At 40.3% G+C, this 72089-nt stretch overlaps 1 protein-coding gene across 1 annotated transcript; it reads right to left on the bottom strand.

The window, feature by feature from the left end:
• Positions 1–7741: 7741 nt before the first annotated feature.
• gng13b (guanine nucleotide binding protein (G protein), gamma 13b) lies at positions 7742–46209 on the bottom strand. Its single transcript, XM_061885601.1, has 3 exons — positions 45941–46209; positions 23175–23301; positions 7742–14986 (listed from the first exon to the last, which is right to left on the bottom strand). The coding sequence occupies exons 2-3, from the start codon at positions 23270–23272 to the stop codon at positions 14881–14883; spliced, it is 204 nt and encodes a 67-aa protein (XP_061741585.1). The 5' UTR covers positions 23273–23301; positions 45941–46209; the 3' UTR covers positions 7742–14880.
• Positions 46210–72089: the final 25880 nt, after the last annotated feature.

The following is a 72089-nucleotide window of genomic DNA, read 5'->3' on the forward strand; positions in this document are numbered from 1 at the left end:
GCGCCCCCCGCGACCCCGAAAGGGAATAAGCGGTAGAAAATGGATGGATGGATGGACTATAAAGAACAATGCTGTTGGTGGAAAGCGGTGGATTGCAGCTGTCTTTAGCACTGAGACACAGCCGGTGTTTCTTTGTTTGTTGTGAGGCTTTAGCACAGAGCGGTCAAGCGAACATGTTTCCCTACGTCAACCAGCATGTTTTTGGATGGGGAAATTGTAATATATATTATACTGGACACATCAGTGGATTATTCGTCGTCCTGCAGCAGCTGTCAAAAAAGGCAGCTGTGAGCTTGGCTCCTCGGCTTCTCTATGAGACACTGCGTGTTCACCGCAGCCATCCGACCTCGAGGTATGACGTTACAATCTTTAAAATCTCACTAAAACACTATTAAAACAATAAGAAAATAAGGGATCTTCCAGAATTATCCTAGTAAATGTGTCTAATTATGTGTCGCTTTTTTTTTTTTTCTAGTCCTTCACTATCAATATCCTAATTCACAAATTTTTCATCCTCGCTCAAATTAATGGGGAAATTGTCGCTTTTTCGGTCCGAATTGCTCTTACTGCTGGTGGCTCCCATGAAAAACAATGTGAATATGTGTGGAGCCCTGCAACTCGTGACATCACGCGCACATCGTCTGCTACTTCCGGTAAAGGCAAGGCTTTTCTATTAGCGACAAAAAGTTGCGAACTTTATCGTCGATGTTCTCTACTAAATCCTTTCAGCAAAAATATGGCAGTATCGCGAAATGATCAAGTATGACACATAGAATAGACCTGCTATTCCCGTTTAAATAAGAAAATCTAATTTCAGTAGGCATTTAAGAGACTATGAATACTTTTAGATATTTAGTAAATAAAAAATTAATTTGATCTTTTATTATGATCATGATTTCTGGCTATGTTGGGCCAGTCAATTGCATTAATTAATATTGTTGGCTAAACTAAGAATTATTATTATTATTGTATCTATTTTTAGAATATATTTGATCATATAAAAGCACAGTTTTTCGTCATTTAATATTATTTTTTTATCTTTGATTATATTTATTCAATATATTTCATTTTTCACCTTTTCTAATCCCACTTTGGAAATTGCCTTCGGGCAAGATAAGCCGAGTACTAAATTGTGTTTTACGACTCTGTCGCTTCAAGCCAGCCGAGATGAGGGCAAAAAGGCTCAAGGACGGGGAAAAAAAAGAAATGAAAAATATCGGCCAATAACTCAAATTTGTGTCGCCGCAGAAAGCTCTGAAGGCCGTCTGAAGCTGGCACAGACCTGTTAAGAACATTTGAGTTCCCTGACAGCTCCATCTGGGCACAGTCGAGTGGCACTGGAGGAAATGAGCAGTTGCTGTGGAGGATTAACCCTTTCATGAGACCGTGTGGATAAAGCTGCTCATCTCCAGGAGTCAGCGTACGTTTCATGTTGCATTGTTAGGAAGACATTTTAGGTCAAGCAGTGGGGAGCTTCAATACTTTTAAACTTGTATTGTCGCACATTGAAATCAAATAATTTCATAACAATCTACAAGGTTAATGCAGTTGGTTTCTCTTTCTTCCCCTCCATTTATCTGCTTTCTTTTGTATTTCAAATTATCGTTACATACCGCATTTCCTTGAATAGCCGCCGGGCATGTAATATGCGCCTGCTTTGAATTACAGCTGGGCATAACTCGCTCACCAAATTAATAAGCGCATGGTTACTTTTACTACTCGGTCAACTTCGTGACGTCACGAGTGGCGCTTCACCTACCGTTAATTTCAAATTGGCGGAGGAGATATTTTTCGCTTTACTGTGTGTAAACCAGGGATCTTGTTCCACAGCCGTACAGATCACACTAATGGTTGTGATATAAAACAATTTTAACATTCTTATTAATATGCACCACACTCTGTGAACCCACACCAAATAGGAATAACAAACACATTTCTGGAGAGTATTGGCTCTGTGGCACATTATAAACGCAGCATAGGGATTACCCATAATACCGTGCATCCATGACTCTTGGATAAAATATACAGGTGCCTCCAACCCCGCCACCCCCCCCTTTTGAAAAGAGTCAGCAACGCTTGAGATTTTTTGGGATTTTGTGGACTGATAGCAATTTGTTAGGTGCAATTTTGGACCTTAGGTTAAGAAAGGTGGTAGACGAAAACCGGGGCAAACACATTTATGTGATTTATGAAGGAGATCAGGCTAAAAGAGTTTTTACCGTCGCCGGCAAAATGCATTAGCGATTGCTTCCGATGTGCCATCCAATCTGAGTGTGCGCCAACTGGATCGCTAATCTTAATCCACGGCGAAACGCTCGCGCTTGAGGCCATTAGCGCCTGTTTGGAGCGCGCAAGCACTTCAGGTCGGCTAATGTGTTAGCATGAAGACTGGCATGTGTGTTTGTCGATGCAAGAGCTGTAATCCGAGAGTAAAACGGGGGGGTGAGCGGACCATTAAGCGCCGCATTAGACCCAACTCTAGGCAGACAGTGAGGAGACAGGTGGTGTGTGTGTGTGTGTGTGTGTGTGTGTGTGCAGAAGGTAGGGGATCTAAGGGGGAAAGGGATGATGGGGTGAAACATGGAGGGCGAGTGGGGGATTGAGGGCATTAGTGAGTCTATGGGGTTAAAAAGGCAAAGGGATTGAGGGAAGCCGACCCACAAAGAGCAGATGAACACACTCCATATTCAATCAATCAATCACTGTTTATTTATATAGCCCTAAATCACAAGTGTCTCAAAGGGCTGCACAAGCCACAACGACATCCGCGGATCAGTGACAACATAAGGGCAAGGAAAAACTCACAACCCAGTGGGACGTTGATGAGAATGACTATGACAAAACCTTGGAAAGGACCGCAAATGTGGGTAACCCCCACCCACCCCCACCCCAAGAGAAAACCAGATGCAATGGACGTCGAGTGGGTCTAACATAAAATTGTGAAAATCCAGTCCATAGTGGCTCTAACCCAGACCTGGGCAAATTAAGATGGAAAGTGTAGGTGCCATTATGATGTGCAGTGATGTTTTCTAATGACTGTAAGTCTTGAACTATACTAAGTATTTCAATGGTTGGATGATATACCAGTTACTATAGTAATCTAATTAGTTACTATGGTCATCTAATTAGTTACTATGGTCATTTAATAAGTGACTATGGTTATCTAATTAGTTACTATGGTCATCTAATAAGTTACTATGGTCATCTAATTAGTTACTATGGTCATGTACGTCACAGCAGCTCAGACGATGTACCAAGCAGTGTGGGCGGGAAGCATTTCCACAGACGTGGAAGGAGATTTTCACAACAAAGTTCTAAAGCTTAGTGATATATCAGATGTATCAGATTGTAGGTGGGTTTATTTTGTACCCTTCACGTTCCTATTTCACTGTTTGTTGCATTTTGGTTGCATTTTACTTGATTGTAAAATATGTCGATCGACGGGGTGTGACGTTCATATTTTGTCAATATCCAGTGTTTTATTGTTCATAGAAAAATGTAAAATTCCATTGTTTTTTAAGGCGATCTGTCATATCGTTTTTAGCATTCATTCAGACATTATTGTGAGGTTTTGTATAAGTGTTCTTAAAAATAGATAAACCGGCACCCAGACATATTTGTTCTCTAATTGTGGCCCCCGTGTCAAAATTATTGCCCAGGCCTGCTCTAACATAATAGTGAGAGTCCAGTCCATAGTGGATCTAACACAACACATTCAAGTTTCAAGTTTATTTCCAATACCATATTACAATTACAACATTAGTAAACATCCATTTAAGGTTGGTGGTAAGTGAAAGGGTCCCCCAGATAAGCTAGAAGAAGCTTTTAGCAGGGTGTCCAGAGGTCAGTATATGCATGGAATGCTGAAACATGGTGGCAAGCACAAAAACGCTATATGATAAACACATAATAGCAGCACTAAAGCAAGCATATACATACATACATACATACATACATACATACATACATACATACATACATACATTCATTCAACTACGCACAACCCAGCAGTAGTCTACCTCACATGAGGCATTAGAGATAGGTGGTTAATAGGTATGATTTCAGTTTCTTTTTGCCACCCATCCAAATGATGAGAATCAGGTGTCCTAATCACTTGGCCAGGCCACTGGTGTATAAAATCAAGAATTTAGGCATGGAGACTGTTTCTGTAAACATTTGTGGAAGAATAAGCCGCTCTCAGTGATTTCCACCTGTGCAACAAATCCAGTCTGGAAATGTCCTCGCTCCTAAATATTCCAAAGTCAACTGTCGGCTTTATTATAAGAAAATGGAAGAATTTGGGAACAACAGCAAGTCAGCCACCAAGTGGTAGGCCACGTAAACTGACAGAGAGGGGTCAGCGGATGCTGAAGCGCAAAGTGCCAAGACTTTCTGCACAGTCAGTTGCTACAGAGCTCCAAACTTCATGTGACCTTCCAATTAGCCCACGTACAGTACCCAGAGTGCTTCATGGAATGGGTTTCCATGGCCGAGCAGCTGTATCTAAGCCATACATCACCAAGTCCAATGCAAAGCGTGGGATTCAGTTGTGTAAAGCATGTCACCACTAGACTCTAGAGCAGTGGAGACCTGTTCTCTGGAGTGAGGAATCACGCTTTTTTCATCTGGCAATCTGATGGACGAGTCTGGGTTTGGAGGTTGCCAGGAGAACTGTACATTTCGGACTAAATTGTGAGTATGACATTTGGTGGAGGAGGAATTATGGTGTGGGGTTGTTTTTTAGGAGTTGGGATTGGCATCTTAGTTCGAGTGAAAGGAACTTTGAATAATCTAGGATACCAAAACATTTTGGACAATTCCATGCTCCCAACCTTGTGGGAACAGTTTGGCCCCTTCCTCTTCCAACATGACTGTGCACCAGTGCGCAAAGCAAGGTCCATAAAGACATGGATGAAAGAGTCTGATGTAGATGAATTTGACTGGCCTGCACAGAGTCCTGACCTGAGCCCGATAGAACACCTTTGGGATTAATTAGAACAGAGACTGAGAGCCAGGCCTTCTCCACCAACATCAGTGTGTGACCTCACCAATGTGCTTTTGGAAGAATGGCGGAAAATTCATACAAACACACTCTGCAACCTTGTGGACAGCCTTCCCAGAAGACTCGAAGCTGTAATAGCTGCAAAAGGAGGACCCACATCATATTGAACACTATGGGTTAGGAATGGGATGGCACGTGAAGTTCATATGTGAGTCAAGGTAGGTGGCCAAATACTTTTTGCAATGTAGTGTACTTTGAACAACAATCAGCTGTGTTCAAAATATTTGACCCAGGGAACGAATATATATATATATATATATATATATATATATATATATATATATATATATAAAAAGATGAACTGTCACTTTATTGCCTCCTCCATTATTGGACTGAAAGTGAACATTACTTGACACTATTAATGGTGGACGTTGCCTTATGTTGCACTAGTAATGGATGTTACATAAGTCTGTGTCTTTTTGCACATTGTGGGGTATTTTTGTGTGTGTGTGTTTTAATTAATCAGTCCAACAAAACAATACACAATAATACAATAATAATACATTTACAATTACGAAACCAAACCCGGCCCAGCAACATTCGGAATAGTCATCAACAGAGTAATTGTGAGGAGGCACAAAACAATCCAAAAGTAGTCAAGCAAAAATGAATAATATCTAATACAGTATAAATATTAATAATCATTCCAACATAGCAGTGATTAAAAATTCCCTCATTTTTATTGTCACAAGAGCCATTTATTAAGAAAAAATTAAACATTAAAAAAAAAGAACAATAGTTTTTTACTGTGTGCTTTCATTGAGTTGCCCAGGAAATTACTACATATCCACTGAGCTCAGGCTTTTTGATTTTTATTTATTTTTACTCTTCATGTCATGACGCGGAGTCGAACCCGCGTTTCATCGGCAGCTGGAGCTGCGTGCGCCTCTGCTGAGAGTGCGCTCAGACACTCCCTCGCTGGTGCTGAGTGCAGCACGCCCACGCAGCAACGAGCCTGCGCTCTATCAATAATCAACACACCTGGACTTGACGAAAGGGAGAAGCATAAAGACCAGCAGACCCCGGAACGGCGCTAACCTTCCAGTAAGCATCACGTCTGGTATTGCCTGTTTCCCCAGTGATTTCCTCGCCCTTTTTTTGCTCTATCGCTCTGTGTTTTCCCCTGGTTCATGTCCTTTTGTATTTCCTCAGTGACTCTCCTGTCCTCCGTGATTGTGCCTTGTCACTCAACTCCAAACACGATTCCTGACTGCTCTCCTCGATCCAAGACCTCCCTTCTCGGACCCAGACCATGCTGCCCTGCTCTTGGCCAAGACCACTTGCCTGTCCACTGCCTCTTCGCCTTGCCCTCTTGGATAACGACAAAAGATACAACCAACCTTTACAGACAACAACCCTTGGTAATATTTACATATTTAATATTACACATAGTCAACCCTCATTCACTTTGAGTAGCATACACACGCCACGTATTCATCAAATGTTTTAAATAAACCTTGTAAACCGCACTCCTGCCCTGGTTGTCGACTCCTTCCCTTCTCTGGTACACAACACTTTGGATTGTCTGCTGTTCAAAAACACACCGTATTTGTCAAGACGTGGACTGTGGTGGGGTTTGTTTTCCCGTGGTGCAAAGCGATTGGACCGGACACGTCGTGAAGGTAATGACATCTTTAATTATTATTAACTCAAAAAGGGAGGTATAAAACTTTACTATGAAACAAAACTTGCACTAAGGCAAAACCATGGTCATAAAACAAAAACTTGCACTATGGGATGGATAACGAAAAACTTACTTGGAAAGAGAACGGGACATGGATCATCGGTATGGTTTACAAAGGTGAATCGAGGGTGAGTAGAAGGTGATGTCGCCAGGCTGACAACTTGGCAACTGTGGCTTAACTATTACTGCGGTGATCGAAAACAGGTGCATGAGTTCAAACGTGGAACAGGTGAAACACATGGGTAACCATGGAAACAAGACAAGGGAGCGAAAAAGCAGGAACTAAAAAGAGTCCAAAAACCCAACAGAACATAACTTAAACAAAACATGATCCCAGACATGACAGTATTTTTCAGACCATGGGGCGCACCGGATTAGAAGGCGCATTAAATGTTTTGTTTTTTTTAACACTTCCTTCTGTGCACTGGCTGCACTCTTTTTTTCCCTTTCTTCATTAAATACCGTTTTACTTACCAACTGCTGCCTCTGCGTCTCTGGGGTCACCAATGTTACAATTTCCTTCAGATTTCGTTTATTACAAAACATGCATGAAATCCAATCCACTCATCCATTTCCTACCGCTTAAAAAGTATGGAAACCATTTTTATCATAAATTCCGGACTATAAGTCGCTACTTTTTTTTCCTACACTTAAAAAAAAGCTGTGGAAAATTAATTGCTTTTTTTTGCAAAATGAAAAGCAAATACAATTGTTGGTGCTATGGCGCCATCTTTTGGATGAGTCCGTTCACTGCAGGTGCTGCAGTGTCCTTCCATTTCTCCGTACTGCTTTCAAGCGAAAGTAGAGTGCCGTTCAGTCTTCTAGCCCAGTGGTTCTCAAATGGGGGTACGTGTACCCCTGGGGGTACTTGAAGGTATGCCAAGGGGTACATGGGATATTTTTTTAAACGTTCTAAAATGAGCAACAATTCAAAAATCCTTTATAAATATATATATTTCACTTCACTTTTGTATACAAATGACACGACAATGCCCTTTCAAAATCTTCTACTTTATTAAGATAAATGTTTTTGCAAAAAATCCAATACAAAATGATCTTGAATTTATTGCTTGTCATCTTTACACACGATGCATAATAGGAACTCCCCAGCACTCTCACGAGGAAATTGCTGGTAACTAGACGGACTTGCACGGGTTAATGCTGACGTTGCAATCGAAGAAACATCACACACACGCACGCACGCACGCACGCACGCACACACACACACACACACACACACACACACACACACACACACGCACCTGCAGGTTATATGAAAAGGAACAGAAGAGTGGTACGGATGAAACCCAAAGCGTGTCAAGCAAACAGCATTAGAGGCGTTTCCAGTGGTGGCACACAAGTCTGTTCAGTTCAGATGTTGGAGTAGCAACCAAACATCGGAGTTTTAGCACACAGGTCCCTAGAGAAGCTACAAACAGGAAGCAGCTCGGACACTTTTTGCACTTTCCGAGTATTTTGTCATGCAAGACGTCACTTGTTACAGCAAACCAGCTTGGCTACACTTGGACACAAGCAGCTCAACTTGGAACAACATGAAACCAAAAAGTGAGGCTGCTGGAATCCATTTCTACAAGTTTACTACCAAAATAATCGGTTGGAATCGAGAATCTTGTTGAATCCTAAATGGATCCTGAATGGAATCGTCACGCCAATCGGAATTGAAAAGAATTGTGAATTGATGTGAGATTCACACCTCTGCTGTTTAGGTTGTCTTAGAAGATGTTTGTGACCTTGCTAGAGCTGTCCTATCTAGTCAGACGATAGGCAGACTGCAGCTGTCCTATCTAGTCAGATTAAAGCTGTCCTATCTAGTCAGGCAATAGTAAGATTACATCTGTACCATCTATTCAGATGATATCAGACTAGAGCTGCCGTTTCTAGTCAGACAATAGTTAGACTAGAGCTGTCCCGATTAGTCAGACAATATTAGATTAGAGCTGTCCTATCTAGTCAGGCGATAGTGACTACAGCTGTACTACCTAGTCAGGTAAACGCTTTCCTATCTCATCAGGTGATAGTCAGACTCTAGTTGTCCTATCTAATCAGGTTAAAGCTGTTCTATCTAGTCAGACAATAGTCAGACTACAGCTGCCCTATCTAGTCTGATTAAAGCTGTCCTATCTAGTCAGGCAATAGTCAGACTACAACTGTCATATCTAGTCCGATTAAAGCTGTCCTATCTAGTCAGGCAATAGTAAGACTACAGATGTACTACCTTGTCAGTTTAAAGCTGCCCTATCTAGTCAGACGATAGTCAGACTACAGCTGTCCTAGCTAGTCAGATTAAAACTGTCCTATCTAGTCAGACAATAGTCAGACTACAGCAGTTTTACCTAGTCTGATAAAGCTGTCCTATCTAGTCAGGCGATAGGCAGACTACAACTGTCCTATCTAGTCCGATTAAAGCTGTCCTATCTAGTCAGGCAATAGTAAGACTACAGATGTACTACCTTGTCAGTTTAAAGCTGCCCTATCTAGTCAGACGATAGTCAGACTACAGCTGTCCTAGCTAGTCAGATTAAAACTGTCCTATCTAGTCAGACAATAGTCAGACTACAGCGGTCTTATCTAGTCTGATAAAGCTGTCCTATCTAGTCAGGCGATAGGCAGACTACAACTGTCCTATCTAGTCCGATTAAAGCTGTCCTATCTAGTCAGGCAATAGTAAGACTACAGATGTACTACCTTGTCAGATTAAAGCTGCCCTATCTAGTCAGATTAAAGCCATCCTATCTAGTCAGACTACATATGTCCTGTCAAGTCAGACTACAGCTGTCCTATCTAGTCAGATTAAAGCTGTCCTACATTGGCTGACCTATGTAGTCAGACTACAGATGTCCTATCTAGTCAGACAACAGTCGGACTAGATATGTTCCATCTAGTCAGACAAGTCAAATAAGAGCTGTCCTATCTTTTCAGACAACAGTTGGACTGTGGCTGACCTTTGTAGTCAGACTACAGATGTTATATCTAGTCAGACATTAGTCATACTGGCACTGTCCCATCTAGTCAGACAATAGTCACATTAGAGCCGCCCTATCTTGTCAGCCAACAGTCAGACTGGGGCTGACCTATCTAGTCAGACTAGAGATATTCTATCTTGTCAGACAACGGTCAGGCTGGGACTGACCAATGTAGTCGGACTACAGATGTTCTATCTAGTCACACAATAGTCACACTATCACTGTCCTATCTAGTCAAACAATAGTCAGACTAGAGATGTTCAATCTAGTCAGACAACAGTAAGACTGGGGCTGACCTATCTAGTCAGACAATAGTCAGACTGGAGCTGACCTATCTAGTCAGACAATAGTCAGACTGGAGCTGACCTATGTAGTCAGACTACAGATGTCCTATCTAGTCAGGCAATAGTCAAACTGGCACCGTCCTATCTAGTCAAACAATAGTCAGACTAGAGATGTTCAATCTAGTCAGACAACAGTAAGACTGGGGCTGACCTATCTAGTCAGACAATAGTCAGACTGGAGCTGACCTATGTAGTCAGACTACAGATGTCCTATCTAGTCAGGCAATAGTCAAACTGGCACCGTCCTATCTAGTCAGACAATAGTCAGACTAGAGCCGCCCTATCTTGCCAGACAACAGTCAGGCTGGGGCTGACCTATCTAGTCAGACTAGAGATATTCTATTTTGTCAGACAACAGTCAGACTGGGTCTGACCTATGTAGTCAGACTACGACTGACCTATGTAGTCAGACTACAGATGTCATATCTAGTCAAACAATAGTCACACTGGCGCTGTCCTATCTAGTCAAACAATAGTCAGACTAGAGATGTTCAATCTAGTCAGACAACAGTAAGACTGGGGCTGACCTATCTAGTCAGACAATAGTCAGACTGGAGCTGACCTATGTGGTCGGACTACAGATGTCCTATCTAGTCAGACAATAGTCACACTGGCACCGTCCTATCTAGTCAGACAATAGTCAGACTGGAGCTGACCTATGTAGTCAGACTACAGATGTCCTATCTAGTCAGACAATAGTCACACTGGCACCGTCCTATCTAGTCAAACAATAGTCAGACTAGAGTCGCCCTATCTTGCCAGACAACAGTCAGTCTGGGGCTGACCTATCTAGTCAGACTAGAGATGTACTTTATTGTCAGACAACAGTCAGACTGTGGTTGACCTATGTAGTCACACTACAGATGTCCTATCTAGTCAGACATTAGTCATACTGGCACTGTCCTATCTAGTCAGACAATAGTCACATTAGAGCTGCCCTATCTTGTCAGCCAACAGTCAGACTGGGGCTGACCTATCTAGTCAGACTAGATATTCTATCTTGTCAGACAACGGTCAGACTGGGACTGACCTATGTAGTCAGACTACAGATGTTCTATCTAGTCAGACAATAGTCACACTGTCACTGTCCTATCCGGTCAAACAATAGTCAGACTAGAGATGTTCAATCTAGTCAGACAACAGTAAGACTGGGGCGCGACCTATCTAGTCAGACAATAGTCAGACTGGAGCTGACCTATGTAGTCAGACTACAGATGTTCTATCTAGTCAGACAATACTCACACTGGCACTGTCCTATCTAGTCAGTCAATAGTCACACTGGCGCTGTCCTATCTTGTCGGACAACAGTCAGAGTGGGGCTGTCCTATGTAGTCAGACTACAGATGTTCTATTCAGTCAGACAATAGTCACACTGGCACTGTCTTATCTAGTCAGACAATAGTCACACAGGCGCTGTCCTATCTTGTCGGACAATAGTGAGACTAGAGTCGTCCTATCTAGCCGGATGGGAGGCGGAAAGTGTTTTAAGACAAGCTGGACAGTCCAGGTGTGAGGGACTGAGGACACAAAGATCAGAATGAAAGGGAACAAGCAGTATCTGATTGGTAAAATGTTTCCAAGGAGGAGAAGTGCTGTTCTATGCATGTTTGATGAGTTGGCAAACAGGAATTCATTAGCACGTCATAGAGCAACTAAGGTAAGTTCATTTAAATATCTGCAGTGTACAAAAGTCACCCAATTACAGAATAAGCCTTGGGAGATGCAGGGGGATGCCAATATAATGAGAGTTATTACAGTACTGAGATGACGTGAGGGTCCCCATGTCGTCCTACTTCATCACCTTTCCTACCAAGCAGTGTGTGTGTGTGTGTGTGTGTGTGTGTGTGTGTTTGTGTGTGTGTGTTTGTGTGTGTGTGTGTGTGTGAGGCCACCTGCCATGTTCAACTCATGCAGTTCTCACACCTCCAAATATTGACAGTCTGGTTTTAAGGGAACTGTGTCCAAGGCAGTTGTTGATCTGACAAAGTGTTGCATTTGTAGACGCAATAATCGGAATAAATATTGGGACAGAAACGTATCACAGGAAAACAGTTCTAATAAATAAATAAATAAAATAAATAGAGTAAGTGGTTCATAAGTAAAAGGGGTCTAAAGAGTGTTTGTACAACGGTTGTGTGTTTGCGTGGTCCCGAGGGAGTGTCAGTAAGGAAGGGGGGTGGGGAAGTAAAAACCCCTCCAGAGAGCGGGAACAACGACAAACACACACACACTCCGCTCTAATGACACTAAAGAACAACAACATGCCAAGTTATGGTAAATAGGAAAAAACATGCTTCAAAAGCAAAGCTGTAAAACGTGTCGAAATTTTGCTGTCACTGTAAACATAAGCAACTATTAAGTGCAGGGGAGGGATTTTGTTGTTTGGTCAAATATTCTAGGCAGGGAATTTTTTTGTCTTGTACGCTAGCTTAGCTCATACCTGTCAATATTTGCATTTCAACATAATAATGGGGAAAATAAAGGGAATTTTCAGAGAAATTAGGAAAAATAAGCAAAATTTTGGTCTTTCCACTTTGGTTATGTTACCAGCGTGCCTTATTTTGAAGGCCTGATTTTACTGTCAACAGGATGTGTTGCGCTAATGATTTATTTTCATGAAAGTTAAAATAAATATCATTCCCATTTCAAAATAATGGAACATTTCCGTAAAATTAGGGAAATTTAGGTCTTTCCACGTGGTTGTTTTACTGCCGCGCTTTATTGTGAAGGCCCGACTTCACTCGCTACAGAATGTTTTCTCCATCCATCTATCCATTTTCTACTGATTGTCCCTCTTGGGCTGGCGGGGGCTGCTGGAGTTTCATGAAAGTTAAAATACATATCATTGTCTTTAAAAATAGAAAGGGGGGAACTAAGGAAAATGTTAGTCTTTCCATTTTGTTTTACTGGGCGGCTTTATTTTCAAGGTCAAACTTTATTGGCTACAGTTTATGTTACGCCAATGTTGCCCAAGATGATTTTTTTTTTCATGAAAGTTAAAATACGTACAATTTTCATTACAAAAAAAGGGAAATTTCCCGTAAAACTCTGTGTTTATTTTCACTGCCTTGCTTTATTCTGAAGGTCGACTTTAGTGGCTAAAGGATGTGTTAAGCCGATGGGGCCCAGGAGGATTTTATTTCCTGTATCAATTGCATTTTAAAATAATAAAGGGTAAATAGGGGTAAAAATTCCTCTAAATTTGGGAAATTTTCATGTGGTTATTTTACTGACATGCTTTATTTTGAAGGCCTAACTTTACTAACTACAGCATGTCATGCCAATGTTGCTTCGGATATTTTTTTCTCACAATAAATATTACAGGCATTACGGATTAATAAAGATGAAAATAAATGAAATTTTCCAGAACATTTTTGGTCTTTCCACTGTAGTAACTTTCCTGCCGCGCTTTATTTTGAAAGGTTGACTTCACTGGCTACAGGATTTGTTATGCCGATGGTGCCTGAGAGGATTTTATTTGATGTATCGTTTGCATTTCAAAATAATAAAGGGGTAAATAAGGGTAGAAATTACAGCAAATTTAGGACATTTATGTCTTTTCCTCTGGTTATTTTACTGACACGTTTTATTGTGAAGGCCTGACTTCACTAGCTACAGTATATGTTACGCCAATGTTGCCCAAGAAGATCTTTTTCCCCCATGAAAGTTAAAATACATATCATTGTTATTTCAAAATAAGTGTGGAAATAAGGGAAATTTTCCGGAAGACTCTGTTCATTTTTACTTCAGTGCTTTATTGTGAAGGCCTGGCTTCACTGTCTACAGTATATGTTACGCCAATGTTGCCCAAGAGGATTTTTTTTTCTATGGAAGTTAAAATACATCTAATTTTTATTTCAAAATAAGTGTGGAAATAAGGGAAATTTTCTACAAAACTCTTAATTTTTACTTCGGTGCTTTATTGTGAAGGCCTGACTTGACTGGCTACAGGATGTGTTACTTCGATATTGCAGGGTGGACAGAACGGGCGGGTTAATAGGTACAGCTAACAGCTAAGCTGTGTGCTACCACCAAAAGTAAACCACACTCCCCAACACCTCAAGCGCCCCGCCGGTCAATGAGTCGGCTCGCATGCTCGACTCGCAGTCAGACGGGAGCTGTGGGTTCAAGCCCAGGTGTGTTTCGAGTCGTACCACGCAATATCAGCCCACTTTTTTTTTTAAAGCAATTTTTGATTCATGTTTGCAGAAAGGGCTCAACATAAACTGACAAAAATGTCTGAGATAAATAGGGTTTGTAAACGCTTTGTGACCTGAAACAAAGTGTCTTAAAATACATAAGACGTTTTGACTCTTAAATGGCCGCCGGTGTAAACATCCGTGGTGTACAATGACGAGCAAGTAGTCATTTAAATGTATTTAAGAAAAAGAAGTCACAATGTCTTTAAATGTTATCTGGATCCATCATGACCATGAGCGACCTTAAGGCATTGTTATGTCAACCACCTAATTAAACAGTTTATTTGGGAGAATACAAAGAGTTGGTAAGAAACGCCTGTATTGAGCTGAGTCAGCAGATTTTCAGTCTACCTGACCGTGAGGATGTTGCCTATCACCCGTGAATTCAAAGAAAGCGTGTCATCGGTAATTGCAAAAGCGCAGTGGAGTCGTGGTGTTGGCGGACGAGGTGGAGTACCGATGGCGTACATTGACTGAGTGAAAGAGTGGCGGTCAGGCAAAAGAGTGTTTGGTGAGGCCTTGTCGGGGCGTGTGTTGTACATTCATGCTGAGAGGTCCTGGGGTCAAGGTGTCGGTTGAAAGGGAACGTCAGGCCGGTCGCATCCTCCTACAGAAGGATGCACTTTCCTTTCTCCACCCACGGGTTGTTCTTCATTAGCTCGGGGTTCAAGAAGGGATCCTCCGGGACGCCGTCCTCTATCCACTTCACCAAACTTTGGAGAGACAGAAAACATTTTTGAAATTCCACAGCCACTTGGTTGCCACAATCAATCCTCTGTGTGCTTCACCATATAAGGCAAGGAAGCAATGAGTAGAAGGCACCGCTTACCACTTTTCTACTAACGAGTAATCACATTACTTTTGTGTGTGGGGTTGTACAGTATACCGGTACTAGTATAGTACCGCAATACTAATGAATTATATTTGGTACTATACCGCCTCTAAAAAGTACCGGTTCCCACCCCCAGCCTTTTTTTTAAAGAGCATGACGGCATGAAACTTGTTAGGTACAAAACTTTATCTTACTAGCCTTATATCAGTGGTTCTCAAGCTTTTTTCAGTGATGTACACCCTGTGAACATTTTTTAAATTCAGAGTAAAGCATTTTTGGTTGAAAAAAAGAGATAAAGAAGTAAAATACAGCACTATGTCATCAGTTTCTGATTTATTTAATTGTATAACAGTGCAAAATATTGCTCATTTGTAGTGGTCTTTCTTGAACTATTTGGAAAAAAAGATATACAGTAAAAACAACTAAAAACGTGTTAAAAAATAAACAAGTGATTCAATTATAGATAAAGATTTCTACACATAGAAGTAATCATCAACTTAAAGTGCCCTCTTTGGAGATTGTAATAAAGATCCATCTGCATTCATGAACATTTCTTTACAAAAAAAAGAAATCTTTAACATCAATATTTATGGAACATGTCCACAAAAAATCTAGCTGTCAACACTGAATATGGCATTGTTGTATTTTTTTTTTCACAGTTTATGAACTTACATTCATATTTTGTTGAAGTATTATTCAATAAATATATTTTTAAAGTATTTTTTTATTATTGCTATTTTTAGAATATTTTTAAGAAATTTCACGTACCCCTTGGCATACCTTCAAGTACCCCCAGGGGTACGCATTCCCCCATTTGAGAACCACTGGCCTATATGAATCAACAATTTGTAAATGACGGCATGTCGTCACGTCGTGACATTGCTGGTTTTACGAGCAGAGGAGCATGTTCGGCAGCGCACAATCACAGAGAACTTACAAGCAGACACAGTGTCTAGACAAAATAGGGATAATGGATGCATTTTGGCTTAAAAAGTGACGATATAGGCGAAGTTATAACACTGAAACGCCCTCAGAAAGACGTGCTTTTAAGACATGGCTAGCTAGCTGGCGGCTAACGTCCAGCGCCAGTCTGCAGTGTTAAAGCTACTTCTAAATCACTAATCCTTGTCTCCATGGCGACAAGTAAAGTATGTTTCTTATAAGTATCATCCTTGCAGGACGAGGAATAGCTAAACATGCTTCACTACACACTGTAGGAGGATACAATAGCTCACCGGCGTCACAATGTACACAAACGCCATGGGTGGATCTACACCTGACATCTACTGTAATGATAATAAGTACAGGAGTGTATCTAGTCGATACTACTATGATTATATCGATTTTTTTTTAAGCATCACAATTTATTATTATTTTTTTTTTAATTACTAATATCATGTTTATAAACTAAAGAAATATGTCCCTGGACACACGAGGACTTAAATTAGGACCAATGTATGATCCTGTAACTACTTGGTATCAGATTGAAAGCATCCAAACAACAGAAGAATAAGTGATTATTACATTGTAACAGAAGTGTAGATAGAACATGTTGAAACAGAAAATAACCAGATATTAACAGTAAATAAACAAGTAGATTAATATTTCATTTTCTACCACTTGTCCATTAAAAAAAAAAAAGGGCCAACTGTAATAACTTGAAGTAAATAATGAAGATTAAAAACCAATTACAACCAAAAAATAAAAAATACGAAAACGTACTAAATGCTTACCTTTTTTATATTTGCATAGTATGTATATATTATTAAAGGCCTACTGAAACCCACTACTACCCACCACGCAGTCTGATAGTTTATATATCAATGATGAAATATTAACATTGCAACACATGCCAATACGGCCTTTTTAGTTTACTAAATTGCAATTTTAAAGTTCCCGGGAGTTTTTTCTTGAAAACGTTGCGTAATGATGACCTGTACGCGTGACGTCACGGGTTGTTAGGAATATGAGCGTTGCGCACACACACAGCTAAAAGTCGTCTGCTTTAACGGCATAATTATACGGTATTTTGGACATCTGTGTTGCTGAATCTTTTGCAATTTGTTCAATTAATATTGGAGAAGTCAAAGTAGAAAGATGGAGTTGGGAAGTTTTAGCCTTTAGCAACACAAACACACGGTGATTCGTTGTTTAGAATTCACGGAGGTGAAACTTTACTATGGATCTGAGCGCGGTCAAGCCAACATGGATCCCAACCGAATGTCAACCAGCAGGTTTCGGTGAGAAAATTATGGTTAAAAAGTCGCTTCTTACCGGATATCAGCTGAGCTTGTGCCGTCCATACAGCTGCCGTCGAATTCCCTGAGACACTACGCGTCAACACTCGGCTGTGGACGTACACTTAAACTTACTAAAACACTAGCAACACAATAGAAAGATAAGGGATTTCCCTGAATTATCCTAGTAAATGTCTCTAAAAACATAGGAATCCGTCTCAATGCAATCACTTTTTTTTTTAAACTTTTTTTTTTTTTTTTCCTAGTCCGTTGCTATCAATATGCTCAAACACGTATCTTTCATCCTCGCTCAAAACAATGGGGAAATTGTCGTTTTCTCGGTCCGAATGGCTGTTTTTGTCGGAGGCTCCCATTAAAATCAATGTGAATATATGAGGAGCCATCAACATGTGACGTCATCGTCTGCGACTTCCGGTAGAGGCAGGGCTTTTCTCCAGTTGCAAACTTTATCGTGGATGTTCTTTACTAAATCCTTTCAGCAAAAATATGGCAATATCGCGAAATGATCAAGTATGACACATAGAATGGACCTGCTATCCCCGTTTGAATAAGAAAATCGCATTTCAGTAGGCCTTTAATGTTGCAAATACAAATCTTTATATATCTAGAAAGGGTGGTCCTAAAGAGATAGACATTTTTCGGTAACAAAAAAAAGGTAACAAATACAAGAAAGTGTGTGTGTGTGTGTGTGTGTGTGTGTGTGTGTGTGTGTGTGTGTAACAGCAGTTGTGTTGTTGCGCTGTTCTGCTGTCATTGCGCATCCAGAGCCAAGGAGTGAGTTTTACAATAGATTTTTGTGAGTCACATTGTCTGAGTTGACTTAATTCGTCTTAGTTTTTACACAAGATGCAATTCGGGACACAACCTTGACATTTTTTTTATCAGCGCCTTCTGTCTATTTTTATAACAATTCAAACATTATCCTTCTATTTATTGACATTGCCAGAAATGAACAAAGAAAATGGCGGCACTGTTTGAGTGCAGCTCTGCCTTATACAAACGCAGTTTCCATATGAGTTAGGAAATTGTGTTAGATGTAAATATAAACGGAATACAATGATTTGCATATTATTTTCAACCCATAATCAGTTGAATGCACTACAAAGAGCTTCACGGTGGCAGAGGGGTTAGTGCGTCTGCCTCACAATACGAAGGTCCTGCAGTCCTGGGTTCAAATCCAGGCTCGGGATCTTTCTGTGTGGAGTTTGCATGTTCTCCCCGTGAATGCGTGGGTTTCCTCTGGGTACTCCGGCTTCCTCCCACCTGGGGGATAGGTTGATTGGCAACACTAAATTGGCCCTAGTGTGTGAATGTGAGTGTGAATGTTGTCTGTCTATCTGTGTTGGCCCTGCGATGAGGTGGCGACTTGTCCAGGGTGTACCCCGCTTTCCGCCCGACTGTAGCTGAGATAGGCGCCAGCGCCCCCCGCGACCCCAAAGGGGAATAAGCGGTAGAAAATGGATGGATGCACTACAAAGACAACATATTTGATGTTCAAACTCATAAACATTTTTTTTTTGTGCAAATAATCATTAACTTTAGAATTTGATGCCAATAACATGTGACAACGAAGTTGGGAAAGGTGGCAATAAATACTGATAAAGTTGAGAAATGCTCATCAAACACTTATTTGGAACATCCCACAGGTGTGCAGGCTAATTGGGAACAGGTGGGTGCCATGATTGGGTATAAAAACAGCTTGCATGAAATGCTAAGTAATTCACAAACAAGGATGGGGCGAGGGTCACCAATTTGTAAACAAATTGTCGAACAGTTTTAGAACAACATTTCTCAACGAGTTATTACAAGGAATTTAGGGACTTTACCATCTACAGTCCGTAAAATCATCAAAAGAATCAAAGAATCTGGAGAAATCACTGCACGTAAGCGAAGATATTACAGACTTTGATCCCTCAGGCGATACTGCATAAAAAACCGACATCAGTGTGTAAAGGATATCACCTTATGGGCTCAGGAACACTTCATAAATTCACTGTCAGTAACTACAGTTGGTCGCTAAATCTGTAAGTGCAAGTTAAAACTTGGCTATGCAAAGCAAAACCCATTTATCAACAACACCAAGGAACTCCGCTGGCTTCGCTGGGCCCGAGCTCATCTAAGATGGACTGATGCAAAGTGGAAAAGTGTTCTGTGGTCTGGCGAGTCCACATTTCAAATTATATTTGGAAACTGTGAACGTGGTGTTCTCCGGAACAAAGAGGAAAAGAACCATCCGGATTGTTATAGGCGCAAAGTTCAAAAGCCAGCATCTGTGATGGTATGGGGGTGTAATAGTGCCCAAAGCATGGGTAACTTACACATCTGTGAAGGCACCATGAATGCTGAATGGTCCATACAGGTTTTGGAGCAACATATGTTGTCATCCAAGCAACGTTATCATGGACGCCTCTGCTTATTTCAGAAAGACAATGCCAAACCACGTGTTACAACAGCGTGGTTTCGTAGTAAAAGAGTCTGGGTACTTTCCTGGCCCGCCTGCAGTCCAGACCTGTCTCCCATCAAAAATGTGTGGCGCATTATAAAGCGTAAAATACAACAGCGGAGACCCCGGACTGTTGAACGACTAAAGTTCTACATAAAACAAGAATAACAAAGAATTCCACTTCCAAAGCTTCAACAATTAGTCTCCTCAGTTCCCAAACGCTTATTGAGTGTTGTTAAAAGAAAAGGTGATGTAACACAATGGTGAACATGCCCTTTCCCAACTACTTTGGCACATGTTGCAGCCATGAAATTCTAAGTTAATTATTATTTGCAAAAACAAATAAAGTTTATGAGTTTGAACATCAAATATCTTGTCTTTGTAGTAAATTCAACTGAATATGGGTTGAAAAGGATTTGCAAATCATTGTATTCCATTTATATTTACATCTAACACAATTTCCCAACTCATATGGAAACGGGGTTTGTAAATAAAGTACTATTTGTAATGAACACAAATAGCTCACCTCTCCTTTTTCGTGTCAAAATCTCTCACATCGTGTTGAACATTAGAGACCCCTGCTTTAGATGCTATTTAGAATGTTTCTCTTTTATACAGTAAACTTTAAAAAGTCCAGAGGGCACACGTAAGGCGAGGGTGGATCGATCTATAAATCGGTGGTGTCGATATAAAAGTTGTATCAATATATGATCGATACTAGAGTGACTAGGTTGATATTTTTATTTTCTCAAAATTATTTTGTTGTTGTTTTTGTTAATGTTTACAACCTCATGGATTAATTCTCTGGAAACAGGAGGACTCGGAGGGCAAATACCAAAGGATGTGTTTAGTTATTGCAGGAATGTAAAACTCTTTTTCATTGGAAGCCATGTAGGAGTTATAGCTGCCCTCAGAGGGCCACTTGTAACGGTGAATAAGATATACATTTTTAATTGCTTCATTACACAATTTTTTATTGTCTTATATTCTTACATACACTGTAAGAAAATATGTAGATTTTAGAGTGAAGTGTAGCTGCCGAAATTTTACCATAAAATGCATCATGTTTTTTACAATGTTTACTGTAAATCTAAGTGGGAAAACAGCACCACTGTTTTACCGCGAAACCTACGGTCATTTTTTTTACGGTGTATTACTGTAAATGGAAAAACAATATTACAAATTTTTTTGGGCCGTGTTTTTATGGTGAAATTCTGTCTGATCTACCAGTATCTTTTTACCGAAAAATATTTTCGACATTGTACAATTTGATGGATAAGTTGCTTCAAAATCATGAGTCAGGTAAAATACTTAAGTACTTATTTTGATGTTTGGATTGTGTGATAATATAATATTTGTTGCAATGTTAGAATACTTTTAAAATATGAAATTGCATGTGTTTTTTTTTTTCTGTCAAAACAGAAAGTTGACTACATTTACAAAGAAATAGACACATGGTAATTCCAGGGCTTTTCGGGCCACATTAAATGACGTGGCGGGCCAGATGTGGCCCCAGGGCCTTGAGTTTGACACATGTGAGTTATTGCGTACTATTGATTGTTTTTCGCTCAAACAATTGTATGCAAAAAAAAAGAGAATAAGAAACTACCGTAGTTTAAATATTGTGTTAATATTGTCAAACTGTCAATAGCACTAAATCGAATGAAAAATTTACAGTTTTTACATGTGATCTGTATCGGTATTGGCATTGGCCGTTCTTACTTAAAAACGGCAGCATAAAATCCTGATTCCTAATATGAACATGTAAAAAATTTTTTTATAGAAAAAACCTCTGGATCCCCAATTTTGACTCTTTTAGCAATAAGAAGAACACTGTGGTAGGGTTGTACGGTATACTGGTACTAGTATAGTACCGCGTTACTAATGAATCATGTTCGGTACTATGCCGCCTCTAAAAAGTACCGGTCCAACCCTCCACCCCCTCCCTTTTTTTTTCAAACAGGCATGATGGCGCGTCGTCGTCACGTTGTGACATTGCTGGTTTTACGAGTAGAGGAGCATGTTCGGCAACACACAATCACGGAGTACTTACAAGCAGACACAGTGTGTAGACAGAAAAGGGAGAATGGACGCATTTTGGCTTAAAAACTAACGATAAAGGTGAAGCTATAACACTGAAACGCCTTCAGGAAGAGGTGCTTCAAGACCTGCAGCTAATATCCATGTTTTAGCTACTTCTAAATCACTAATCACCTCCATGGCGACAAATAAAGTAAGTTTCTTACAAGTATCATCCCTGCAGGACGAGGAATAGCTAAACACTACACACCGTAGGAGAATACAATAGCTCACCGGCGTCACAATGTAAACAAATGCAATGGGTGGATCTACACCTGACATCTATTGTAATGATACCAAGTACAGGAGCGTTTCTAGTCAATATTTTTTAGCATCACAAAATATTTATTTATTTTTAAAAAATTCATATGTTTATAAACTCAGGAAATATGTCCCTGGACAAATGAGGACTTAAATCATGACCAATTTATGATCCTGTAACTACTTTGTATCGGATTGATACCCAAATATGTGGTATCATCCAAAACTAATGTAAAGCATCCAAACAACCGAAAAATAAGTGATTATTACATTTGAACAGAAGTTTAGATAGAATATGTTAAAACAGAAAATAAGCAGATATTAACAGTAAATGAACAAGTAGACTAATCGTGATTTTTCTACGACTTGTCCTTAATAATGTTGACAAAATAATACAATGATAAATGACACAATATGTTACTGCATACGGCAGCAGACAAATTAGGAGCCTTTGTTCGCTTACTTACTGATAAAAGACAAGTTGTCTTGTATGTTCACTATTTTATGTAAGGACAAAATTGCAATAATAAACATATTTTTAATGTACCGTAAGATTTTTTTTGTTAAAAATAAAGCCAATAATGTCCTTTATTGGGGACGGCGTGGCGAAGTTGGTAGAGTGGCTGTGCCAGCAGTCTGAGGGTTACTGGTTCAATACCCACCTTCTACCATCCTAGTCACGTCCGTTGTTTCCTTAGGCAAGACACTTCACCCTTGCTCCTGATGGGTCCTGGTGAGCGCCTTGCATGGCAGTTCCCGCCATCAGTGTGTGAATGTGTGTGTGAATGGGCGAATGTGGAAATACTGTCAAAGCGCTTTGGGCTCCTTAAAAAGGGGTAGAAAAGCGCTATACAAGTACAACCCATTTACCATTATTTAGAAAAGTATCAAAATACATTTTGGTACCGGTACCAAAATATTGGTATCGTTACAACCCTACACTGTGGTAATAAGTTGTTCAACATAGACGGGTTGGCAACAGAAGCAGTTCCACTGTATCAGGAGCTATTGTTTGGATAGAAACTCACTCTGTCACTGTTTTGGAGGACTTCTCTCTTTTGAAGGCCAACTGATACTTGAGGCTCTCCACCTCCTTCTTCATCTGGGGCAGGTCCATCTCATCCATGACTGCAGTGGGATGTGCTACTTGTTTACCTGTGCACAGTGGAGACCAAGGCATACTGTAAATATAACCACGAATGCAACGTGTACACCGGAGAACACATCTTTGTCTTTGTTCATTGATTCCACTTCGACAAATGTAGAAATAGGAGGCTGTCAACGTTATTGAGCACAAACCAAACACTTGTGTGTACAGTACATATCAGCAGTCTTTGAAGGCAACATGGAGAGTCAACAACAAGCTTGATATAACTGCAGTTGCAAATGTATGCAAAAGGGCTTCATCATTAATGTTGACTGAATGCAACAATTAATGTAACATAATTGACAGTGTGTGTGGGGGGGGGGATATGTGGTGTTGAGAGACATACTGTACAGGACTGTACAGTACAAAAAGAACAGGATGTACAGTACATGTCCTATTTTTCTCTTTGCCCTCGACCTCACATGGACGTCTCGGGCTTTGGAAAAGTACAGATGTTATAGCGAGGGAGGATTCGTTTGTTCGCTGATAGATAACAGGAGGAATATAGTCTGAGCCATAATGCAAATAGTTTTAATTCAACACACTGCAAAAACTGAAATCTAAGTAAGATTAAATATATAAAATAAGGGTGATATTTGCTTATTTTCTGTCTGATAAGATAATTCTTCTCACTAAGCAGATTTTATGTTAGAGTGTTTTACTTGTTTTAAGTGTTTTTGTCCCAAATTATCAATCAATCAATCAATGTTTACTTATATAGCCCTAAATCACGAGTGTCTCAAACGGCTGCACAAGCCACAACAACATCCTCGGCTCAGATCCCACATCTCAGTAAGATATTAAAGCTTGTTGCTGAGATTTTATGACCTATATTGTGAAAAACATGCTTGAAAATAGAATATCAACTGTTGCAAAGTATAAAACTGCTTTTTCAAAGTGAGAATCTTATTGACTGAAAGAGCACACACCTGGCGCGATGATATCATTTTATCGATGGGAAAATGCAAGAAATGTAATGCCAAGCATATATCTTTGTGTCAAGATAATGGCACTAGCCTTTACTTAATTTAAGAATATTTTTCAACGTATTGAGAAAAAAGGTCTCATATTTGTTTTTTCTATCAAGAAAAGTGCACTTTTTATTAGTGAGAAAATACTTATTTTAAGGTATTTTTGGGTTATTGTGGTTAGCTAATTTTACTTGTTTTGGAAAGTCTTGACAAGCCAGATAATTTTGCTTAGTTCAAGTAAAATGCCCCTAACTTTGTTTTTTTTTTTTCTTGTGTTTGAACACTGACTTTTTGCATTGCACAAGCAGGGACACTGAAAAGGTGTGTTATTGTTTGTGCTGTGGAGACATCTTTTGGACGAGTCCACTCACTGCCGGTGTTGCGGGGTGAACGCCTAAGCTAGTGTCGTTAGCATCAGCTAATATGCCAACACGTTCACAAGTAACTCTGTTAGCATTATTAACTTACAATGACATTCTTTTTGTATTGTTTCAGTTTTACAAATTCCTCAGTAGATTCACCAAAACGTCACAGTGGAGATATTGAGTCTGCTTAGCTGATTTATCTTCCAAAGCTAGTGGGTCCATGACCATGACTTCTGCTTTGTTTGATCAGCCGTTTTACAGACACCATTCGGAAACAAATGAGGTATGTAAACAAACATTTACAAAACCTTTCTCTGTAAATAACGCATATCTCAATATATATATCCGATGCGCTTTACAAGTCGAATATTTTAGGTTTATGTTTTAGGATTCAAGATTCAAGATTTGTTTGTTCATTTATTTTTATTTTATTCAAATTAGGTTTGGACCGACGGCTCAGCTACATTTGCATTTAGCAATAAAACACACACAGGAGACACTACAATTTAAATTGTGATACATTAATTTCATATTCTGCTCATTTCTGGGGCTTTTAAAATAATATTAGATTCTAGCGGGATACTATAGCACAGTGCTTCTTCACCATAGAGCCGTGGCCTATTGTTAGAGGGAAGCCAATAATTTACTAGCTGTGGTCCGTATTGGCCGCAGCGGACTGTATGGACAATATCAAACAAAGAACAATTCTGGAGCTGAAGTCATTAAGACGTTTCTTAAGCGCAAAAATTATGACTAAAGGGATGAAGCTCTGTTTTAACTTTCATATATGTAATATTATTGTCAATTTATTTAAGAAGCTATATATCAATATTAATTTAGTTCAAAATTATCTATTTTCGCACTGTGTAATTGTATGTACATTTATTTTTCATCAGTTTTTCTGAATCCTTTCTTTTGCAGTATATTTGATTAGCATTTATTTTTGTAATCAGTCCGACCTAAGCCTTGATAATAATATTTGTGATTAACACATGGTTTTATATAATTTGACAATTATGTTAAACTCTAGGTAGGTTGGATATAATTATTGAATATGATTGAAATCAAATTACTTATTTGGTGTTCATATTTGAGTGGGCCCCGGGCCCCTCAGTAGTGAAAAAGTTGTACCCTGAGGTCAAAAAGGTTAAGAACCTGTGCTACAGCATGTTTATTTTTGATAAAATATTATTGTGACTCTTTTGCAATTGGTCACGGTCAAAGCAGCATAGAGACATGCCACCACATAACCGTTTACTTTCTACTGGTTCTTAACAAAGAGTAAATAATTGCACATACGGGGGTATCTCAACCTACCACGACCAAGCCTGTAACTCAAAATAATAATATCTCAACGCAACCCCACCCAATGAAATCAATTTAAATGAATTTCATCCGTACTTGGCCCCCCAAAACACCACAATTTTAACATGTAAAGTCATGAGAAAAATAAACCTTTACATAATAAATACTGTCTGAAAATCATTACAATATCAAGTACCACAAACAACTGCAGTAGTTTAATATAATATTGTATTAAAATTAGGGCTGGGCGATATATCGATATACTCGCAGGTTTGTCTCTGTGCGATATTGAAAATGACCATAACGTGATATTCCAGTATACGTTCTCACGCAGTTGCTTTTAGGTGCAGGCATTACACTGCATGCGTTTCTCACTCTTTCCTGTCTCTCCTTCTCACAGAGACTTAAAACGAGCGCACTTTCTTACACACGTCACATACTGTCACATGTACGCCGTCACACGCTCCCACGGAGCAGAGGTAGCGACATGGTAACATTAGCTGTGATACTACCAGTTACCAATACGAGAGAGAGAAGGTGCGAATCTGGTAAATAAAAGGAGGAAGAATTCATTACCAAGAAAAACAGTAGGGGGTCCATTGTCTGGCGGTGGCTTGTATTCAAGTGGGAATATGTTCAACATTTATGCGGCAAAAGCGTTGCTACAAAAAATGGCAGCACTGCTAATGTAGCGTCATTTGAAAAGTCACCCATGCGTCCATGATTCTGTTGCTTGGATGACAACATATGTTGCACCAAAACCTGTGTGGACCATTCAGCATTCATGGTGCCTTCACAGATGTGTAAGTTACCCATGCCTTGGGCACTAATACACCCCCATACCATCACAGATGCTGGCTTTCAAACTTTGCGCCTATAACAATCCGGATGGTTATTTTCCTCTTTGTTACGGAGGACACCACGTCCACAGTTTCCAAATATAATTTTAAATGTGGACTCGTCAGACCACAGAACACTTTTACACTTTGCATCAGTCGGGCCTAGCGAAGCCAGCTGTGTGTCCTGGTATTGTTGATAAATGGGTTTTGCTTTGCATAGTAGAGTTTTAACTTGCACTTACAGATGTAGCGACCAACTGTAGTTACTGACAGTGGTTTTATGAAGTGTTCCTGAGCCCATGTGGTGATATTCTTTACACACTGATGCCTATTTTTGATGCAGTACCACCTGAGGGATCAAAGGTCAAAAGATCAAAGATCAACTGTTAGCATTTCAGTTTGACTCTAGCTTTTCAGCCTTCATGTGACATTTCTACTGAAATTGCATTTTCTAGTTCTTTGAAAAAAAAACACGCGGTCTACTGTTTTTGAAGGTGGAAGCTACCAAAAATAGCCCCCCCGCATCCTTTGATTAGTCAATGTGTGGGCACCCTTGCTGTATTACAATACTCACTAGGCTGCAGTCAGCCCGAGCTAGCCCCTAGCGTATTACACAAGTAATATCAAAGACCGAAACAGGGCCACAAACAAAATCTTATTTAGGGCCACAAAACACATCCACAAGGGCCTGGATCATTTTCCAAATTCCCATATTGTGGTCTGTACCATAGGATTCCACACACAAGCTCATACCTAAGCAGATGCTTTTGGATTCAAAGTCTGCAGGACAATTAATATTTCATGGCCACAATTGGAATGGTTACTGAAGGGACCAAAAAGCAACAGCAGTGATCGTATCCTGCATCCTGGTCTTCCTCACACTACCACCCACACTCAGCACCGACCACACTGGCATTTTCATAAGATCTAATATGTTTTGGTAAACAATGACTATTTTTAGGGAACAGGAATAGTGCTTGATATTAAAAAAGTCTATCTATAGACCGATGGAAGGTTATATTTTATATAGTCAATGTCAGCGATACATCATGTGTTGTGTCTTATATCGATTTTTGCAATATCCCTCATGTGAAATAAATATCATTAAAAAAAAGAGGTATCACATGATATAAGATCAATAATATGCTACAATATCACTAACATTGACTAATAATTGCACAAAATGATTTATTTCTAAAAAGAGGTCAGACGTGATGTCCAATTGCAAATTGCAAAACAACAGACAACCACCATTCTCAGGGGTTATGTTCCGAGGTTTATTAAGTAATTAAAACGCCCATAAAAACTATCCAGCGAGTGTAACATTCTCTGATTTCTGAGCTCCATGACCGTCATCATCTCTCTTCAACTGCAATGGTTCAATCGAAAAGTCAAATATTAAAGAAGCGCAATCACTGTTTAGGTCCTAAAAATAACTCACACACTTATTGATAGGGCTTGAAAACTGTATCATGATAAAAAAATTATATTGGTCAATATTGATAATTTTTTATGTTTTTTATTATCTCTTGAAAATATGGACCTGGAGAACAATATTTTAAATGTTAAAATTAAAATTGAAACCTTCTTCGCAGAAAATCTACAGCAAAAAAGCAAAAGGACGCAACCAAAAATGCTATTTGATACTGTTACGTGATTGGCTGTTTAGCAAGTCCCTCCCATTGCTCCCTGACTACTTATATATACATATATATATATGTATATATATATATATATATATATATATATATATATATATATATATATATATATATATATATATATATATATATATATATATATATATACACATATATATTAGGGCTGCAACCAACGATTAATTTGATAATCGATTAATCTGTCGATTATTACTTCAATTAATCGATTAATAATCGGATAAAAGAGACAAACTATATTTCTATCATTTCCAATACTTTATTTTAAAAAAACAGCATGCTGGCACCATGTCCTTTCGACTTGCCAAATAAAACAAGGCAAATGTTACAAAAATGTTGTTTTTTTTATAAAGTGCCCCATTGTCATGCACAATAGCAATAATTTTGCTTAGGGGAATTTGAAACCTGGCTTTTACCTATTCCAACCATTCTGCAATGTTGGATGCTGAATGTCTTTCCTCTAGTGGCATGGTCGTAAAGCAGATTAACTTCATGTTCCATTCGTCTCCAATGTAGTGGCATGTATTGCCAAGGTAGGCTACACTTGTCCACACATGAGTAGTGAAAGCTATTTTGCTCTGGGTGAATTTTATGTCAGTCTACACAGCATGGAATGTCCGCTCATACTTCCTCTCCATCAGATTGGTAAAATGGTTCCTCGAGGGAAGAGTGTAAACAGGGTTGAGGACGTGAATCATTTGTCTAAAACCTTCATCCTCCACCATTGATAGTCGCCTCATGTCAGTTATCAACATATTCAGGATAGCATCAGTCAGTGCAGCCGCTTGCTGTGGTGTGCACACCTTCCTTTGTACCAAGTCTCTAATGCTGGCTTGTTTCTTTCTGAAATGAGAGAAACCATGTCATGAACATAACACGACGAGTTGAGTTTATACCAAAATGGATACATGGATGATACAGGAGAGGATTGGGAGAATTTCATGTGGTCAGATGAAACCAAAATAGAACTTTTTGGTATAAACTCAACTCGTCGTGTTTGGAGGAAGAAGAATACTGAGTTGCATCCCAAAAACACCATACCTACTATGAAGCATGGGGGTGGAAACATCATGCTTTGGGGCTGTTTTTATGCTAAGGGGACAGGACGTGTTAAGGAAAGAATGAATGGGGCCATGTATCGTGAGATTTTGAGCCAAAACCTCCTTCCATCAGTGAGAGCTTTGAATGGTTGACCAAATACTTATTTTCCACCATAATTTATGAATAAATTATTTAAAATTCCTACAATGTGAATTCCTGGATTTTTTTTACATTCTGTCTCTCACAGTTGAAGTGTACCTATGATGAAAATTACAGACCACTGTCATCATTTTAAGTGGGAGAACTTGCACAATCGGTGGCTGACTAAATACTTTTTTGCCCCACTGTATATCTTATGACCCATAAGATAAAGTGGCATGCCACATAAAATGGTGGGGCGTGCCACATAAAATAAGTTGGCGTGCCCCATAAGATGACGTGACGTGCCATAGACAATTACGTGCATTTAAATGAAGTGGCATGCCCCATAAGGTTAAGTGTCATGCCACATAAAATAATGTGGCGTGCCCCGTAAGATGACATGGCGTGCCACATAAAATGGTAAAATTAAGTGGCATGCCGCATAAAATGATGTGCCACATAAAATTACGTAACGGGCCACATAAAATGATTCGACGTGCCACTTAAAACCACATGGCGTAGCACTAAAATGACGTGGGGTGGCACGTAAAATTACATGATTGGCAACTTAAAATGATGTGTTGGGCCACATAAAACATGTGGCGTGCCCCGTAAGATGACGCGTGGTGCCACAGAAAATGACGTGCACATAAAATGATGTATTGAGCCACGTTAAACGACATGCCATATCATAAAATCACGTGGCGTGCCACATAAAATGACTTCCATCCATTTTCTTCTGCTTATCCGAGGTCGGGTAGCGGGGGCAGCAGCCTAAGCAGGGAAGCCCATGCAGACTTCCCTCTCCTCAGCCACTTCGTCTAGCTCCTCCCAGAGGATCCCGTGGCGTTCTCAGGACAGCTGGGAGACATAGACTTCCCAACGTGTCCTGGGTCTTCCCCGAGTCTTCCTACCGGAAGACTGTCCTGAAGGAATCAATAAAGTACTATCTATCTATCTATATATCTATGTCTTTTTAAGTGGCAAGTTATCTTATGGGGTACGCCACGTAATTTTGCGTGGCACGCCACTTCATTTCATAGGGCATGCCACTTAATTTTCGTCTTACGTGACATGCCCCGTCGTTTTGTGTGGCACGCCACATCATTCTAAGTGGCCCGACATGTAATTTATTGGTACTCCATGTCTTTTAATGTGGCACGTTATCTTATGGAGCACACCACGTCATTTTATGCGGCAAGCCATTAGTCCATGGTTCTCGCCCGGAAAAGGGTGGAATGCCATCTGTAAATTGGGGAAGTGATCTTGCCCCATGTGGAACACTTCAAGTACATTGGAGTCTTGTTCATGAGTGAGAGAGGGAGCCCCGCCACCCGGCGAAGGAAACTCATTTGGGCCGCTTGTACCCGTGATCTTGTCCTTTCGGTCATAACCCAAAGCTCATGACCATACAGTAGGTGAGGATGGAAACGTAGATCGGCGGGTAAATTGAGAGCTTTGCCTTCCGGCACAGCTCCTTCTTCACCGATCCGCCTGTCTATCTCAAGATCCACTCTTCCCTCACTCATGAACAAGACTCCAATGTACTTGAAATGTTCCACATGGGGCAAGATCACTTCCCCAATTTACAGATGGCATTCCACCCTTTTCCGGGCGAGAACCATGGACTAAAGATAACGTGCCACATTAAAAGACATGGAGTACCAATAAATTACATGTCGGGCCACTTAGAATGATGTGGCGTGCCACACAAAACGACGGGGCATGTCTCGTAAGACGAAAATGAAGTGGCATGCCCTATGAAATGAAGTGGCGTGCCACGCAAAATTACGTGGCGTACCCCATAAGATAACTTGCCACTTTAAAAGACATAGATATATAGATAGATAGATAGTACTTTATTGATTCCTTCAGGACAGTTCCTTCAGGAAAATTACAATTCCAGCAGCAGTGTACAGAGTTCAGATCAATTTGAAAAAGTAAAAAGTAAATAATTGGGGTTTAAATGGAAACAAAATAGAGAAATATTACAATAAGAATAAAAATAAAAAGGAACAATGGGAAACATGGAGTACCAATAAATAACGTGGGAGTGCCACATAAAATGAAGTGACGTGCCCTAAAAAATTAAGTGGCATTCACCATAAAAAGAAGTGGCGTGCCACACAAAATGACATGTCGGGCCAATTAAAATGACGTGGCGTGCCACACAAAATGACGTGGCAAGCCACGTAAGAGGACGTGTTGGGCCACGTAAAATTATGTGTCGGGCTACTTAAAATTATGTGGCGTGCCACACAAAAAAATTATGTGGCATGCCACATAAGATAACATGTCGGGCCACATAAAATTAAGTGACCATCCATCCATCCATCCATCTTCTTCTGCTTATCTGAGGTCGGGTCGCGGGGGCAGCAGCCTAAGCAGGGAAGCCCAGACTTCCCTCTCCCCAGCTCTTCTCGGGGGATCCCGAGGCGTTCCCAGGCCAGCCGGGAGACACGGTCTTCCCAACGTGTCCTGGGTCTTCCCCATGGCCTCCTACCGGTTGGACATGCGCTAAACACCTCCCTCGGGAGGCGTTCGGGTGGCATCCTGACCAGATGCCCGAGCCACTTCATCTGGCTCCTCTCGATGTGGAGGAGCAGCGGCTTTACTTTGAGCTCCTCCCGGATGGCAGAGCTTCTCACCCTATCTCTAAGGGAGAGCCCCGCCGTGTGGCGGGGGAAACTCTTTTCGTCGGCTTGTACCCTTGATCTTATCCTTTCGGTCATGACCCGAAGCTCATGACCATAGGTGAGGATGGGAACGTAGATCGACCGGTAAATTGAGAGCTTTGCCTTTCGGCTCAGCTCCTTCTTCACCACAACGGATCGGTACAGCGTCCGCATTACTGAAGACACTGCAACGATCCGCCTGTCGATCTCACGATCCACTCTTCCCCCACTCGTGAACAAGACTCCTAGGTACTTGAACTCCTCCACTTTGGGCAGGGTCTCCAGTCCGATACCCCATACTCTCTGAGCACTCCCCACAGGACTTCCCGAGGGACATGGTCGAATGCCTTCTCCAAGTCCACAAAGCACATGCAGACTGGTTGGGCAAACTCCCACGCACGATCAAGAACCCTGCTGAGAGTATAGAGATGGTCCACAGTTCCACGACCAGGACGAAAACCACACTGTTCCTCCTGAATCCGAGGTTCAACTATCTGGCAGAGCCTCCTCTCCAGTACACCTCAATAAACCTTACCGGGAAGGCTGAGGAGTGTGATCCCACGATAGTTGGAACACACCCTACGGTCCCCCCTCTTAAAGAGAGGGACCACCATCCCGGTCTGCCAATCCAGAGGTATCGCCCCCGATGTCCACGCGATGCTGCAGAGTCTTGTCAACCAGGACAACCCCACAGCATCCAGAGCCTTAAGGAAATCCGGGCGGATCTCATCCACCCCCGGGGCCTTGCAGCCTAGGAGCTTTTTAACTACCTCAGCAACCTCAGCCCCAGAAATAGGAGAGCCCACCACAGATTCCCCAGGCACCGCTTCCTCATAGGAAAACGTGTTGGTGGGATTGAGGAGGTCTTCGAAGTATTACCTCCACCGATCCACAACATCCGTAGTTGAAGTCAGCAGAACACCATCCGCACCATACACTGTGTTGACAGTGCACTGCTTCCCCTTCCTGAGGCGGCGTATGGTGTTCTAGAATCGCTTCGAAGCTGTCCGGAAGTCGTTTTCCATGGCTTCCCCGAACTCCTCCCATTTCCGAGTTTTTGCCTCAGCGACCGCTAAAGCTGCACACCGCCTGGCCCGTCGGTACCCGTCCACTGCCTCCGGAGTCCTATGAGCCAAATGAACCCGATAGGACTCCTTCTTCAGCTTGACGGCATCCCTCACTGCTGGTGTCCACCAACGCGTTCTGGGATGACCGCCACGACAGGCACCAACAACCTTGCGGCCACAGCTCCAATCAGCCGCCTCGACAATAGAGGTGCGGAACATGGTCCACTCGAACTCAATGTCCCGCACCTCCCTCGTGACATGTTCAAAGTTCTTTCGGAGGTGGGAATTCAAACTCTCTCTGACAGGAGACTCTGCTAGACGTTCCCAGTAGACCCTCACAATGCGCTTGGGCCTGCCAGGTCCGTCCGGCATCCTCCCCCACCATCGCAGCCAACTAACCACCAGGTGGTGATCAGTAGAAATTTCCGCCCCTCTCTTCACCCAAGTATCCAAAACGTGAGGCCGCAAATCCGATGACACAACTACAAAGTCGATCATGGAACTGCGGCCTAGGGTGTCCTGGTGCCAAGTGCACATATGGACACCCTTATGTTTAAACATGGTGTTTGTTATGGACAATCCGTGACAAGCACAAAAGTCCAGTAACAAAACACCACTCGGGTTTAGATCCGGGCGACCACTCTTCCCAATCAAACCTCTCCAGGTTTCACTGTCATTGCCAACATGAGCGTTGAAGTCCCCCAGTAGGACAAGGGAATCACCCGGGGGAGCACTTTCCAGTACTCCCTCGAGTGTACCCAAAAAGGGTGGGTACTCTGAACTGCTGTTTGGTGCGTAAGCACAAACAACAGTCAGGACCCGTCCCCCCACCCGAAGGCGGAGGGAGGCAAACCTTTCGTCCACTGGGTTGAACTCCAATGTGCAGGCTTTGAGCTGCGGGGCAACGAGAATTATTAAGTGAATTAAGTGACGTGCCACGTAAAATGAAGTAGCATGCCACGCAAAATGACATGTCGGGCCTCACAAAATAACGTGGTGTGCGACACAAAATGGCGTGTCAGGCCACATAAAATTAAGTGATGTGCGACACAAAATGGCGTGTTGGGCCACATAAAATTAAGTGATGTGCCAGGTAAAATGAAGTGGCGTGCTATGCAAAATGACGTGTCGGGCCACACAAAATGATGTGTCATGCCACGTAAAATTAAGTGACGTGCCACGTAAAATTACGTGACCTGCTACGTAAGATGATGTGCCGGGCCACATAAAATGAAGTGACGTGCGATGCAAAATGACATGTCGGGCCACACAAAATGACATGACATGCCACGTAAGATGATGTGTTGGACCACCCAAAATGACATGGCATGCCACGTAAGACGACGTGTCGGGCCACGGCATGCACCATAGAATGAAGTGGTGTGCCACCCAAAATGACATGTCGGGCCACTTAAAATGAAGTGACGTGCCAAACAAAATAACGGGGGATGCCACGTAAGATGACGTGTCGGGCCACATAAAATTAAGTGACGTACCACGTAAAATGAAGTGGCGTGCCACGCAAAATAATGTGTTCGGCCACACAAAATGACGTGGCATGCCCCATAAGATGACTTGCCACATAAAATGACTTGTTTGAATTTTAAACAGTGTTTTTTTTTTTTGGAAGAGAATTGGACTTTTTCTGTTTTATTGACACCTTTGCTTCAAACGCACAGGTGACTCAATGGGAGAGCCAAGAATAGCCTGCTATAGTTACAGTGTGTGCTTTTTGTGCGTTTGAGGCACAAGATTACCCAACAGGCATAGTGAGGGGGCGACAACCAGTCCCTGCCTGATATCCAGTTTCAGCCTCCAGAGTCCCCCAGAAAGAGGAAGATGTTTTCCTCTTCCTGTAACGCTCCGTCACTTTCATCCCCGCTTTGCATCCCTTCATCCCTGACACTTTGCCTTCTGCCTGTCTGCCACATCCATCTGCAGGTATCACTCTCTCCACCTGTCTACCTGCTGCCAATGTATTCTACGCCAGTCTTCTCGTTAACTGCCTCGTGTCATTTTCAAGTGGTCTCTCGTTCAGTTTCTCAAGTGAACACTTGTATTTTTCTCGGAAGAATGCAGATTTTGGATGAATAAGGAACATGCTGGGGCGACACAATGGACTATATGTCCGCCTCACTACCAAGGGATGCAGGTTTGAATCTCTGCTGGGCCATCCCTATGCAAAGTAAGCATCTTTGCATACAAAAATCTGTATTTCAGCTTCAGGCTGATTAACATCTGAGAAGACGAGTAAACCAGTATGTAAAGCAGTATGTAAACCAGTATGTTCCAGTATTACGAACGCCAAGGGGTTTGTTATACTGGCTGTATATTATATAATTTATCATTCTATTATTTTGTCAAAATTACAAAGGACAAGCTGTAAAACTGATTATTAATCTTCTTGATAATGTACTGTTAATATCTGCTTATTTTCTGTTTCAACATGTTCTACCTACACTTCTGTTAAAATGTAATAATCATTTATTCTTCTCTTGTTTGATACTTTACATTAGTTTTGGACGATACCAAAAATTTAGGTATCAATATAATACCAAGTAGTTACAGGATCATACATTGGTCATATTCAAAGTCCTCATGTGTCCAGTGACGTATTTCCTGAGTTTATAAACATAATATAAATATTAACAAACACAATAAAAAAAGCTTTTGTTAGCGGTGATGACTGTGAGCTATTGTATCCTCCCACGGTGTGTAGTGAAGCATGTTTAGCAATTCCTCGTCCTGCAGGGATGATACTTGTAAGAAACGTACTTTATTTGTCGCCATTGAGGCCAGGATTAGTGATTTTGAAGTAGCTAAAACACTACAGACTGCGGATGGACTTTGGCCGCTAGCTCACTAGCCATGTAATAAAGTACCTCTTCCTAAGGGCATTTCAGTGTTATACCTTCACCTTTATCTTTAGTTTTTAAGCCAAAATGTGTCCATTCTCCTTTTTCTGTTTACACACTATGTCTGTTTGTAAGTACTCAGCGATTGAGCGCTGCCGAATATGCTCTTCTGCTCGTAAAACCAGCAACGTCACGTCGTGACGACAATTTTTTTGTTCTGTCCAGCTTCTCAGGCAAATCATATAGTTGATGTAGATTGCCCGTATCGGCTGTTCAGATTTGGCACCGGTACTTATTAGAGGTGGTAGAGTACCGAATATCATTCATTAGCATTGTGGTACTATACTAAAACCGGTATTTCGTACAACCCCACTTGAGTTATATTGCAGTCTATACCTATCTCCAATGTGTGACTGCCATGTACTGGTCACACTTATCATTTCACCATGTACCCAAATAAAATAGCTTTTGGGTTGGTAAGCAGAACCAAAATTATTCCGTACATTAGGTGCATTGGGTTATAAGGCGCACTGTCGAGATTTGAGGAAATGAAAAAATTTTAAGTGCGCCTTATAGTCCAAAAAATACGGTAGTCTCCTTAGTGCCAACGAGTACACAGGCCTCATCATTTTGATCATGTTATTTGAACACAAGATGATGATAATTCGCTGTTTTAGTAACTTTGTGATGGGATATTGCAAGTCAGCAAGTAAAGGCCCTGTTGTGTGGGTTCAACAAGAATGTAGTGTGGTTGTTTGTAGGTCACACAGTCATTTAGGTTTAAAAGCATCCAGAGATTAACCCCCAAGCCCCTTTCTATTCTGCTGTCTTTCCAACCACAACATGCTATTATAATGTACATGTACACACGCGCGAGTGAGTGTGTGTGCGTGTGTGCACAGCTGTGGAGCAGGTGGCAGGGCGAGCTGAGCTTCCACCATTGTGTTTAATGTGTGAAATTGCAGTATTTGACCTTAATTATGACAGGAAAAAGTACAGGCGGCTTTGGGGGGAAAAGCCAGAGAATCAAAGGCGTTGAAATGAAGCGAATAAAGTGACCGAAGGGAGTGAAACCGAGTGAAAAGACTCATCTTGCCTCTATAGCTACTGCATTGTAAATTGAGACTAAAAATAGAAAGGACCAGGCAGAGCTCCTCTAACCAGTTGAGAGTGAAGAATGGAAGAACCAAGAGGCTCCTTTCTGTTAAAGTCACTAAATATGAAAGACATACTGATATGCTGATGTGACCATTACTAGTGCACAGTGCACACGTAATCGCTCGATCGGGGATGATCAATGGGCTTGATGGAACGATATCAAACAAGTGAACTTTTGAGCAAGTATTGGGACCGCATGTTTTTACACCAACAGGACGTATGGAGTTGGTTGAAAAAAATCTGTCTTGGTAAATATGAGGTTGTTACTACTCATCAATCAATCAATCAACCTTTATTTATAAAGCGCTTTTCAAACATAAAAGAAAGGCAAAGCAAAGTGCTTTGCAAAGTTAAAAACAATACCCCGGTAGCCCATATCTCCATTATCACATACGTACGCACGGACACAGATACCAAACACAAACAAACACACTACATACACACATATGCAAAAATATGGACAAATGATTGCATGGCTGTGTACAGAGGAGACATGTGAGTAAACACTATCACAGGAGCCATCTGCCCCAGGAGGTCATCAGACCATGGCCACCAGGACGCTGACACAAAAGCGCCCCCACAAGAACGGCTGATAACCCCTAAGGCAGATGGCTCATCTGAGGAACGTTGGAAAATAAAAAATATTAACACTTGAAAAATAGTAAGAACCATGAGTAGAAATAAAGAATAAAATACAAGTAAGACATATGAAGATTAATAAACAAATATAAAATTAAAATAAAAATACAAATATATACAGTCGTGGTTAAAAGAACATAATGTCATGGTGTCTTTAGTTTCCAATAATTTCTACAACTTTTATTTGTTTGTGATAGAGAGATTGGAGCACATACTTGTTGGTCACAAAAAACATTCATGAAGTTTGGCATTTTTATGAATTTATTATGGGTATTCTAGCCAAATAGCTAAATGTTTGCTTTATCTAACCACATAACTTTCCTCCAGAAGGTCTTATCTTTTTCCATATGATGTCAGATGAAACAAAATTTAGCTGTTTGGCCACAAAACCCAGCGATATGTTTGGAGGAGAAAAGGCGAGGTCTTTAATCCCAGGTCCAGGCAGTATTATACTCTGGACCTGATTTTCTGCCAATGAAACTGTTGCTTTACAAAGAGTAAATGGGACGATGAAAAAGGAGGATTACCTCCAAATTCTTCAGGACAACCTAAGATCATCAGCCCAGAGGTTAGGTCTTGGGCGCAGTTGGGTGTTCCAACAGGACAATGACCTCAAACATACAGTACGTCAAAAGGGGTAAAGGAATGGCTACTGTAAATCAGGCTAGAATTAAGGTTTTAGAATAGCCTTTTAAAAGTCCTGACTTAAACGTGTGGACAATGCTGAAGAAACAAGTCCATGTCAGAAAACCAACAAATTTAGCTGGACTGCACTAATTTTGTCAAGAGGAGTGGTCAAAATTTCAACCAGAAGCTTGTGGATGGCTACCAAAAGCGCCTTAGTGCAGTGAAACTTGCCAAGGGACATGTAAGCAAATATTAACATTGCTGTATGTATACTTTTGACCCAACAGATTTGGTCACATTTTTTGTAGACCCATAATAAATTCATAAAAGAACCAAACTTCATAAATGTTTTTGTGACCAACAAGTATGTGCTCCAATCACTCTATCACAAAAAAATAAGAGTTGTAGAAATAATTGGATACTCAAGACAGCCTTGACATTATGTCCTTCACAAGTGTATGTAAACTTTTGACCACGACTGTATATAAAATCAATACACAGTAAATGAATAATGAATAAATAGAACTAAAAAAAACTTGCATAATTAATAAGATAAAAAGTAAAATACAAATGACTTCAATTAAATAATTAATATCAGGTAAAAGCCACATCTAAAAAGTGGGTCTTAAGCCTGCTCTTAAAAACATAAACATTCTCTGCAGCATCATAACAGTTTTGTAAAGCAATCCTTCTTTTTATTATACTGGCACTCTGGTATATTTATTTTATTATTTCAGTATATTTGTTTTTATTATGGATTATAGTGACTCATGAGGCCTGTAGCAACCGTGTTTCATTAATTATTAAACATTACCCAAAAAAGTTCTTCAAGGTGTGTTTACTTTTGTCCATGTGCTTTAAATTAGGGAGCGAGGAGACTGAGACAAATATCGATAGTATCAATAGCAAGGAAAGTATCAGTATCGGATCAATACTAAGGTTGCGCGATATTGACAATACAAATGACATAGCTTTTACTAGTATCGTGATGATGCATGTTAATTACATATTCGAGCTGTGTCCTGCAAATGTGACAGACTAATGTGCCATGTAGCGTCCTTGCTAGCGGCTGACGTCCCTCCACAGTGCAAAGCCACTTCTAAGTCAGCAACCATTGACTCCGTGGCGGAAAATAGGGCTGGATGAGTATAACAGGAATAATAATCACGATTGATATTAAAACCACAATTATTCATTAATTTGAAAACATGAGTTTTTATTGTAACACCAGAACTCAACTTTAATTAAATATAATTTAAAAGAACAACCGGACATGAATTAGTAACGGATAAACAACAAGTAAAATGATGATAATACCCAAAAATATTAATGATAATAAAAAAATTACAACAATACAATTAAATAACAATAGCAATATGAGACAGGCTCCAGCACCCTCGGCAACCCCGAAAGGGGATAAGCGGTAGGAAATGGATGGATGGAATATGAAAAAATATATAACATTTAGTTTTTTCATTTAAATTTTTTTAACACCATTTTTTTTTTTACCTTTTGCACTTATTTTATTGCGTGTGTTTTTGCAAAACAAATACAATTTCATACAATAACCAAGATGTATCCAAATCGAGATAAAATCAGATTACGGTATTTTTTTGGACTACAAGGCGCACTTAAAATCATTTTTATTTTCTCAAAACTCTACAGTGCGCCTTATAACACGGTGCGCCTAATGTACGGAATAATTTTGGTTGTGCTTACCGACTTCAAAGCTAATTTATTTGGTACATGGTGAAATGATAAGTGTGACCAGCAGATGGCAGTCACACATAATAGATACGTGTAGACTGCAATATGACTCAAGTAAACAAGGCAAACATTTTATATGTTCCATTGAAAATATGGAACATTACACAAAACGCCCAAAAATCAAACTAAATGTTTTAGTACGACTTTGGTAAGCTATGAAGCCGCAACGATTGATGGATTGTACTGTGCTCCAACATAGGAGTATTATTACGGCGTGTGGATAAGGTAAGACATATTATCTGGCGTTTTGTTTCGCAATATTAGGCAAAAGAGACTTTTCTTACCTTCTGGTACCTGCTGATATGTATTTGGGATATGCATAAGGCCTGAAAATGTGTGCGCATCCGCCTTTGTAGTCCGTGTTGACAACGTAGTTGATAAGCGTCTTCTTTTTCTCTATCTTCTTGTTATGGGACATTCATCCTCCACTGTTGCCATTTCTTATATAAAGTAGTGTAAAGTTCTTACTTACATCTGTGAGTAAACCCGTCATGAAATCACTAAAACATACCGGTGTAGTGAGTTTTTATTATTCTCCCAAGTAACGTTAGTTATTAGAGAGTACCGGTCGGACGTTTTTTCACGGGACACATTTCCGCGTTGTTACTGCACTAGTGAGCCACGGATGAGGAGATATTGCTCCGTTATTGATTGAAGTAAAGTCTGAATGTCATTAAAACAGTTAGCTCCATCTTTTCACACTTCTTCCACTCCCGTCCTTGCACGCTACACCGCTACAACAAAGATGCTGTCAAAAGTGAGCCATGTAAATAATACCGCCAACAAAAAGGCGCATCTTGAAGCGACTGTCAGAAAGCGTCTTTAAGATGATCTGTGAAACATCATCTATGCAACATTTTGGTCAACTCTTACACTTTTATTAGTTTTATTAGTGTAAAAGTTATCTACAAACTATTAACTCTACAAATACACACATTTGTCCTTTTCATTTATTATTTTTTGTGATAAAAATGGTAAATACTAAAACCAGGAGGTGAACAAAAGTGAGAGTAATTGCTATGACACGGACAAAGGCTATAGAATTAAAAAAAAACGTCTAATTCTTCCTGCTCCTTTTTCGAACATGCTGAATGTGTGTACGTGTGAACGTGTCATGTGGCCATTAACTATTACCATTAATATATCAGTCTTGTCTTTCATTTGTGGATGTGGCGATCGATCGGTCACCGGTTTTCATGAAAAAGCTAATAATAGTCACCTCAATTACGGAAAAGAACCTGAATTTCTTAGTATCTTAAACTAACATTATCACTGGAGGAAGAGGCTAAATGTGTTACAAACCAAGAGCAAGCCAGGTGAAGGCATGCTAGTAGCTAAGCTAACGGAAAAACTATAAAAAAAATAGTTACTTTGAGTGTTAATGGAAGCAGAAAGTAAGCCGCTATTAACAGGAAATTAACAATATAAGAGTCAAGAGAGAGGGGCTTCACGGTGGCAGAGGGGTTAGTGCGTCTGCCTCACAATACGAAGTTCCTGCAGTCCTGGGTTCAAATCCAGGCTCGGGATCTTTCTGTGTGGAGTTTGCATGTTCTCCCCGTGAATGCGTGGGTTCCCTCCGGGTACTCCGGCTTCCTCCCACTTCCAAAGACATGCACCTGGGGATAGGTTGATTGGCAACACTAAATTGGCCCTAGTGTGTGAATGTGAGTGTGAATGTTGTCTGTCTATCTGTGTTGGCCCTGCGATGAGGTGGCGACTTGTCCAGGGTGTACCCTGCCTTCCGCCCGATTGTAGCTGAGATAGGCGCCAGCGCCCCCCGCGACCCCGAAAGGGAATAAGCGGTAGAAAATGGATGGATGGATGGATGGAGTCAAGAGAGAGAATAATAAACTGTATATACACTATATATAATAAAGAAAAATAGCTATATGATAACATAACACAATACGCAAGAGGAGAGTGGATCGATCCATAAATTGGCGGTGTCAATATTAAGGGTGGTATGAGTGTATGATCTATACCAGGGGTCACCAACCTTTTTGAAACCAAGAGCTACTTTTTGGGTACTGATCAATGCGAAGGGCTACCAGTTTGATACACACTTAAATAAATTGCCAGGAATAGCCAATTTGCTCAATATACCTTTAATAAATAAATCTATATATATAAAAAATGGATATTTCTGTCTGTCATTCCGTCATACATTTTTTTTCTTTTTACGGAAGGTTTTTTTGTAGAGAATAAATGATGAAAAAAACACTTAATTGAACGGTTCAAAAGAGGAGAAAACAGGAAAAAAACTGAAAATTGAATTTTGAAACATAGTTTATCTTCAATTTCGACTCTTTAAAATTCAAAATTCAACCGATAAAAGGAAGAGAAAAACTAGCTAATTCGAATCTTTTTGAAAAAATAAAAAAATAAAATTCATGGAACATCATTAGTAATTTTTCCTGATTAAGATTAATTTTTGAATTTTGATGACATGTTTTATCCATCCATCCATTTTCTACCGCTTATTCCCTTTTGGGGTCGCGGGGGGCGCTGGCGCCTATCTCAGCTACAATCGGGCGGAAGGCGGCGTACACCCTGGACAAGTTGCCACCTGTTTTAAATAGGTTAAAATCCAATCTGCACTTTGTTAGAATATATAACAAATTGGACCAAGCTATATTTCTAACAAAAACAAATCATTATTTCTTCTAGATTTTCCAGAACAACAATTTTAAAATAAATCCAAAAGACTTTGAAATAAGATTTAAATTTGATTCCACAGATTTTCTAGATTTGCCAGAATATATCTTTTTAAATTTAATCATAATAAGTTTGAAGAAATATTTCACAAATATTCTTCGTCAAAAAAACAGAAGCTATAACGAAGAATTAAATTAAAATGTATGTATTATTCTTTACAATAAAATAAATACATTTTCTTGAAAATTGATTTAAATTGTCAGGAAAGAAGAGGAAGGAATTTAAAAGGTAAAAAGGTATATGTGTTTAAAAATCCTAAAATCATTTTTAAGGTTGTGTTTTTCTCCAAAACTGTCTTTCTAAAAGTTCTAAGAAGCAAAGTAAAAAAATAAATGAATTTATTTAAACAAGTGAAGACCAAGTCTTTAAAATATTTTCTTGGATTTTCAAATTCTATTTGAGTTTTGTCTCTCTTAGAATTAAAAATGTTGAGCAAAGCGAGACCAGCTTGCTAGTAAATTAAAAAAATAAAATAAAAAATAGAGGCAGCTCACTGGTAAGTGCTGCTATTTGAGCTATTTTTAGAACAGGCCACCGGGCGACTCATCTGGTCCTTACGGGCTACCTGGTGCCCGCGGGCACCGCGTTGGGGACCCCTGATCTATACTAATACATTAGGGCAGTGGTTCTCAAATGGGGGTACGCGTACCCCTGGGGGTACTTGAAGGTATGCCAAGGGGTACGTGAGATTTTTAAAACATATTAGCAAACATTCAAAAATCCTTTATAAATATATTTATTGAATAATACCTCAACAAAATATGAATGTAAGTTTATAAACTGTGAAAATAAATGCAACAATGCAATATTCAGTGTTGACAGCTAAATTTTTTTGTGGACATGTTCCATAAATATTGATGTTAAAGATTTCTTTTTTTGTGAAAAAATGTTTAGAATTAAGTTGATGAATCCAGATGGATCTCTATTACAATCCCCAAAGAGGCCACTTTAAGTTGATGATTACTTTTATGTGTAGAAACCTTTATTATTAATTGAATCACTCGTTTATTTTTCAACAAGGTTTTAGTTTTTTTTATATCTTTTTTTACAAATAGTTCAAGAAATACCACTACAAATGAGCAATATGTTGCACTGTTATACAATTTAATAAATCAGAAACTGATGACTTAGTGCTGTATTTTACTTCTTTATTTCTTTTTTTCAACCAAAAATGCCTTGCTTGTGATTAGGGGGTACTTGAATTAAAAAAAATGTTCACAGGGGGTACATCACTGAAAAAAGGTTGAGAACCACTGCATTAGGGCGATAATTGTTTTTCTCAAAATAATTGTATGTGGTTTTTACTCATGTTAACAAACTCTGGCAATAATTATCTGGACACAAATGGACCTTGAGGGCAAAAAGTGAATGATTTAAAAGGTTAGTAGAGAGTCGTTTTTATTTTTGTTACTGCATGCTATTGACTTTGTTTTGCTCAAACAATTGGATGTAACAAAAGAGAATAAGAAAGTAGTAGTAGATATACATTCACCATAATTACAATGAAAAATGTACAGTTAAAACATGTGATTGTATCGGTGTTGGTATCAGCCGATCTCACTTGTGCCTGATCAGAATCAGCAGCATATAACCCTGATCGGGACATGACTAGTTTTATTGTAATTATAATGATCATTGACAAATTGAGGGCAAAATTATCGATTTGAATTTGAATGACATTTTTGAATAAAAGTGTCTTTTTTGATTGATTGATTGATTGATTGATACTTTTATTAGTAGATTGCACAGTTCAGTACATATTCCGTACAATTGACCACTAAATGGTAACACCCGAATAAGTTTTTCAACTTGTTTAAGTCGGGGTCAACGTTAATCAATTCATGGTAATATTGGTAATACCATACCATTCCAAAGACATGCACCTGGGGTAAGTTGATTGGCACCACTAAATTGTGTGAATGTGAGTGTGAATGTTGTCTGTCTATCTGTGTTGGCCCTGCCATGAGGTGGCGACTTGTCCAGGGTGTACCCCGCCTTCCGCCCGATTGTAGCTGAGATAGGCACCAGCGCCCCCCGCGACCCCAAAGGGAATAAGCGGTAGAAAATGGATGGATGAATGGATTGGTAATACTGGCACCAAAAGCCGATCGATGTGCCGTGAAATAAGTTTTGTTTATTGGGCCCACAAAATAAGCCACCAGGGGGCCAAATAAAGTTGTGAGTTCCAGCACTTTGACAAGGTGAGAAACACTTGACATAACTCCCATCCTCTCTCTTTCCGCTTTAGTAACAGTAAATATGATGTTTTTTATGTTTATTTATCTGTATTGTATATGTAAAAGTGACATTAATTGCGTTTTCATCCCGACCCGCGCGTCATTTCACGTTGCGTAAAGTTGTGTTTATGTGTTTTGGGCGTCTGGAACGGATGAATTGGATTCAAAAACCTTCATACGTGAAAAATTGCTGCGGTTTTTGGCATCGATAAGCAAAATGTGCCGCATCGCCCACCACTACTTTAGATAGTACAAGCATCATCTGATCCTGAGGAGGGGTTGTGTAAGGACAAAGGAAGTGCAGAGATTCATGTAATATTTGTAGGATGTGCACACACACAAACACACACACTGATACACAGTAAAAAAAAAAAAGTCTATTTGTCCTTGAATCACCCCTGCTTGACTATAAAGCACTAAAAAAACATCATGAAGGTGATGCTGAGGGTGAGCAAACAGGATATATTGGTACATAAAACACCTGCAGAGTTAACAAATGTACAACAATTGAGTACAACATAATGTGGTGCTATAAGCAAGTAAGGACAAGGACATGGACGAATTGTTACCTCACTGTTGTCTTCCAGGCTGTTGCTCTTCTGAATAAGGACCGGTGTACCGGGGACAACAATGTTGTATTTCCGGCTTTAATGGCAGATAATTGTGTCCGCTCGTAAACGATAACCGGAAGGATTGAAGGTAAACCCGTAGTCGCCTAAGGAAAGCGGGCGGCGAGGAGTTGCCTGAGGAACCGGGAAAGTGTGTAAGTCCTCCGCGAAGCTGCCGAAGAATGAGGGAGGAAGGCGGGGAGAGGAACTGTGGTGGAAGCTCCACTCCGCCGGCTGCTTTATGGCTCTGCGTGCGTGTGCGCGTGCGCGTGCGCACCAAGGGGAGAGAAAAGCGTGAGTATGCGTGCGTGTGTGTGTGTGCGCGCGCGTGAGTCTAGATTGCCTCCTTAAAGGCCCACTGAAACCCACTACTACCCACCACGCAGTCTGATAGTTTATAAATCAATAGTGAAATATTAACATTGCAACACATGCCAATACGGCCTTTTTAGTTTACTAAATTGCAATTTTAAATTTCTCGGGAGTTTCGTCTTTAAACGTTGTGTAATGATGACGTGTACGCAAGACGTCACAGGTTTTTAGGAAGTATGAGCGCTGCACACACACACAGCTAAACGTCGTCTGCTTTAACGGCATAATTATACGGTATTTTGGACATCTGTGTTGCTGAATCTTTTGCAATTTGTTTAATTAATATTGGAGAGGTCACAGTAGAAAGATGAAGTTGGGAAGCTTTAGCCTTTAGCCACACAAACACACGGTGATTCCTTTTTTAAAATTCCTGGAGGTGAAACTTTCCTATGGATCAGAGCATGGTCAAGCCAGCATGGATCCCTACCAAATGTCAACCAGCAGGTTTCGGTGAGAAATTTGTAGTTAAAAAGTCAGTTCTTACCGGAGAAAAGCTGAGTTTGTGCCGTCCATAGCTGCCGTCGACTCCCCTAGGACACTGCGCGTCAAGACACCCGAGGAGACACCCTTTCGACTATCAAGTACTATATAACTCACTAAAACACTAGCAACGCAATAAAAAGATAAGGGATTTCCCAGAATTAACCTAGTGAGTGTGTCTAAAAACATCGGAATCCGTCCCGATGCAATCGTGTTTTTTATTTTTATTTTTATAGTCCGTTGCTATCAATATCCTCAAACACGAATCTTTCATCCTCACTCAAATTAATGGGGAAATTGTTGTTTTCTCTGTTCGAATAGCACTTTTTGTTGGAGGCTCCCATTAAAGACAATGTGAATATGTGAGGAGCCATCACACGGGTGACGTCATCGTCTGCGACTTCCTGTAGAGGCAGAGCTTTTCTGTTAGCACCGAAAGTTACAAACTTTATCGTGGATGTTCTTTACTAAATCCTTTCAGCAAAAATATGGCAATATCGCGAAATGATCAAGTATGACACATAGAATGGACCTGCTATCCTCGTTTAAATAAGAAAATCTCATTTCAGTAGGCCTTTAAAGCCACTCAAAACTTCATCGACGCGTGAACCGATCCAACTATTGATACCACGGTTTGTGTCGGTATTGAATCGATACCAGCGTGATCTGCTCGATATTTTTCAGTTATTTTCACCATTTGTTTTTGGTGGGTGTTGTAACATCGCTTCCGGACATGGTCGAGGATAAATGAATTTCCACAATCATTGGGCATTCCCACGTGTAAGATTCAACATTCGCAGTTTTAATCCGATCGGAGATGTTCAAGTATTGAAATGTTGAAATCGAGAGCCCCCCTCAAAAAATGCTGAAAAAAAAATGTACCAGATTACCTAGAATTCCCGGTTTTGCGGGACAGTTTGTCCAATAAAAATGAATGGGCTACATTTCTCATCCGATTTTAACCGCTCCACCATCCACAGCACACTCCACTATATTGGACAGTCAAACTACCATTTTAAAAAAAATCCAGGAATTCCCAGTTGGATAGTCAAACTACCATTTAAAAAAAATTCCAGGAATTCCCAGTTTTTCAAATACTTATTTTCACCTCTTCTCATAAAGTTTTCACAGTCCAATCTTTCAACCATCAACCCACACTACTCTTCCAATAGAACATGTTTTTACCTTTCCCCAAATTCCCGTTTTTCCCGGAATTTCCAGGAATTTTCTCTCTATTGGCAATGAATGGGAAATATAAAATCTACTGCATATCCCACATTTCTAATTCGATTTGAACCATCCACACACTCCACTCAACTTGGACAGTCAAACTACCATGTCAAAAAAATTCCAGGAATTCCCATTTTTCCAAAGACCTATTTTCACCTCTTCCTGGAAAGTTTTCACAGTCCACATTTTTCAACCTGTTGCACCATTTTTAAACTAGATTCCCACCTTTCACCCATCAACCCACACTACTCTCCCGATATATCGAACGCAAAACATGTTTTCCTTTTCCCAAAATTCCCGGTTTTCGCAGGATTTCCCGGAATGTTCTCTTTATTGACAATGAATGGGAAATATAAAATCTACTGCATATCCCAGATTTCTAATTCGATTTAAACCGCTCCACCATCCACACACTCCACTCACCTTGGACAGTCAAACTACAACTTCAAAAAAATTCCAGGAATTCCCATATTTCCAAATACCTATTTTCACCTCTTCCTAGAAAGTTTTCACTGTCCAATCTTTCATCCATCAACCCACACCAATCTTCCAATAGAACATGTTTTTCCCTTTCCTCAAATTCCAGTTTTTCCCGGAATTTTCAGGAATTTTCTTTCAATATTGACAATGAATGGGAAATATAAAATCTACCGCATATCCCACATATCTAAACCGATTTGAACTGCTCCGCCATCCACACACTCCACTCAAACTACAATTTCAAAAAAATTCCATGAATTCCCAGTTTTCCAAAGACCTATTTTCACCTCTTCCTGGAACGTTTTTACAGTCCACAGTTTTCAACTGTTTCTGACCATGCCACCTTCAAAACATACTTCTTAGTTGAAACAAAAAATGGTCCTGTTTTTTTTTCTGTACAAATTCCCAGTTTTCCCGAAATACCAGCAATTCGTAAATACCCATTCTCAATTTAAACTGTTACAACGTAAGTATTTTTCAACCGATTTGTAAAATTCCAACACCAATTTTATTAAAATCATCTTGGAAAATTGTGCTAGTATCAATATTTTCATAAATTCACGGTTTTCACAAAATTCCAAAATTTCCCGGAAATGTTAGTTCAAATGAATGGACGTATTCATACTTCTTCAAATCGGTTTTCCACACTACTCTTCCGATATATTGAATGCAAAACATGTTTCCCCTTTCCCAAAATTCCTGAAATTTCCAGGAATTTTCTCTCAATTGACAATGAAGTGGAAATATAAAATCTACTGCATATCCCACATTTCTAATCTGATTTGGACTACTCCAACCATCCAAACACTCCACTCAACTTGGACATTCAAGCATTTCAGTTCATTCATACACAATTCCTACTGAAGTAGCAAATTTTCGTCAATCATAAATTACACCTTTTCATAACTACACTGTAAAAATGACCGTAAAAACTGCGGCAAGCAATTGGTAAATAGCAACCGTAAAACACCGTAAAATCAAAAACAGTTTATCTCAGTAGTAAATGCAGTGGATTCTTACAGTTTCCGCATCTTTCATGTACAAAATGAATTAAATTGGCCCTTAATATTCTTTTTTTTTTTCTTTAGTGTGCGGCCGTCAGTGGAAAAAGTTCTTCGGAACTCTAAATTCTTAAATTGTTGCTCTATTTTTAATACAGATTCCAACTTTTCAACCATCAACCCACACTACTTTTCCGATATATCGAATGCTAAATATGTTATCCTTTCCCAAAATTCCCGTTTTCCGCGGAATTTCCAAGAATTTTTTCTCCATTGACAGTGAATGGGGAATTATAAAATCTGCTGCACATCCCACGTTTGTAATCCGAAATGAAACCACGCCACCATCAACACATTCCATTCACCTTGGACAGTCAAACTACCATTTAAAAAAAAATCCAGGAATTCCCAGTTTTCCAAAGACCTATTTTTACCTCTCCCTAGAAAGTTTTCACAGTCCACATTTTTCAACCGTTCTTGACCTTTTTTTTTTCCCCGTACAAATTCCCGGTTTTCCCAAAATTTCAGCAATTCTGAAATTGCTATTCGCATTTCAAACTGTGTTACTACGTGAACATTTTTCAATTGATTCGAAAAATTCCAACACCAACTTATTCAGATCATCTAGGACAATTGTGCTAGTATCAATATTTACATAAATTTCCGGTTTTCACGAAATTACAAAATGTCCAGGAAATGTTCGGTCGAATGAATGGACATATTCATAGTTCTTCAATGCCCTAAATTCTCATATTGTTGCGCCATTGTTGCGCCATTTTTAAACCAGATTCCGACCTTTCCACCATCGACCCACACTACTCTTCCTATATATCAAACGCAAAACAGGTTTTCCCTTTCCCCAAATTCACGGTTTTCCTGGAATTTTCAATAATTTTCTCTCCATTGACAATTAATGGGAAATGTCAAATCTACTGCATATCCCACATTTCTAATCCGATTTGAACCACTCCACCATCCACACACAACATTTTTCAACCAATTCCAAACATTCCAACACCAACTCATTCATATCATCTAGGACAATTGTGCTAGTATCAATATTTTCATAAATCTCTGGTTTTCACGAAGTTCCAAAATTTCCAGGAAATGCTCCATCAAATGAATGGATGTATTCATAGTTCTTCATTGCCCTAAACTCTCAAATTGTTACGCGATTTTTAAACCAGATTCCAACCTTTTAATCATCAACGCACACTACTCTTCCGATATATCGAATGCAAAACATGTTTCCTTTTCCCAAAATCCCCAGTATTTCCAGGAATTTTCTCTCTATTAACAATGAATGGGAAATATAAAATCTACTGCATATCCCACATTTCTAATCCGATTTGAACCACTCCACCCTATATAGGGCATTCACACGCAATTCCTACTGAAATAGCAAATTCTACTTAATTATAAATAACACATTATCATAACTACACTGTAAAAATGACCGTAAAAACAACAGCAAGCAATTGTTAAATATCAACCGTAAAACACCGTAAAATCAAAAATTGTTTATCTCAGTAGTAAATGCAGTGGACTCTCACAGTTTTAGCATCTTTCATGTACAAAATTAATCAAAGTGGCCCCTCATATTTTTTTATTTTTTATTTTTTTCAGTGGAAAAAAATTATTCAAAACCCCTAAATTCTCAAATTGATGCTCTATTTTTGAACCAGATCCTGACCTTACAACTACCAACCCACACTACTGTTCCGATATATCGAATGCTAAATAGGTTATCATTTCCCAAAATTCCCGGTTTTCCCGGAATTTCCATGAATTTTCTCTCTATTGACAGTGAATGGGGAAATATAAAATCTTCTGCATATCCCACATTTCTAATCAGATTTGAACCACTCCACCATCCACACACTCCATTCACCCTGGACAGTCAAACTACCATTTCAAAAAAATTCCAGGAATTCACAGTTTTTCAAAGACCTAATTTCACTTCTTCCTAGAACGTTTTCACAGTCCACATTTTTCAACCGTTTTTGACCATGCCACCTTCAAAACATACCTCATAGTTTAGACAAGAAACGCTTCTATTTTTCTCGTACAAATTCCTGGTTTTCCCGAAATACCAGCAATCCGGAAATACCCATTCTCAAATGAAACTGTTACTACGTCAAAATTTTTCCACCGATTCAAAAATTTCCAACACTAACTCATTCATATCATTTAGGACATGGGTGTCAAACTCTGGCCCACGGGTCAAATATGGCCCGCCGTGCAATTTCATTTGGCCCTTGAGGCAATATCAAATTAACATTAGAGCTGGCCCGCCGGTACTATACAGCGGCAGAACCGCTATAACACTGCATTCACTGCTAATACTCATACTACATATTGTAGACAAAGCTAAAGGCAGTGCCTTATAGGAACGCCCCCAATATTGTTGTCCGGGCGGAAATCTAGAGAAATTCGGGAGAATGGTTGGAAAATCGGGAGAGTTGGCAAGATGCGACTTATACACACACTTAAGTGAATGCCTGCATACTTGGTCAACAGCCATACAGGTCAGACTGAGGGTGGCCGTATAAACAACTTTAACACTGTTACAAATATGCGCCGCACTGTGAACCCACACCAAACAAGAATGACAAACACATTTCGGGAGAACATCCGCACCGTAACACAACATAGACACAACAGAACAAATAACCAAAACCCCTTGCAGCACTAACTCTTCCGGGATACTACAATATGCACCCCTCCGCTACCACCTATCACCGCCCCCCACCCCAACCCCACCGATCTCATTGTTATTTTATTTTAAGATTTATTAGCCTGTGTAAAAATGTAATGTTGATATTTACCTCAGAAGGCTGCAAATAGAAAAGAGGCATTAAATGTTTTATTTAAATTGTATTAATTTTACCATTTGTGTTTTTTTGTTGTTTTTATTTTAAGTTGATTTTGCGCTATTAAGTTATATAATTATTGCTTGTTCCATATATCAGTGGTAAAGCAAATCAGTGGAGCAAACTGAGCATCAATTAACAATTTATTCATGCACTTTCTCTTGCTACTTCAAGGCTTGAATGTTTGATTCATTCATTATTTTTATTTTATTTTCAAATGTATTATTAGCCTGTGGAAAAAGTTTATTTTGATATTTACCTCAGAAGGCTGCTAATAGAAAAGACTCATTAAATTTTTATTTAAATTTTATTTAATATACCATTGATATTTTTTTAAATATTATTATTACTATTTGAAACTGGATTCTGCATGTCACTATAAAGTTATATAAGCCTTGCTTGTTCAATATTCAATGCAAAACTTGTTTGGGTCCCTATATATATATATATATATATATATATATATATATATATATATATATATATATATATATATACAATGCAGCATTATATATATATATATATATATATATATACAATGCAGCACCCCCCACAACCGTGAAAGGGACAAGCAGTAGAAAATGGATGGACATATATTTAAATGTATTTATTAATTTATTTTTTGATACTATTCAAAATAAAGGCAATCAGATTTTTTTTTAATTTTGGCTTCATTATAACAAAAAAATCATACGATACATTAAACATGTGTTTCTTATTGCAGTCAAAAAACTATTTCAGAAGATTAAAATAGAAATTAAAAGGCCTTAAACACATTGTTGTGCTCAATATGACACAATATGTTGTTGCATATGTCAGCAGTCAAATTAGGAGCTTTTGTTTGCTTACTTACTACTAAAAGACAAGTGGTCTATAGTACAAACCCCGCCAGCAACACGTGACAAAGAAGTCGGGAAAGGTGGCAATAAATACTGATAAAGTTGAGAAATTTTCATCAAACACTTAGTTGGAAAATCCCACTGGTGTGCAGGCTATTTCTGAACAGGTGGGTGCCATGATTGGGTATAAAAGCAGCTTCCATGAAATGCTAAGTAATTCACAAACAAGGATGGGGTGAGGGTCACCACTTTGTAACCAAATTGTCCAACAGTTTTAGAACAACATTTCTTAACGAGCTATTGCAAGGAATTTAGGGATTTTACCTTAAAATCATCAAAAGGTTCAGAGAATCTGGAGAAATCACTGCACGTAAGCGATGATATTACGGACTTTTGATCCCTCAGGCGGTACTGCATCAAAAACAGACATCAGTGTGTAAAGGATATCACCACATGGGCTCAGGAACACTTCATAAAACCACTGTCAGTAACTACAGTTTGTTGCTCCATCTGTAAGTGCAAGTTAAAACTCTGCTATGCAAAGCAAAACTCATTTATCAACAACACCAAGGAACGCCGCTGGCTTTGCTGGGCCCGAGCTCATCGAAGAAGGACTGATGCAAAGTGGAAAAGTGTTCTGTGGTCTGACGAGTCCACGTTTCAAATTATATTTGGAAACTGTGGACGTGGTGTCCTCCGGAACAAAGAGGAAAAGAACCATCCGGATTGTTATAGGTGCAAAGTTCAAAAGCCAGCATCTGTGATGGTATGGGGGTGTATTAGTGCCCAAGGCTTGGGTAACTTACACATCTGTGAAGGCACAATTAATGCTGAATGGTCCATACAGGTTTTGGAGCAACATATGTTGTCATCCAAGCACTGTTATCATGGACGCCCCTGCTTATTTCAGCAAGACAATGCCAAGCCACGTGTTACAACAGCGTGGCTTCGTAGTAAAAGAGTGCAGGTACTTTCCTGGCCCGCCTGCAGTCCAGACCTGTCTCCCATCGAAAATGTCTGGCGCATTATGAAGCGTAAAATACGACAGAGGAGACCCCGGACTTTTGAACGACTGAAGCTCTACATAAAACAAGAATGGGAAAGAATTCCACTTTCAAAGCTTCAACATTTAGTTTCCTCAGTTCCCAAACGTTTATTGAGTATAGTTAAAAGAAAAGGTGATGTAACACAGTGGTGAACATGCTCTTTCCCAACTACTTTGGCATGTGTTGCAGCCATGAAATTCTAAGTTAATTATTATTTGCAAAAAAAATAAGGTCTATGAGTTTGAACATCAAATATCTTTTCTCTGTAGGGTATTCAACTGAATATGGGTTGAAAAGGATTTGCAAATCATTGTATTCCGTTTATATTTACATCTAACACAATCTCCCAACTTATATGGAAACAAAGTTTGTATGTTCAGTATTTTATTTAAAGACACAATTATTATTTGATTACAATAAGGAACATATGCTTCATGTATAAGATTTTACCTTAGAATTAAACCAATATTGATTTTTTTTGGTGGTGCCCTTTATTTTGAAAGGTATCAAAATAGTACCGGTACCAAAATATTGGTATAGAGACTACGTTTTACATATACCCTATTACATATATAGACAATATATGTATGTATGTATGGATGGTTGGATGTACGTATGTATGTATGGATGGATGGATGGAAATATGGATGTATATGTATATATATATATATATATATATATATATATATATATATATATATATATATATATGTACACACACATATATATATGTGCTCAATACCGGGGTACAGCGGAATATATGTTAGGTCAGGAAAAAACACAGAGGCTATATCATCCTGACAAGCCTGTTTCGCAGGTTTCCCTGCATTTTATTGAAGTGTTTGTGGCTGTTAAATGTATATAAGGGTGCAGTACATGGGGGTGTGTAATGTACCCTATATATACATGTCACAGCCACAGACAATTCAATAAAATGAAAACCCTTTCGAAACACGCCTGTAGGGATGATATAGCCTCTGTTTTTTTTCCTTACCTAACGTGTGTGTGTGTGTGTGTGTATATATATATATATATATATATATATATATATATATATATATATATATATATATATATATATATATATACATATATATATACACATATATATATGTATACATATGTATGATATAGCCTCTGTTTTTTTTCCTTACCTAACGTGTGTGTGTGTGTGTGTGTATATATATATATATATATATATACACATGCACACACATACTTATATACATGGTATATATATGTGTAGGTACATATCCTGTATATAAATGATAAATAAATGATAAATGGGTTGTACTTGTATAGCGCTTTTCTACCTTCAAGGTACTCAAAGCGCTTTGACACTACTTCCACATTTACCCATTCACACACACATTCACACACTGATGGAGGGAGCTGCCATGCAAGGCGCCAACCAGCACCCATCAGGAGCAAGGGTGAAGTGTCTTGCTCAGGACACAACGGACGTGATGAGGTTGGTTCTAGGTGGGATTTGAACCAGTGACCCTCGGGTTGCGCACGGCCACTCTCCCACTGCGCCACGCCGTCCCTAAATATATAAACTATATATATATATATAAATATATATATATACACATTTATATATTTATATATATATTTATATGTATATATATATACATTTTTATACATATATATATTTGAATAAATTATATATATATATATATATATATATATATATATATATATATATATATATACACACACATTTATATATTTATATGTATACATATATACATATAAATATAGGTACATATCCTGTATATAAACAATATATATATATATATATATATATATATATATATATACACACATTTATATATTTATATATATATACATATATATATATTTATTTGAATAAATTATATATATATACATATACATATATACACACATATTATATATTATATAAATGTATATATATATACATTACATACATATATATATATGTATATATATTTATTTGATTAATTATATATATATATATATATATATATATATATATATACACATGCACACACATATTTATATGCATAGTGTATATATATGTGTAGGTACATATCCTGTATATAAACAATATATATAAATATATATACAGTAAATATATATATATATGTACATATATATTTTTATATATATATATACATGTATATATGTATATATTTATATATATTTATATGTATATATATATATATCTATACATTTATATACATATATATGTATGATTATAATGGTGTTCCGTCTGTACTGATTTTTGCTAGTATTTGCATATAAAACCAGAAGAAGAAGATCTTTATTGTCACACATTCAATTTCTGTACAAGTAAATGTAGTCTCTGCATTCGACCCCATCCTCTCCTTATGAGCCGTGGCAGCCATGGTGTGACCGTATCTTGCTCGTTGTGGTTCAGCTTCTCGGTCAGTGAAGCTTCAGTGTGCAAGCAACCAAGAGGGCAATATGGGCATCGTGTATGGCCCGAGGATTCGAACAGGGAACATTCTCATTACTAGAAAATCTGCTATAACAAGGGAGCCAGAAGAAATAAATAACTTGAAGGCCCAAACCTCTGATTGCGTGCGAGAAGGTGGAGCACATTTAAAGATGGGGACTTACATACACACAAACACACACATTAGAACAGCAGCGGTGACGTGAGCGCGATCAGCGCTGAGACTCGGTCTTACTCAGCACCGATCATTAATTCATGATGCACGGCTTAATGGGTGTTCACAGCAGGAACCTCTGCCCTAAAATGACTGGCGCTACAAACGCGGCAAAGAAAAGCCAGGCGAGAGTTGTCCACTGTGCGGATGGATCCTGTGTGTGAAAGTAGAGCAATCAATGACAGTACACAGCTGTTCACCATGCATGCAGAACAGAAACTCAATAGGAACACCATTTAGCGTCTCTTCATGTTACTTGCATATATACTTTTTTTTTTTATCCGCACCACTATTGTTCTCTCTGCATGTCTCTAATCCCTACACTTTGGCCCCTAATGGACCCTAATATGGTGACGTCTGCCACCCTGTTGTCCTTATCCGGGTCAAGTGTGTGCCCATGAGTGTGTAGGTCTGGCTTCATGACATTGGTGCATAGTTCCTCTTTGTTTGCATGTGGGTGACACAGATATGGTGCGACTTCTTTATGCTCCCGTCAGTCAGCCATGTTCATTATTTGACAGATTGTGTGTAACAATGCAGACTTCTAAGTATACAGTGGGGCAAAAAAGTATTTAGTCAGCCATGCAACTCATTATTCTTCTTCCTCCAAACACGACGAGTTGAGTTTATATAAACTCAACTCGTCGTGTTTGGAGGAAGAAGAATACTGAGTTGCATCCCAAGAACACCACACCTACTGTGAAGCATGGGGGTGGAAACATCATGCTTTGGGGCTGTTTTTCTGCTAAGGGGACAGGACGATTGATCCGTGTCAAGGAAAGAATGAATGGGGCCATGTATCGTGAGATTTTGAGCCAAAACCTCCTTCCATCAGTGAGAGCTTTGAATGGTTGACCAAATACTTATTTTCCACCATAATTTACAAATAAATTCTTTAAAATTCCTACAATGTGAATTCCTGGATTTTGTTTTTCACATTCTGTCTCTCACAGTTGAAGTGTACCTATGATGAAAATTACAGCTCTCTGTCATCATTTTAAGTGGGAGAACTTGCACAATCGGTGGCTGACTAAATACTTTTTTGCCCCACTGTGTGTCTCACTGGACTTCTGCTCGCAATCATAGCAGAGCATTCATGTCGTCAACTAGAAGTTGCCCTCGTCCCAAGGCTAAGGCTGGGTGAAAATTTGCCAATGATACTTGAACTTACTTTATAAAAATTATATTTATTTAAATAAAGCATTTTTTCCCCTCTGTTGACAGCAATGTTGGCGCTAGAAATTTTAAAAATTTTAAAAATTCCCATCATGGACCCCTACGTGATGGGGTCCACGATGGACCCCTTAAGTCATAAAAATGGGCTCCCACAGTAAATTTTTGGGGTTCCACTTTTTTGTAAGTGTTTTGAAACCAATGATAAACGTATGCATTGTCCTGTTATATTTCACATTATATATTGTGTTTTGGGAAAAAGGTTATTATAAACGTTAATTAATTCATTAAAAGAAATAATATAAAAAGAAGACAAATTTGCATGCATATGTAAATGTATTCTGTTATAAACATTCATTCACTTTTTCTTTCCTTCACGGATCTAAACTTTACCGCCGCTGGTAGTTTTTACTATGTTTTTATTCATTAAGTTCTGGGTGTATTTATTTCAGTATAAAAGTGTAAATAGGGTTTTTCTGTCAGAGTTAGTTGGTGACGAACCCCAAGATGCAGAGAAGGAAGCAGGCATTTTGCAGGTAAACATGATTTAATCTTTAAATACTAAAACAAGAACAAAACCACAAGGGCCCAAACAAAAAGCGCGCACGAGGCGGATAACAAACTTGGCTATGAACAAACAAACTTGGAAGCAGGGAAAAAAAGACTATAAGCTACAAACTGCTGCCAAATATAGCTTACCGCAACGCTGCATTGACTCGACAGGTAGCAACGACAAGAATCCAGCCCAGACTGGATGGGAAGACAGGTCTAAATAGGTGCGGGCTGATTGACACCAGGTGTGGCCAGGTGCCAATCAGCCGCAGCTGAGGGGAAACAGCGCCCAGGGAGAAACACAGGAAACAGACAAAATAAGAGCACTGACAGGAAATACAACACACACTAAAACACAAACAGTCAGGGGCAAGCCTGACATTTACTTCGGTCATAAAGTGATGATAATGGTGTGCCAGGGCATACATGCTACATTTTATCTTTAACGCTTAAATCTCTGGAGTCTACATCAACTTCAGACTTACTTGCCAACTTGAACAAATAGATTAATAATTCATTTTCTACCACTTGTCCTCAATAATGTTGACAAAATAATAGAATGATAAATAACACAGTATGTTACTGTATATGTCAACAGATAAATTAGCAGCCTTTGTTTGTTTACTTACTGCTAAAAGACAGGTTGTCTTGTATGTTCACTATTTTATTTAAGGAAAAACTTGCAATGATAAACATATGTTTGATGTGGCCTAGTGGTTAGAGTGTCCGCCCTGAGATCGGTAGGTTGGGAGTTCAAACCCTGGCCGAGTCATACCAAAGACGATAAAAAAAATGGGACCCATTGCCTCGATGCTTGGCACTCAGCATCAAGGGTCGGAATTGGGGGTTAAATCACCATAAATGATTCCTGGGCGTCGCACTGCTGCTGCCCACTGCTCCCCTCACTTCCCAGGGAGTGATCAAAGGGATGGGTCAAACGCGGAGGACAAATTTCACCACACCTAGTGTGTGTGTGTGACAATCATTGGTACTTTATTTTTTTGTTGAAATAAAGCCAATAGTGCAAATTTTTTGTGGTCCCCTTTGTGGTACCGAAAGGTATTGAAAGACATTTCGGTACCGGTACCAAAATATTGGTATTGGTAATCCAAATACAACCTATCAGATGGCATTTAGATGTTAAATGACTGTCCAGCTTTGAACAAGTATAATGCACTGCAGGCCTCCTTGTATCAAAGCTTACATTGGAGACTTATTAGTTTTTTTTTACTGATATCCGATATCAATACCTGATCGGGACACCCTTAGTGATCATGCAATTTGCAGGGAAAGTAATGCCATGGCTATACAGCGAGGTAAGAAAGCCACAACCCAGAACCTCTCGTCCACTATGTTCTCTGTGTTCCTTTTCTTTCCTTTGTTCCAAGTTATTGCAAAAACGGAGAAGGTGCTTGGTGAAAGACGTGACAAAGTGAATCATTGTGTGTTTGTATGTCGAGTGAGCCTGGCAAAGAGAAGTCGAACACACACTGACAGTTGATCGGGGCGTCTAATCAGCATGAAAGCAGTCCCTGCCTTTAGAAAATGAAGCTCTATTAATCTGTATTAATGTGGGGCGGCTCTCAGTTTATGATCTCCATTAAATGACCGCTTGAGAACACAGCAGACAGAAAGGGCCGACCAGATTTGTGTGCGTGCGTGTGTGTGTGTGTATGTGTGCGTGCGTGTGTTTTTGCATACATGTGTGTGTGTGTGAATGTGTGTATGTGTGTGTGTTGGAGCTGCTTAAGTGTTTTTGAGGATGTGCAGAGGGAGGGAGTCTCTTGTCACACACAAAGAAGATAAACCGACTAATGGCCAGAGCTTTCTCTAATGGAACGCTGTGTGTGTGTGTGTGTGTGTGTGTGTGTGTGTGTGTGTGTGTGTGTGTGTGTGTGTGTGTGTGTGTGTGTGTGTGTGTGTGTGTGTGTGTGTGTGTGTGCGTGCGTGCGTGCGTGCGTGCGTGCGTGCGTGTGTGCATGCGTGCGTGTTTGTGTGTGTTCTTGTATTTTCACCCTTCCTGAGACATCAACAAGGAAAAGTACCTTCCATATGAGGACCAGTGAACATGTTAGGACATAAATCCTGGTCCCAATACGGAGAGCATTGCATCTAATAGAGAATCTCTCATTTGCACCCCTTTTGGTGAAATCTATCAAAATGAGGGTGGTCCCCAAAAGGAGGGATTTTTCAAATTGACTGTGTGTCAGTTTTTAAAGTGCTCTCCCTCTGGTCAACATATGAAATGACAAGTGTGTTCAAAAAATTGCAGTGCTCCCCCTCTCATCAACATATGCAGTAACAAGTGTGTAAAAATTTGAAGTGCTCCCCCTCTGGTTAACATATGTAAGAACAAAACTTGTTAAAAATAACAACATTTTTAAAAATATGTGTATAGAGACTTACTATAATAACTTTAAGTAAATAATGAAGATTAAAAACCAATTACAAATTTTTTTTTTTTTTAAAAAGCAGTCTTTTTCTCAAAATGTGTCGACTTTTTTCTTATAAAATTGGGGACGATTGGTCGTATTCTTTCTGTTTCTGTAATATTGCAATATTTTCTTGGAAAATTATTACTTTTGTGTAAAATTATTACTTTTTAATGCAAAATTGGGACATGTCTCTTATAAAATTCTGACTTTTATCACAATATTGCCAATATTTTTTTTTTTGTAAAGTAATGACATTTGTCATCATTTTGCCAAGTAAATTATTATTGTAATATTGGCAAAATCTAGTTTTTAAAAAAAAATAAACTTTAAAGAAAGGATTGTCCAAGTACCAAGAAGGTAACAAATACAAGAAAATGTGTGTGTGTGTGCGTGCATGCGTGCATGTGTGCGTGCGTGCGTGCGTGCGTGCGTGCGTGTGTGTGTGTGTGTGTGTGTGTGTGTGTGTTCTTGTATTTTGATCCTTTGTGAGACATCAACAAAGAAACCCTTCCATTTAAGGACCGGTGAAAAAGTTAGGACATAAATCAAGGTCCCAATACGGAAAAGCATTGCATCTGATAGAGAATGTCTCATTTGCACCCCTGGTGGTGAAATCTATCAAAATTAGGGTGGTCCCAAAAAGGAGGGATTTTTCAAAAGGACTATGTGTCGGTTTTAAAAGTGCTCCCCCTATGGTCAACATATGAAATAACAAGTGTGTGTAAAAATTTGAAGTGCTCGCCCTCTGGCCAACATATGTAATAAGTGTGTGTGAGAATTTGAAATGCGCCCCCTATGGCCAAAATGTATAAAAAACATAAAATAAAGATGTATATGGAGACATACTGTAATAACTTGAAGTAAATAATTAAGATTAAAAACCAATTACAAACAAAAAATAAAAAAATTAAAAATTAACTAAAAGTAGTCTTTTTCTCACAATGCGTCAACCTTTTTCTGATAAATGTTAGGAATTGGTCAAGGAGATGAACCCCAGGATGCAGAGACAGGAGGCAAGGTAGAATTACAAAAATGGAAAAAATTAATAAGTCCACAAAGTGTTGCAAAAGGCTTTAGGGCAGAAGTGCACACCATGAATAAACAAACAAAAACTGGTCCCTCAGTGGTCGGCAGAGGAAAAGGCCAGGGCGCACTGAGAACAACATAAAGTTCCGACACGAAATTCTCTTTACCTCAGGGAGGCTAGGAAGCAAACACAAAGAGGTGAGGAATTTCAGGAATAAGGAGAGACATAATACCAGGACTGACAAAGTGAAGCAGGCGCATGCACGTGGGAGGTGCAAGAGAAATTAACTGGCAAGACCAAGCTGTCAGTCCATCCATCCATCCATAACCTTCCGCTTATCCAAGGTTGGGTCGCGGGGGCAGCAGCCTAAGCAGGGAAGCCTAGACTTCCCTCTCACCAGCCACTTCGTCTAGCTCTTCCCGGGGGATCCCGAGGCGTTCCCAGGCCAGCCGGGAGACATAGTCTTCCCAACGTGTCCTGGGTCTTCTCCGTGGCCTCCTACCGGCTGGACGTGCCCTAAACACCTCCATAGGGAGGCGTTCACGTGGCATCCTGACCAGATGCCCGAACCACCTCATCTGGCTCCTCTCGATGTGGAGGAGCAGCGGCTTTACTTTGAGTTCCTCCCGGATGGCAGAGCTTCTCACCCTATCTCTAAGGGAGAGCCCCGCCACCCGGCGGAGGAAACTCATTTCGGCCGCTTGTACCCGTGATCTTATCCTTTCGGTCATGACCCAAAGCTCATGACCATAGGTGAGGATGGGAACGTAGATCGATCGGTAAATTGAGAGCTTTGCCTTCCGGCTCAGCTCCTTCTTCCCCACAACGGATCGATACAACGTTCGCATTACTGAAGACGCCGCACCGATCCGCCTGTCAATCTCACGATCCACTCTTCCCCCACTCGTGAACAAAACTCCTAGGTACTTGAACTCCTCCACTTGGGGCAGGGTCTCCTCCCCAACCCGGAGATGGCACTCCACCCTTTTCCGGGCAAGAACCATGGACTCGGACTTGGAGGTGCTGATTCTCATTCCGGTCGCTTCACACTCGGCTGCGAACCTATCCAGCGAGAGCTGAAGATCCCGGCCAGATGAAGCCATCAGGACCACATCATCTGCAAAAAGCAGAGACCCAATCCCGCGGCCACCAAACCGAAACCCCTCAACGCCTTGGCTGCGCATAGAAATTCTGTCCATAAAAGTTATGAACAGAATCGGTGACAAAGGACAGCCTTGGCGGAGTCCAACCCTCACTGGAAACGTGTCCGACTTACTGCCAGCAATGCGGACCAAGCTCTGACACTGATCATACAGGGAGCGGACCGCCACAATAAGACAGTCCGGTACCCCATACTCTCTGAGCACTCCCCACAGGACTTCCCGAGGGACACGGTCGAATGCCTTCTCCAAGTCCACAAAGCACATGCAGACTGGTTGGGCAAACTCCCATGCACCCTCAAGAACCCTGCCGAGAGTATAGAGCTGGTCCACAGTTCCACGACCAGGACGAAAACCACACTGTTCCTCCTGGATCCGAGGTTCGACTATCCGGCGTAGCCTCCTCTCCAGTACACCTGAATAAACCTTACCGGGAAGGCTGAGGAGTGTGACCCCACGATAGTTGGAACACACCCTCCGGTCCCCCTTCTTAAAGAGAGGGACCACCACCCCGGTCTGCCAATCCAGAGGTACCGCCCCCGATGTCCACGCGATGCTGCAGAGTCTTGTCAACCAAGACAGCCCCACAGCATCCAGAGCCTTAAGGAACTCCGGGCGGATCTCATCTACCCCCGGGGCCTTGCCGCCGAGGAGCTTTTTGACTACCTCAGCAACCTCATCCCCAGAAATAGGAGAGCCCACCACAGATTCCCCAGGCACCGCTTCCTCAAAGGAAGACGTGTTGGTGGGATTGAGGAGGTCTTCGAAGTATTACCTCCACCGATCCACAACATCCGCAGTCAAAGTCAGCAGAACACCATCCGCACCATACACGGTGTTGATAGTGCACTGCTTCCCCTTCCTGAGGCGGCGTATGGTGGTCCAGAATCGCTTCGAAGCCGTCCGGAAGTCGTTTTCCATGGTTTCCCCGAACTCTTCCCATGTCCGAGTTTTTGCCTCCGCTATCGCTAAAGCTGCACACCGCTTGGCCCGTTGGTACCCGTCCACTGCCTCCGGAGTCCTATGAGCCAAAAGAACCCGATAGGACTCCTTCTTCAGCTTGACGGCATCCCTCACTGCTGGTGTCCACCAACAGGTTCTGGGATTACCGCCACGACAGGCACCAACAACCTTGCGGCCACAGCTCCAATCAGCTGCCTCGACAATAGAGGTTCGGAACATAGTCCACTCGGACTCAATGTCCCGCACCTCCCTCGTGACATGTTCAAAGTTCTCCCGGAGGTGTGAACTGAAACATTCTCTGACAGGAGACTCTGCCAGACGTTCCCAGCAGACCCTTACAATGCCCTTGGGCCTGCCAGGTCTGTCCGGCATCCTCCCCCACCATCGCAGCCAACTCACCACCAGGTGGTGATCGGTAGAAAGCTCCGCCCCTCTCTTCACCCGAGTGTCCAAAACATGAGGCCGCAAATCCGATGACACAACTACAAAGTCGATCATGGAACTGCGGCCTAGGGTGTCCTGGTGCCAAGTGCACATATGGACACCCTTATGTTTGAACATGGTGTTAGTTATGGACAATCCGTGACGAGCACAAAAGTCCAATAACAAAACACCACTCGGGTTTAGATCCGGGCGACCATTCTTCCCAATCACGCCTCTCCAGGTTTCACTGTTGTTGCCAACATGAGCGTTGAAGTCCCCCAGTAGGACAAGGGAATCACCCGGGGGAGCACTTTCCAGTACTCCCTCGAGTGTTCCCAAAAAGGGTGGGTACTCTGAACTGCTGTTTGGTGAGTAAGCACAAACAACAGTCAGGACCCGTCACCCCACCCGAAGGCGGAGGGAAGCTACCCTCTCGTCCACTGGGTTGAACTCCAACGTGCAGGCTTTGAGCCGGGGGGAAACGAGAATTGCCACACCAGCCCGTCGCCTCTCACTGCCGGCAACGCCAGACTGGAAGAGAGTCCAGTCCCTCTCGAGAGAACTGGTTCCAGAGCCCTTGTTGTGCGTCGAGGTGAGTCCGACTATATCCAGCCGGAACTTCTCCACCTCGCGCACTAGCTCAGGCTCTTTCCCCCCCAGTGAGGTGACGTTCCACGTCCCAAGAGCTAGCTTCTGTAGCCGAGGATCGGACCGCCAAGTGCCCTGCCTTCGGCTGTCGCCCAGCTCACAATGCACCCGACCTCTATGGCCCCTCCTATGAGTGGTGAGCCCATTGGAGGGATGACCCACGTTGCCTCTTCGGGCTGTGCCCGGCCGGGCCCCATGGGGACAGGCCCAGCCACCAGGCACTCGCCATCGTGCCCCAACTCCGGGCCTGGCTCCAGAGCGGGGCCCCAGTGACCCGCGTCCGGGCAAGGGAAATCTGAGTTCATTTTGTTGTAATTCCATAGAAGTCTTTGAGCTGCTCTTTGTCTGATCACTCACCTAGGACCTGTTTGTCTTGGGAGACCCTACCAGGGGACATGAAAGCCCCCAGACAACGTAGCTCCTAGGATCATTGGGACACGCAAACTCCTCTACCACGGAAAGGTAGCAGCTCAGAGAGGAGCAAGCTGTCAGTGACGAGCTTATACACTCCTGGGTGAAATTGGTTGCAGGTGTGCCTTAGTGTCCGCCCCTCGCTGAGGACTAATTAGCTGGAGGAAACAGACATCCCCCAAAAAAAGGAGAAGGCAGGGAAAATGATAAAACACAACAATTAAATTGGGAACAATTTCTTGCTTCTATAACAGTGGTTCTTAACCTGGGTTCGATTGAACCCTAGGGGTTCGGTGAGTCGGGCTCAGGGGTTAGGCGGAGGTCAAGACACACCCGACTCCTCGTGTAAATAAAAACTCCCTATCGGCGTATTACGGATACGGCAACAGCAGAAGTCACGCTGATTTTCAGGTGTGTAATTTGTTTTGACTTCATGCACTGTGTTAGTTTTGTTCTTTGAACAAAGTGATGTTCATGCACGGTTCATTTTGTCCACCAGTAAAAAAAACATTGTAACACTTTAGTATGGGGAACATATTCACCATTAATTAGTTGCTTATTAACATGCAAATTAGTAACATATTGGCTCTTAACTAGTCATTATTAAGTACTTGTTAATGCCTTATTCGGCATGGACTTAATATAACTCTAACCCTCTAACCCTAACCAAATAACTCTAAATTAAGTCTTTGTTACTTGGAATATGTTCTCCTAGTGTCCAAAAAACTCCAACTTAAGTCTTTGTGATTTAAAATATGGTCACCATATTAAAGTGTTACCGAAAACATATAACTTTGGCTTGAATTTGAAAAAAAACATTTTATTGTCCACTGAAGAAGGGTTCGGTGAATGCGCATTTGAAACTGGTGGGGTTCGGTACCTCCAACAAGGTTAAGAACCACTGTTCTATAATATTGCAATATTTTCTTGTAAAAGTATTACTTTTTTTATGTTAAATTATTACTATTTAATGCAAAATGTTGACATTTGTCGTATACAATTCTTTGATCACAATATTGCCCATTTTTTTTGTTGTTCTTGTAAAATAATGAATCTTTTTAGTAAAATGATGACATTTGTGTTATGATCCGCCGCCCGGATCATATATTGTTTTGGTTTTTGAGTCCTTTTGTGTGTTCTGTTTTTTTTGGACTCTTCGATCCCTAGTTTTGCTCTTCTTTGTTTATTCTGGTTACCATGGTTTCGTATTTGTTCCACCTGCTACTTTCGGTTGATGCGCACCTGTGTTTTGATTACTGCCCGTATTTAAGCCTGCCTTCTCCCTATGTTCTGCCTGGATCTTTTATTTGCTCTACGCGACAATTACGTGGGTATCATCTTCGTATATACTTGTGCTAAGATTTGCATTAGCTTCTCGTGCACTCAGCACGTCTATTTTGGACTCTTGGACTCCATGCTAAGTTTAGCTTTAGCTTCCTGTGCATAGGCACGTGCTTTCTTTTGCCTTTTGTACCAGTGTTATTTTATTTTTGTGTATTAAACTCAAGCTCTTACCTGCCATTCTCGTCCGATATGGTCCATATTGCATCTCGGGGTGACAAAACGCGCCTCATCATGCGCGCACCACGTGACACTTTGTCATAATTTTGCCAAGTAAAAATTCTGATTATTATTGTAATATTGGCAAAATGTTAGTTTTCTAATAAAATTGTAACTTTTGTCGAGTAAAATTACGACTCTTTTCACAAAGTTGCCAACATTTTAAGATTTTTTTGTGAAATTTGGACTGTTTTTAATTAAAATTCCAACTTTTATCATACCATTGCACAAATGTTCAGTTTTTCTTGTAAAATTTGGACTTCTATTGAGTAAAATTCCAACTTTTTTTATAATACTGCCAAAGTTTTTTGTTGAGAAATAGTGACCTTTTTCTTGTAAAATACAGACTCATTTTTTGCAACAAACGTTTTTTTATATTTGCATAGTATGTATATATTATTAATGTTGAAAAATGCAAATCTTTATATATCTACAAAGGGTGGTCCTAAAGAGGTAGGCCTTTTTCAGAGGTCTCAAGAAGGCAACAAATACAAGAAAGTGTGTGTGTGTGTGTGTGTGTGTGTGTGTGTGTGTGTGTGTGTGTGTGTGTGTGTGTGTGTGTGTGTGTGTGTGTCAACAAAGCTGCATTCAATACATCTCTTATTCATGGCTGCATGACAGCATTCAGCCCTTGCTGTTCGGCTTGTCTATTTACGGCAGGTTTTTCTCCGTCTGCACACATGGAAATCACCTCACTCGCACTTACTCTTTTTTTGTGGGTACCGATAAAAGTGACGACTGCCGTTTCTCCCTTCGTACGACACATCGTCACATGAATATAGGGCATTTCTCAAAATACATATTTATGTGTAACCCCGTGGCCTAATACTGAACACTGGATATTATATTTCAGGGCTGAAAATAGTTACAGTCGATTTAGGAACCTCTCTATTCGCGAACATTTTGGCTTACAAACTTTTCGATCGTGCCGATTATGCCTCTGTGTGAACCACGTCTCTTTGTATGAACACTTCATTCACTGTGTGTCCCGCTGATTGAGGAAGCCAGCATGTTTTTAATGGTGATGAGAACTAACTTCTGAAAAAATATGCCAAAGCAAACTAATTTCACAGCGCAGAAAAAGATACCTCCCATTGTCTGCTTCTTTCTCCTGTCTCAACGTTAATTTACTCTAAGTGTGTTTTACTGTACTTGAGAACTTTCAGTTTTAGTTGATTTTGGCGGCGCCAGTGGCAGAAAGTGGTAGTGTTTTACCAGAAGAAGACCAAACTTTCCAGGAGGACTAGTGCATATAGCATCAAACTGACATGTCCACTAAAATATTGGCACAAATATTAGGTTTCAAAGGCTACGCTAATGTTAAATAGCAGACACTATCAATAAATTATCTTGGATTTCGCTACAAACATGGCAGAGAAAGAAAAAGCAAAGAAAGAAAATTACAGGGTTTTTTTCGAAGGAAGTAGTTTGGAACTGCAAACTATCAAGCTGATTGCGATTGGTTGCTACCAAGCAAATTTCCGATTATTAGTTTTAATATTTTGATTTGAGCATCAAAAGTTACTTACTAATTTAGCAGGAAAATCCCTCCTCATCTTTGAGGTCACATCAGCGAGTGAAAGCCAAGGAAATGTTGATCCATCACTGCCCTTTTATCTGGGTGGGCTCCGTTCGTCTTTTTTCGTTTCCTCAGACAAAACTTTTCATTTCTTTGGTTGTTTTGGAGCTTCAGCCATTATAGCAGTAATTGCACGGATAGCTGTTCTTCTTCTTCTTCTACTTTTACTTTTCTAGCAGCATGTAAGATTTTGCATCAACTTTCGTCTTTTTTGACAAATAGGGAAAGAGGAAGTGACATAGTTTTTGTGTGGCGGGGTTTCTGCCTCCCTCCTCAAAATTGCTAAAAGTGATACAGACCCGCTCAGGCCATGACAGAGGTGTCATTAAAATATGTATAAGTACATGTATCTGTTACAGGTACAGGAGGAAGGAGACGGCACAGACAACAGGGATGCCGTATTAGCTGTATTTATTTATGCATATAAACAATATATATAAATAAGAAATAATAATATTAATAAACAATGGAAATGGAGTGTGACTATGAGTGTTAATTAACTGTTGTGTGTTACCGGTAGTGCCACACAAGCGGCGCGGAAGTCACAGGCAGGAAGTCGGGGCAATAACGAGGCGTCAAAAGTCAGTGTCTCGGTGGGAGGTCGGGATCCAAGCTGCAGCCAGGAAACCAAAGGGAACGTGGGGAGACGAGACACACCACTTGTGACGTGGGAATGAAGGCAGGCTGCAGAGAGGTGACAAGGAGGACACGAGACAATGAACACGACGGGGGAGAAAACACAGAGAGCAAAGAGTGCACACAGAGCATAATGTATCGGCTTACTGTACTGAACAGGAAACTACGTTCTGGCCTAGGATAGCAGGTTGTGTCGGCTTATGAAGGCAGGTCTCATCATCAGCTTCAGGTGTGTTGATTGCAGCCGCTTGCTGCACCCGGACTGGCAAGCACATGGCACGCTTCAGGAGGTGTGCCTAGCGCAGCGCACACATTAATGCCCACTGACGTCCGCCCGGGCCATGACAGTATCATCCCAAAAGTTATGAAAATATTTTATGAAAAGTTACTTCGTACTGTTCTAAAGTTTAGCATTTTTGTGATTTCTGATCGTTTGTGAGGGCACCAAAGGAACTTCCATGTGTATGTATGTGTGTGTGCATGTTTGCAAAGCATACGGCAGAGTTAAGCTTGTCATTGTTATTCTTGTTTAAGATTGTTTATAAATAGATACAGTAGTTTTTTTGATATACTGCACTGTAAAGACCTATAGATTGTGTTCAAAGTTATTAAAAACCATCACTTCAATGCGACTCTTGTCGAGGCTGGAAACCATCATTCATAATTACATTGTTTCTTATTAAGATATCTGGTTTACTATACAAACTTTTTGATTTATGAACCCTGTTTAATGACCAATTAAGTAAATGGAGGTTCCTGATTGGCAACACTAAATTTGCCCTTGTGTGTGAATGTGAGTGTGAATGTAGTCTGTCTATCTGTGTTGGCCCTGTGATGAGATGATGACTTGTCCAGGGTGTAAATTGCCTTCTGCCCGAAATGCAGCTGAGATAGGCTCCAGCAACCCACCGCGACCGCGAAAGGGACAGGCGGTAGAAAACGGATGGATGGATGAAGGTTCCACTGTATTTCACTACTATGTAATCCATACAATAATACACAACCATCCATTGTTGCGGGTCCTTACATACATTTCAGCTGCAATCATAATTTCTTACCTTGAACACTTTACAAACAAAAAAGGTGTCATGATCACACATGGCAGTTATCGTTTGTTGCTCGTATTTTGTATAATAGGTTGATTTCAGTCATGTGACTGTTGAATGGAAGTAAACAAAGTGGTGGGCCACCGAACCAATATGGCTACCGTGCAGCAGACAGAGTGCAAACTTTCTGAGTATGCAAGCGGTCTAGAGCTTTCCGCTAAAAGCAGAGACAAGCGAAAAAATGTAACTATGCAATCGAGCCCTATACAACTATTGTGTGCTCCAGATGTCATTTTACATGACGAAACAGATGAAAACTTGGAAAAGCATGGAGGTCTACAACCTATTTGTGGGTGGCTGGGTCAAGGAAATTGATATCAAGACTCTCCCACAAAAATATGCATCGTTTTACTCGGGTAAGGTTGCATTTCATGAATTAACTTAATGTCTACAGCCATGTTTGTTGCTTTGTTAAAATAAAATAGCGAGCTGTTCCAAGTCGGGACCTGGGGTGGACCACTCATCTGTGCATCAGCTGGGGACGTTTCTGCGCTGCTGACTTGTCTCCACTCAAGATGATCCCCTGCTGGCCCAATTGGGTTGAGTTTTTTCATGCCCTGATGTGGAATCTGAGCCGAGGATGTCGTTGTGGCTTGTGCAGCCCTTTGAGACATTTGTGATTTAGAGCTATATAAATAAACTTTGATTTGATTTGATTTGATTTGATGACCTGCCTTCTCTACACCAAACATACACCTGCACATTACAAAATGTTTGTTATACTGCATAAAAGTGTTTGGATTTCAATGCTGGTTCTGATTAAGCATGGTAATGATTAGAGGATGTATTGACTCAAATCATAATGCAGATCATAGTGCAGTGAAAATAATAATAAGTAGTAGTAGTAGTACTGTAGTATTGTGCCTCTGTCATCCAACATCTGCTATAGCTTATTTGTGCTTAATTAGTTTTTGATTTAATCAAGACTGATTCAATCCATGCCGGTTTAGTATATCATAATATTGTTTTATGTTAAATGAATGTGATTAAAACGTGTCGTATTTGTCTCAGAGTGTCGTTCCATCCATCCATCCATTTTCTACCGCTTATTCCCTTTCGGGGTCGCGGGGGCGCGGGCGCCTATCTCAGCTACAATCGGGCGGAAGGTAGAGTACACCCTGGACAAGTCGCTGCCTCATCACAGGGCCAACACAGATAGACAGACAACATTTACACTCACATTCACACACTAGGGCCAATTTAGTGTTGCCAATCAACCTATCCCCAGGTGCATGTCTTTGGAAGTGGGAGGAAGCCGAAGTACCCGGAGGGAACCCACGCATTCACGGGGAGAACATGCAAACTCCACACAGAAAGATCTTGAGCCTGGATTTGAACCCAGGACTGCAGGAACTTCGTATTATGAGGCAGACGCACTAACCCCTCTGCCACAGTGAAGCCCCGAGTGTCGTTCCATTCATCGTATTACAGTGCAGTG

Source organism: Nerophis ophidion, linkage group LG23 (assembly GCF_033978795.1).
Source record: "Nerophis ophidion isolate RoL-2023_Sa linkage group LG23, RoL_Noph_v1.0, whole genome shotgun sequence".
Lineage (NCBI taxonomy): Eukaryota > Metazoa > Chordata > Actinopteri > Syngnathiformes > Syngnathidae > Nerophis > Nerophis ophidion.

Coding starts and splice junctions, on each gene's coding strand:
- gng13b (XM_061885601.1), bottom strand. CDS start 23,272: ATGGATGAGATGGACCTGCCCCAGATGAAGAAGGAGGTGGAGAGCCTC. Junction 14,987..23,174: donor TCCTCCAAAACAGTGACAGA/GTGAGTTTCTAT, acceptor GTCTCTCCAAAG/TTTGGTGAAGTGGATAGAGG.